Source organism: Lagopus leucura, unplaced genomic scaffold (assembly GCF_019238085.1).
Source record: "Lagopus leucura isolate 7727_CA_CO unplaced genomic scaffold, USGS_WTPT01 Super-Scaffold_100159, whole genome shotgun sequence".
Classification (NCBI taxonomy): Eukaryota; Metazoa; Chordata; class Aves; order Galliformes; family Phasianidae; genus Lagopus; species Lagopus leucura.
This window is the reverse complement of record NW_024962335.1, coordinates 6466286-6538374: the sequence shown is the minus strand read 5'-3', so window position 1 is coordinate 6538374 and position 72089 is coordinate 6466286. Positions and strand designations below refer to the sequence as shown.

The following is a 72089-nucleotide window of genomic DNA, read 5'->3' as shown; positions in this document are numbered from 1 at the left end:
CAACTTGAATACTCTTCTCCCAAAGTCTACATCTGTGAGATGCACTCTGTTCCCTCATGACACACACAGTGTAAAAACTACTTTCTGACTTTCAACACTTTCTCGGTGTTTTCTCAACTCCAGAAGCTCCACTGAGATCTGAAGTTGGAAGCATAAGGAATGATGAAGTTCTGTGTTACACAAGAGATAAATATGGGGCTAAGGAGGAGGCTAAGTCTTTCCACCTCCATTCCCTAGCATTTTCATGGTGTTCCTCACAGACTGCCAGCCCCCCAGGACCAGGCTGACAGTGCTGGTAAATAAATAGGTAGTGAATAGGTAAGTTCTCTCCTTCCTCCAGCAAACATCTGCTCTTTTTGCTGCCTGAGGTGCTGCGTGGGCAACGTGCTGGTAAGAAACTCCTTCCTCCTCCATCTGGCTCCAGCTCTTCCCTCCCTGCTCAGATACCCCTGTGGCTCAGAAACAATAGCTGGTCTAACAATAAACTTTCACTGTTTGCAATTCAAATGATTTCAAAGGCTACTTCGCAACAGTAAAACAATTTGAAGAAGCTTTTGAGGCTTTAAAGATATTCTTACCTTTCCAGCAGCGCTCAGCTCTGCTCTCCTAATTGCCTTGCTCCTCACCGTTACTGAGGGACAAATGGTCGTGGACAACAATGAGCTGGTACCTGCTGCCTCACCTAAAAACACATCTTCTCTGGGATTACTGCAATTGTACGTGTAATGACAATGACACCAGCACTGGATGCCTGGATCAGGCTTGGGCTGGTTTCTCATTATTTTGAGTAGTACCATCCCTTCTCACTTTGGAGAGGTCTGGATATTTTAAAGCTTAAATGAAAAGCTGACTGCCTGCTCTTAAATGTGCATGAATTTGGAGTGAATTTCTCATACACACTGTTGCTGTCATTCTAGCTCTTTAGCGTGTGAACCATCTACTCAGAAACCGTGGTTGCATTTATTAAAGGTTACATGTTCTCAGATTCAGCACCCAAACTCACTACCCATGTATGGTAAACGTCATGAAATTCTGCAATATTTTTTCTTATCACAAGGAAATCCACTCAGAATATACTACAGATATCTGATGACCATCCTTTAAAACTAGGATACAGTTCAAATGCTCACAGTACCATTTATATTAATGCATCATACTTTCCCTCCGCTTCTGTTCAACTAAATACAGTTAATAATAAAAATAAGATGCTAACAAAGATTGGCTGTGAAAGAATTTAATGGTTCTTTTTCAATACCAGATTATGATTATGCATTACTGAAAAACAAATTATTTCCTATTTGATTAATATCTTGTGCCAACATGTTTTAAACTGGAGAATAATAAATTTTAAAAAATCCCCTGCCTTTTAGGCTCTGTCATTTGACACCTTGTGCTTTTTTGTGTTCCTAAAGAAAAAAGGTTATGTAAACATTTAGTGAGTGAAAGGATAAAATAATTATGACCTTTATTTCCAAGCAAGGAAATGTATGCATACATATGTAAAATGCAGAGGAGATGACCTCATGGAAAGAAGCTCTATTTTTATTAATGCTTTGTCAAATCTTTTTTTTTGTCACACTCTGCTTGCTGCATCTAGCCAGTTCTACTGTCGACTCTAAAAATGACAGAAACAAAGAATGTCTCAATTAAGGGTTGATCCTTGCAATGACAGATAATGTGCTCTGCTTCTGAGCTCTGTAACCATCTACATTTTATGTTGGATCCCCAAATTGCTAGGAGTTTAAACATCTATTACAGGCCATAAACACATTCTCCATTCTTTTAGTGCGCAGTATGCATAGGCATCAATGTATATAAAGTTCTCCTTACATGGAAAATTGTTGCTTTTTTTTTTTTTTTTTTTAAATAATTGGTGTTTAAAGTTGCTGTGTCAAAGCAGCCATGCCCTTTTACAAGGCTTCCCAGGAGCGCCGTCAATAGCTCACAGTTCCATGCCATATGCTCTTCTCATTTGCCTGCAGAGAGAGACACCCTACAGTGGTCAGTGCACTACAAATGCCTAAATAAATTAGGCAAATATAGAATAGAGCATACATTAAAGCAGCCGCAGGCGATACAATATGTTAATGGAATAACTGCACAGTACAGTGACCATGAAAAACAAGATTAATGAAGTCAGGCAGCATGGCCATCCCAAGGAGTAGCAGCAAAATCCAAGATGCAGCTTCTTCGCTAGAGGTGAATTATTCCCCATAAAACGCTCTGGTAGGAGAAACTCACATAAACTACAAAACCCAAAGGCCATAGGACATTGGTTTCCTAAGGAAATTCTTCCAAAATAGGATGTTGGGCATTTGCGTGTACAGTGTGGGGAGAAAGTTCCCCCTTACATTACCCTTATTTTGAGATACAATGTGACTTACAAATTCCTGGGAGAAGAGGACAAGCAGATTGGCTTGCCACTGTCTCTTTGCATTCAAATCTATTCACAGTTCCTCACTGGGAACTTCCTTTACCCCTTGCCTAAAGCAGCACTCAATAGCTGCAAGCAAGAGCAGACAGAACTACACTGTTTTAAAAATGCCTGCTGTGAGAGAGGATCTGCAAGTATCTACTTGAGCTACAGCTGCTACCTGACTTTTCCTATTAGGAGGTGAGAACCTGGGGCCTTGCACCCGTCCAGTCATCCTGACTGCATGCAGCCCACACTTCTCCTATTTGTTGCTTTTGTCACATTGGTGCTTCTGCCTTGACAACACATCTGGAAAAATCACAGATCCTCAAATACACACTGGAATGTGCTTAAGTATCTTTGCTTGATTATTTGAGGAATTTTCCTCAGATTTAGGTATTTTCATGGGTTTTAGGGGAAGTGATTTTAAAGATGTATTTTTGTATGTATTTTTTTCATTTTATATACATATCTGTCTATCTACCTATCTATCTTTTTTTCCCTCCGGGTCAGAATATATTTCTGAGTTCTTTATTTGGTAACACAGGAATGTATGTCAGTGTAAATGTATTCACCAGGACTACACTTTTTCCTTTAGATTCACTGAAACATCTTCCTCCTTCCCCATTTCCTGTTTTTCTGTTTGCTTATTTATTAATTTAAGGCTCAACATCCAGGCCATGATATATTTGCCTTTGATTGCACTAATAATTTTAAGGTTAAATTCCATTTTCTTTAAAGTAACACATTTGTCAGTCAATGCTTCGATAAAAGGAAAAAGCAGAAGTGGCTGGCTCTTTACATGACCTCTCACAAGTCCTCAAAATGTGTCTGAAATGAGTGTAATCTCAAATTCCACCTAAATCAATCCATTTTTTGTGCTTTTGTTCCCCCCTAGGCTCCAAATGGAGCCTAAACAGACACCATTGATCTCTTCAGATCACAGAAGACCATTTAGAAAATATGAATGCTTCTTTGCATCTCAAGTGCTTAAATCCAGCAGCCTATTTTAAATCAAAGATTGAAGAAAGTGAGTAAGAAATTCATCCATAGTTTTGTCATCTAACAGGCAAACTAACCTACTTCAGAAGGGGAAATGTTGTAACAAAACAGCCACTGGATTGTTTATATGCCATTAATTTTTTTGGCAGATACATTATCAGGAGCAATAGTATCTGACTCTTGCTAGCTCTTTGCTTTAGCTTAGGGCCTTAATTGAATTAAAGGGTATGAACACGAAAGAAGTTTCAAGGCTCCCCTGTGTGTAACTTCTTCATGCTAAACTGGTGAACAATTAAAGGAATAAGGTCTTCTTTTTTCCTTTTCACAATTCCCAGTTGCATTTATTTGAAAAGGATAAGGCAACTCTGCTATCCTCTGGATAATAAAATTGGGGTTGATTTTGCCATACAAGCCAAGCAGGTCATTGCCTAGGGAAAAACTTAGGAAGAATTGAATCTTCTATAATTATATTGAGGATTTCTGTGCAGAGCAGAGGGAATCGTGTTTGTCAAGGCAGCCGAGACTTAAATTCAGCTCTGGACAGACATGCAATTAGAACGGCTTGTTCAAGATCACTTTGTGTCCCCAGAAACGAGTTAAAACAGATAACTGAGCACCTCTATAAAAAGAAATGGCATTCTATTAAAATAGGATATTCTATGCATTGTATAGTGATAAATTGAAATGCTTTTATTTGATCTTTTGCTTTTGCTTAAAGTTTATGTTGGTGCTTTACACACAAATTTTAGTCCTGTTTTCTAACGAGGTGGCACACTTAAGAGGCATTGAAGCCCTTAAAGAGATGACCTCCTAACCATGCAGCCTGCTCCACCCTAGTGCAATTTTTGGAGTTTAAGGAAGCCATGCTCTGGTAAGGAATTGCAGTTGTTGCAATCCGCTCTCACAGAGAGCGACCCAGTGTATTTAAAGCAGGCTTTAAAAACAGTTTGGAAAAACAGGTCAAAGAGTTCATGCTTGTCCTGTCATCAGGCCAACTGTTGGGCCTCAGATGAGAGATACAGAGCTGTGACTTTAATCTATGCAGGGTAGCCCTAATCACCGATATATTTAGACAGACATTATCAGCTGCAGGGTGGACCTGATTGCTGCTAAGAAACCAGGCCCTCTGTTGTGGCAGCACTCTGCCTGGTACAGCTACCATAAGCAAAAACACTCTGAGGTGATTGATGCCCAACTGACCTGCTCCTGGGGCTTTCCATGGTAGCCCCAAACTGCAAGCTTCCTTGCAGTGACACCTCCCCTTGTGCTTATTGTGCATAAGTAGACAGTCACCCGTCACCATTCCTTCTAAGGAAGCCCCGATTCCTAGTGGCCTATGGAATTAAATTCACCCCAGTCCCAAATGGATCAAGTTTTTGCAAGCTGGTGGGAGTACATTGGCTGGACTGACTGCAGTCTGATTCCTACTGGAGAGCACCATGGGGATGCACCATGCATGCTAACAAGGACAGAGTTTCACAGGAGGGTTCTATGGAAATGAAGCTCCCTGCTGTGATCACTTTGCAATGCATTAGTTCCCATCACAGCATGGTCTCAAGGGTTTGAACGAGATTCACTCTGGCTGCAGCAGAACCATGATGGCCCATGAGCACATCTAATGTTCTCCATTCACTAAGACACATATAGCCCATGAGACCAGACTAGAGGTGGCCCAAAGGAAATGTTTAGAAGCTGTGTAGTGTAGTTATTGGGTACTCAGCACCAAATATTTACTTCAGAAATTTTCTTCTCTTGACCAAAGCATAGGCATGGCCACAGCATGGGAAATGGCTCTTACCTCCAACTTCTGAGGTTATGCTTAAAATAGCTTTGATTTTGTACACAGTGTAAGTAGGAGATTTGTTTAGGCCAGAGCCAGTGATTCGATCACTCCAAAAATTATTTACTTCTTCACTGACTGGTCCAATATATCTTTTAAAATCTTCTAGTAATATTTTATTTCTACTTATGTCCATAGAAATACCAGCCACTCCACACACTGCAGAATAGGGCAGAAATATTCATCCACCCTTGTTTTTCAAAAAAGGCTATGCTAAGTGGAGGTAAAACCAACCACCCATGTTTCACGAACTGTGGGATGTATGAATTATATACCTAAATACGTCTGAAATGCTCCACTTCTTTCAGCTGTACATTATCTTTGCTTCCTGTCCTTGTAAGCTGGAGCATTACCAATTTATTTTCTTTTTCTCTACTGGATGTCCCCAAATCTCTTCAAAGTACTGTATATTGTGCATATGAAACTGAAAGCAGAAATGGATTTATTCCCTTGCAGAGTGGGACTCTACTTGTCTTCCCAATTTAATACAAAAACTTTTAAATCCTTGTACTGTGTTTTATCAGTGTTGTAACCCACGTGGTAATCTACTTGTTTTTAATTTTTGACATTTGTTGAGGTTTATAAGCAAATATACTGTTTAAATTTTCAGCTATTTTTGGCATCATTAAAAAAAAAGGTTTTAATTATTTTTGTATTGATAGAGGGATTTGACTAATTCAAATTATCACTCCTGTTTGTGTTGCTTGATTTGCAAGGAAAAAAGTCCATTCAACCAATCTAGATATAAAAATAATTGCTTTGCGGTTTTGAGATCTTTGTGCCTGAATTTCTTCAAAGTAAATGTTCAGTATTTTAATAATTTTAATAGCTCTTGAATCCATTTCTCATTCATAGGGTTGGCCAAAATTTTCCAGTCCCAAGATTTCTTCACACTACATACTAAAGGGCTAATGATAAGGTACAGTTCTTGAAGAGCAAACTTTGTCTCTGTCTCTCCACAATGCCTGATCTCATACTCTTCTACTAGCAAGAAGGAATTCACCTACTTCCCAACATTTTAATGGTTTGTCAGTTAAAACAGATAAACAAGTATGAATATTAGTCTACCGGTCATGAACGATGTGAAGGAAAAGAAAATTACCTTTGCATTTATCAAGTTAAAATTTCTAAACCATTCAGCACAGTAAACAATGTAGTAAAACCTTATCCTTTTTCCACAGAAATCCAGAGCAAAGTTCAGAAGAAAGTGTAGTGAATCTGAGCAGCACATAAAGTGGCAAACAACTCATATAAGTGCATAACAACGCACTATACTACAAGCGCAGGAAGGCTTGGTCACCTTTTCAATGAGTTGGTGCAAATGTTATATAATCAGTGAGGAAGTTAAAAATGACATAGCCATAAAAATACTTTGCGAGAACTCACAGCAGTTATAAAACAGAAGTATTCCACTGCCTTTGTTTCATTTGCTTCAGAAATGAGTACATGCAAAATTCACCTCCACCCTCCATTAAATATCTGCTTGGTTTCCAATCTTTGGAGTTAATGAACAACAACATTGCATTTTTTATGTGCCTATCCATAACCATATTTACTATTTACATCTTTTATGTCTTCATCTTCATAGAAGAGGGTGTTTACTTTTATCAGGAATAGTAAAACTGGTTTGGCTTTGTTCTGAAACCTCCACTGATGACATAAGCATTTCTGCAGCCAGTGTTACTACTTTATAGCTGAAGCGGGGAAGGAACAGAAAGTTTCTGGCATTTACAAACATGAGGTCAAAGTAATCTGACGCAAATTCAGAATAGACTTAAACTCACGGTTATAAAATGTGTGTTGTATCAAACGCACCACGAGCAGGCAACAAGCAAAATTCTGCACCCCAAGAGCGTGAGATTCTTCACACAGTCAAAGCACTCTGAGGTACTGAGCCCCCCTGGCTGTTGCGTTAGTGTGAGGGTTGTAACCACTCTTATCTTCAAATCTCAACTGACTGAAATTCATCCTTGCTATAGTTTTGGTCATTGGCTGGAATACCGAGGACACGTCAACAAAGCACAGAAGTAAGACTGGATTTGTAATTTTAACGCTCTGTTTTGCGTTGAAATTTCTGCAGTAGTCTATCAATTTAAAACATGTATTTAAAAAATGCAGTTTTCAATTATTATTTCTTACTGTAAATTCCACTACCTCAAAAAGAAGACCAGTCTTCAGGTAATACCAGCTATTTCTAAGTCATTTTTATATAAACTAATGACTTTGCCTTTGGTACAAAGTAGGAAATTGCACCACTTATGGCCAGATCAATTCCCCCAGGTCTGCAGCAACAGAGGGAGCTTTCTCCTGATCACTTCTGACCATCCCTAGCCATTCCTTGGACATCCCTGACCATCCCTAGTAATTTCTTATAGACCCCTGACCATTTCTTTATGCTGTGATATGAATACAGAAAATCCAGGGGACATGCACCCACACTTAGCAGTAGCTTTGGACAGTTCTCCTGGAATATTCTGTATTACTGTTGTTTCCTTTTTACTTTGAAACTGAAGAGTCTGGGTGCTGGCAGCACCAGTTTTGGCATGGCCCTTGAAGCCATGCTGTCTGGTAGATGAGACAGAACCTCCGATCTGGTGGGAGGAGATGACTCTGCAGGAAATACCCTACAGCTCCAGGGTAACAAAACTGAGTGGAAACAATGAAGGCATGTCTATGCAGAGGAAAGGAATGCGATGAAGACATTCCCTGTCTTCACCTCAAACATGTTGGTTTCTTCGTATGAAGCAGAGCAGTTTTGGGGCCTGAGCTGGCTGCAGTGGTGTGGCATCAGAGTGGGGCTGAGACAGCTGGTGGGTTTCCGCCTGCTTATGATGTTGTGTACCAAGGGACATATAATGCTCTTGTTTCATAGCGTGGATGGGCATGGCTTTAACACTCCCTTCCCCTGTTACCTTGCTCCCCCTCCACTTACTCCTAGCTGAATTGTTGGGCAGAAAACACTCAGGTGAAAAAATTGTTGCTCCAAAGATATTATATAGAACTGCAGAGGATGCTCTATGTAACTGTTGTTTCTCTCACATACTTTTTTGTAAGTCAGGCTTTTATGAAGCATTGCATTTAAAAATAAATCATGTTGTAAAAACAAAATTCATGCAATCTCATAAAAAAATTAAAATTGAATTACAACGTAGAAAACAAAAGGCAAGAAGAAGTACTGGAACAGTAGGTTTGTCCTCTGCAAGCTCAGGCTCTTGTATTAATGCACACGTAGTTGTGAAGAAAATGGCTTTCTGTCTTTGCCTGTGTGTTAGATCCTGCTGGAACACTCTGTTCCCTGCTCCGAGGAACATTTAACGCTGCTCGAAACATGTGTACCCGGCGCTACATGGAAGAATCGAGCGGCTCCTCCCACACAGCCCGGCGCATCTCCTTGCTATTGTAAGAGGGGTATCAAGCAGCTTTTTGTTCCTCTGGCTCTGGGAATAAAGCAGAGACAAACATGGGGAAGTGAAAGGGGGAACGGTCACTGCTTCAAGGTGGTGCTGGAAGCAGGATTCTGAGATACATCAATGCTACGCTTTTTTAAAATTTAATTAGAAAACTGTGATTTTTTTTTTATTTTTTTTTTTTTAAATTACGTCTGTTTGAGACATCTGGTTACTCTAAATCAGAACTAATGGCCTAATTTTACTGAGGTTCATGCTTCTGCTCTTTCTGCTGTCAAGATCTTTATTTTCATTTGGGTTAGGCTTTTCTGACTACTTCTAAAAACAATGGAGGCAACAATCCATGCTTTTTGGTGAGATACAAGCACATCACTGCTTGTGCTTGTATTTGGGACTCTCCCCTACCATTTCCAGTGCTATTATGCACACTTATAACATACATAATCTTATATTCTTAAAAGTCAGTTCTTGTGCTCACCAAAACATAAAATTGTAACCCAGTGTTTTGTCTTTTTTTTTTTTTTTTTTTTTTTTAGGAATTGGCCACTTATAGGCAATATAGGACAAAGCAGGTTCCTCAGTTTATGGTACATCTCTCAGAATGGAAAAAAACGCAACAAGCAGGTAATGTAAGCTCTGAGATGAAAGGTCCTGGATCATGTGCCCAAACATCACCATCACCATCCTGTTCACTTGCAATAGCATGGATGCTCTCATCAAAGTCAGGAAGATTACTCTCAAGAGTGAATTTAGGAAAACAAGTTACTGAGTGTTAGGTTTGCTCACTGCTCTTGGGGAGAGAGTTGCATGGGGGAAGACAAACATTAATATCAGGCACGTAACACATAATGCAATCCTTTTGTAGGAAATAATGACTATGTATTCACACAGGTATGTTTGACGTCTTCACTCATAAGTACAGTTGATGTAGTATATAGGCAAATATATATTACAAACCAAATAAAAACAGTCACTGCCATTTTTTTTGAAGGATTTTCATCTGATCGAAACCAGAACATCTATCAGTGCCCAAAGCAAGGTAATACACAGACTCTCAACATGATATTCCCTCAGACTGTCAAATCTGTCCAAGAAAACTAATTATATTAATTTTGCCCTGAGAATCACAGGTGAAATTTATGTCTGAGACTGATTAAAAGGCCCAAGTTAATACCATTGAAAGAAAAGAAAAAGCTGTAATGGAGCAGTGCCATGACTACAAATGATAATGAAAAAAAGAATAAGTTGCACTAAGAGTTGGCTAGAAAATGACTGATTAGCGTCTGCTTTTATAGCAGTGTATTCATTGCATTATATTCAAGATTTAGATACGACAGACCACAATGAAATCACAGAGAAGTAGCTAATCTGAAATCAGTTGTCCTTTGTAGACAGATCCTGCTCTGAATGAAACATGCAGGAACATGTGCTTACAACCAAAAAAATCACATCCAGCTTTGGCAGAAGGAAAATATGGCCACAATCTCACATCACACTCTTTATTTCCTACTTGTGCCAGAAAAAGCTGAGTTTGTGAATCAGAGGTATGTCTATCTACATATTGCAATAACCATTTTACTCTTTCTTCTGCCTCAACAAGAGAATAGTGGGCAATCTCTTTTGCTATCTGATCTCTAGTGCTGCTGTCGCAAAGTTTCCATTTTGCTATTCTGAAGTACCTTTGAGACAGGCAGATTTACTGAAGGTTCATTGTTATTACTTCAAGTCCCTTCCAAATAAGCCATCCGTCTGAAAATCTATCACATTTCCAAATCACAAACATGAATAAAGCTGCTCAAGCAATTTTTATGACATAACTGGAAAAGTGATTATTTTTCTGGATATTTCAAAGGATTTTTAAAAACGTGTCTGGGTTTTTTAACCACATCATTAAGTACATAAACTGCAAATCCTAAGGAAAAATGAATGCAGTAACAGGATCAATATACAATTTCCTTAAAATCTTCAACTATCTTAATGACAGTTTATACTTAAAATCTGCAGACAGTTTTATTCTAAAGCAAAGGAAATATTGCTATAAAACTACCATTAAAATCCACATAATCTGTAGTGGACTCTTTACAGCGTGGAGCTATGTTCTGAAACTGCTACATTTCTAAAAACCATGCTCAGATGTGTTTGGATGGATCAGATGTTTGGATGCCAATTCTGTGAACAAGCATTAGGCAAAGCACCATGTTACAATCCGTAATGATTCTGCTGCCCTTAATGTAGTAGCTGGTAAGCTTCATCTAACTGTAATATCGTGTCCCTGCTGTTGATTTCATGCTGGGTTGTCCTTCTCCCAGCAGATTGCCCCTGCCTGCTCTCCCTTTGCCTGACCATGGTGGTACCAACAGCCCCATGCTGACCCACAGAGCCTGTTTGGGCAGGCAACAGTGCAAAAGTCCACAAACGGCCCCTACAGAGAAGGCAGTTTTCATATTATTTCAGGATTTCTTAAAGCAATACCATAGCCCAGAAAACTCTGGGAACCAGAGAGTTATACACAAATCTATTTATCTTCACTTCCATCCCAGGTGCACCATGAAAAATGATAAAAGAGGCAAAAACTTGGAATTTGAGCTGATACAATGTCACTGTTTGAATACAGAGTATGATAACAAATGGTTAAATCAGTCTCTTAATATAAAAACTCCTTTCACCTTAATATTATTGTTAATAACTTTCCCATGCAGAGTTGCAATCTCTGACTATTTATCTCATCTGTATTAGCCTCTCCTGTTTTATTCATAAGTACATACAAATGAAAAAATGGATGCGTAATATTGGTTATGTGCAACTCTGGGTTGCGAGGAGCTCTTTATTGACAAGCTTTCAAATAACCTGCTTCTATTGTCATCTTAAATTTTTGTTGTTATTGGATCCAAACGATGATTGCTTTGCTAAAAACAAGCACCGCATTTGCTGCCGCACCTGCTATTATCCCACCTGAAAAAGAATCACCTTTGCAATAAGACCAGAATACTACTATTTTCTGAATTTTCTTTTTTGTATTACATGTTCGTGGTATCACGAATTGTTTGCTGAACTCAAAGGAATGCAATTGGAAAACACTTCTCATGAACCTGTCCTTGCTGGATTCTGCTTTCTTCTACTTGAGGCTCACGCCACAAGGAGAATTTTCTCTGTGAACACTGCCCTTTAAAACCACCAAGCAAGTATTTTTCTGTACAGAATATGTCCAGAACCTGCTATAGATAGAACTAACACTGACTGCATCCCCTGCACCCCAAGCCTTCCCAACCCTCTCATGCTCCCCACAGTGCTGGAGGTGCATGATAAGTGATTGCCGAGTGCAGAATGGGACTCTGGCTGAGCTGCCTTGTCCCACTGGCTGCAAAGAGACTTCTTGTGGGAGAAGTGGTTTGAGGGATTCAGTGCCTGATAAAACAGGCCAGAAATGCAGTTTGTGTATGTGTAGGCATGCTGGAGGGAAAGGGAGGTTCCCAGTGTGGTCACATTCAGACTTTGCCTTTCTCTGACTCAGATTAGTCTATCTTAAGTTTTCAAAGCCAAGACTGCTCCATTCTGGAAGAATATAACTGGCTTCTTCACCCCTAGACATTCTGAGGATAAAACTGTGGTTACTTTCAGTGTTGTAATGCCAAGCTGAGAGAAGGGCCTCTGCAACCAGAGCCCCACTGCACAGTGCCTCTTTGCAAGTGTGCTCCGCCGATGACACATTTCTGAGCCCAGGCACAAACCTAATCATGTCCTGTGACAGCAAAATACAAAGGGCATCCTGCTCTCAGGGTCCAGTCTTAGGCAAAAAAACCGCAAAACCGCATTAAATCCCCACAGGCCCAACATGCCCCTTGACAGGAACCTCAGCACATTCACCAGTAGTGGGGTGGCCCAAACGTTTCTGTCCCATTTTAACAAGATTCACGGGGCCAAAGTCTTTCCAAGAAGGACTCCAGGACCTCTGTGGCTGGATGGAGGCCTCACTGGAAACTTTGCAGGACAAAGTGGGAGCCCTTGGCATGGCGCTGGGGCTCTGGGGAAGCTGCAATGGATACGCAGTGCTGGACACAAACCCTACAAACTTCTGTCTCTGGAACAGAAGTTCAATGTTCCTTCAGACTTTCCTACATTTCTTTATTCTGTCAAGAATACTTCCCCAAACAGGAAGATTATCTACACTGCACATACAGCGCATTTATTTTCATAAACAAGTATGCATTAGTTCAGGTTCTAGAACCAGAACAAATTAAAAAATCAAGTAACTCTCATTCTTCTTCTTTAAATTCTTGGATCTTCTCACTTACCATGAAGTGCATTCCATAGTTTCCTTCAGAAAAAGCTGGGAAAAGAGCATGTTGCAATAGTTACAGGGTGTGTACGTGAATGGGGGGCACAGATAAAAGTTGTATTTGTATTACTTGTTTCCAAGATGACAGAACTCCTAAAATGCTGGGCTCCCACCAAACCAATAGTGAGAAACAGTGCTTGCAAAGACAACATGAAAGAAATGTTGTAAAGGTTGCAGTGTATTGCTTAAAAGTTAGGAAATATCAGAAGCTGGGTTGCCAGTACAACCTTAACTCAACCCTTCTGTGCACATTATGACGCAGTCTTTAATTATATGATCACAAACTCTTTTCTTTATTTTCTCTCCCTAGGGCCACTGCTTCATTTAAAGTATCAGATCAGATGAATAAGGCAGTTGTTAAATGTTTGCATTCATCCCCTTCAGTGCCTTGCTGTCAAGGTATTCATGAGTGTCTTGTACTACTGACCAAGCTTCCTCCTCTATGTCTGAAGATGCCAGAGCAGAGACAAACACCTGTACATGTTCCCCAAGATGTACTGGTGCTAAAAAAGTTTAGAGCAAAATAGTAGGTCAGTAAAACACGTTGGTATTCTGGCAGGAAGCTAAGGAATAAACCAGCAGCCATCCTAAGGTATAACCGGCTTCTCTGGTGTTCTCCACTGAAGTCTGATCAAGGAAAGTCAGCTTTCCCTGATGCTGTGAGCTGTATGCCAAAGACTTCACCATCACTAACAGCATGCATACTTTAAAGATGAGGATCTCTGGGAGCATTTCTCAGACAGGAAGCAGCACCAGCTGCTTTCCTATTCTCCCATAGCACTGAGATGGAAGTAGGCTTGGCCAGACTGGGAAAACAAGACAGTTCTCTGCAAAAGTAGCTCCTGGCACCTTGCTCCCTCCTACGGCCTGGGACGGGGTCCTGCTGGTGGGCATCTCATAGAACCTTACTCTTAAAGTTACATTTGAATTCCTTGCTGGCTTTGCAGGAAGAACACCAGGGTAGTTCATTCCTCACTAGCAGACTGGAATCTGCACAGCCATTTATTCATTCATAGACAAGGCCTTCTTTTTACAGGCTGTAACTGTCTGGAAGTAACAGAAACTAACAGAACTTCTTGATTGGCAAGTGGTCTGAGTTTAATAACTTTGCAGGACATTTGAAGGAAATCTTTACATTTCTTTCCCTATCACAGGGTGTGAGATAAGGAGCATGCTACCATTTTCTTCATGCAAAATTCAAAGGGGATGATTCAAACCCGATCTGCACAGCCTTGCTGTCCATAACAGCTGTGCTGTGATGAGGAGAGCTTGTTAAACCTGTTTGGGGGTGCATCTGCATAAGACAACTTATCTACATTGGAGTCTCTGAAACTCCTCCTGAGCTTGATTCCATTTGGAACTAAGCAAGAGAAATGAGAAATTGGCCCAGATGAAGCTCAGATCCAAAAAAAGGTGGCAAGTGCTGTGCTCATTCTATGCTCTTTTCTGTTTAAGTACTTTCAGTAGTTATCTTTTCATAATCGCGATACTGATTTTGCACAAGAACAAAGGGCCGATGGACCTCACTGTGAAGGAAAATCATCTGCTGCTTTGAGGCTTGAAAAAGAACAGCAAATTCCAAGCTACGAACAGATCAAAAATGGCTGCTCTGAATGCACTTTACATACTCTGGGGAAGCAATGGGGAAGAAGGGATAGTTAGCATCTGTGGAGAACCAAGAAGAGGGTCAGTTTGTCAGCTCCTCCCTCCTCATAGGACAGGACAGCTCATGGATCATTAATGCAATATACAGAGGTTAGTGGGGGAACAACAGATGAGACTGTGCTCTAAAACCTACACCAAGATTTTTAGCATGCAGTAAAGCTGTGGATTTAAGCTCCCAGGATTATCTCTTGAAGGTGTTTTGCACATCTCCCTTGTGTATAGACAGTCAGAGTGATAGTCCCTTGAGACAGAGGCTCTGAGATAGAATAGCTCACGAGTGCAGAAAAAAATACAGTGCTATTCAGATTCATCCCTAACACTGCACAAGCAAAAGCAGTGTATTTTTATCCTCTATTTAAATTATTATTACTGATGAAGAATTAGGACTTTTCACGCATCCTTAATGGTTGGATATCTGATCTCTGACTGCAAGTGCTGTACATGTAAATACATCATATATACAAAAACAAGCATTTTATTTGTACCTTTGCATAAGGGCAGTGTATATGCCCAAGGGGATAAATGAATTTTCCATCAATGAAGCTAACACTTCGTACTTCTAATAACAACAACAACAAAAAAAAAAACAAAACCAGAATTTCTTCCGCTGCTTTTGTCTCTCCTGTGCCAAAAGGAGAAGCATAGCACTGGGGAGACTGCAGCTTCACCCTATTCTTGGCCACTGCCAGGTAAGTAACATGCTCCAGCCTTCCCAACCAGCCCATGTTACCCCCATGCAAAGCAAGCAATCCAAAGGCTGGGATAACTGCAAGTAAGAATCACAGAATCACTAAATCGTTTTGGTTGGAAGGGACCTTAAAACATCCAGTTCCATCCCTCTGCCATGGGAGGAACTTAAACAGATCACGCTGTGCAGAGCTCCATCCAATTTGACCTTCAACACAGCCAACTCCATGGATGAGGCACCCATAGCTTCCATGGGCAACTTGTGCCACTGCCTCACAGCTTTTCAAGTAAAGAACCGCCTCCTACTCCCTGACCTAAATCCCATATATTTTAAAATCACTCCCCCTGGCCCTGTCGCTATCAGCCCATGTACCAAGTGTCTTCCCCTCATGTTTATAAGCTCCTTTCAAGTAGTGGAAGGCTGCAGTGGAGCCTCCCGGGAGCCTCTCGTCTCCGGACTGCACAAAGGAAAGTCGTGCTGTTTAGCAGCGCACAGGAAACGCCTGCAAGACCAAAACGGGTACTTCTGGGCGCCCAGGGCTGCGGTCCGGCCCCGTGGGAAGGCTCTTCCCACGAAGAGCAGCGTGCCTTTCGGCTCGGTCCCCCGGACCGCCCAACAGCGTGGCTTCGCTCCTCTCCCCCTGCAGGGAGCCCCTCGGGGCACTAAGGGCACGCTCAACAGAGGGCAGAGCAGCGATGGGACCACAGGCTGGGACGCCGGTACCCACCGCAGCTCCGAGGGAAGAAGGGGGGAGAGCTGCCCGCGGGCAGCGGGGAACGGCAGGCCCCGCGCGGGGACAAGCCCGCAGTCACGCCGGGGGACGTGCCCGGAGACGTGTCCGAGCACGCGCAGCGAGCGCCCCGCCGGCACCGCCGCCGCCGCCTGCGCGCTCACACCTCCCCACTCCCTGTGCCGGCCCGGGCCGCCCCATGCTGACGTGTCGCTGCTCTCCCCAGATACAGCGCGGGGCCGAGCCCAGCGCCGCGCGTTTGCGCTGCCGCTGTCTGCATGGCGCCCGGGGGAGGAAGGAGGCCCCCTGCGCAGCGCGCACCCCGCGTCCCGTCGCGCGCGCCCCCGCTCTATTTGTTTACAACCGATTACGTCACCCCCCCGTCTCCAGGCGCCGCCTTCCATCCGCCGTCACGATGGTGCGATCGTCCGATTGGCTGCGCCGCGCCCCCGGCGCTGCGACGTCGCTTCCGGCCGGCCGTAGCTATAAGAGGCGGCGGGAGGCGCTCGGCTTCCTTCGCCCTTCTCAGCAGGAGATGCGTGGAGTGCTGCCGCGGCCGCCGCCGTTGCTGCCGCCGCCCCCCTGCCGCAGGAGGAGGAGGCGGAGGCTGCCGCCCCCGGGATGTGATCTGGGTACCGCCACCCATTCCTCACCCAGTTAAAGCCGCTCGCGCTCCGCTCCGTTCGCCCGCCGCCCCGTCCGGGTGCCCGCCGGCCGCCCCGGAGAGCTGGCTGCCGGCCGTCGCCGCCTCCATGCATCCCGCCCTGTACACCCGGGCCAGCATGATACGCGAGATCGCCGCGGCCGTGGCCTTCATCTCCAAGTTCCTGCGCACCAAGGGGCTGATGAACGAACGGCAGCTGCAAACCTTCAGCCAGAGCCTGCAGGAGCTGCTGGCAGGTGAGGGCGGCGGGAGCCGCGCCTCCCGCGGGGCCGGAAAAGCGAGCCCGGCCCCGCCGCGCCCCGCCGGTGGCGGTCGAGGGAGGGGTGTGGGGGCGGCGGGGTCTGTTGGCGCCGTTCAGCACTGCCGCGTCGCTCCCCGGCGGAGGGGGCTGTAAACAAAGCGCTCCTGGCGCGGTGTGCTCACCCCCCGTGCACATCCCGCAGACAAAGCGCTCGGAGCAACCCGCGCTTCCAGCTCCAGCCGTCCCGTGTCCGGCAGGGAAAATGTTCCTAAATGGCTCTTTTGTCGAGTGAAATAGACTGTGTGACTCAGTTCCTCTTCTGGGAACGTCTTATACTCGCCCTAAAAGTCGGGTTGGGAGTAAATACCGATAATTTTCTCGCTGCCCCGTAGAGCTGGTAACACCCAACTCGTGTCCTAGGCTGCCTGGCGGTGGCTGGTACCTCGTGCCACAAGTGGTTGCAGGGTGCTGGGTGGGATAGAACTCCGAAGGTAAGTTAAGCAGTAGATCTCACTTGGGAAAGTAGTCTGAAAAGATAGTTGGGATGAAGAACTTGAGCCCATATATGTCGCCCAGTTGTTTTCCTGATCATTTTTAGGTGCTCTTAGAATTTGAAGAATTAAGGCATGGGCATAATTGCAAAATTTATGCTGAAAAGGTGCTTCTCGGTTCATGGTGCTTTTCAAAGTGCTTTGTAAGCACTCTGTTATAGTCGTTTTGATGAATACCAGGAAGTTGTTTCGCTCCTTTCAGATGGCAGACATTGTTCTCTGTATGGTAACACAAAACAATAAGCGTACATGAGTGCTCCCGATGGGGTGCTGCACTTCTGTAAATCATCGCAGAGAGAGACCACAATGATATTCCAAATCAGCTGATCCTAAAATAAGCATCTCGGCACCTACAGTTGTGAAACTTTGTAAGACAACAGTAATCAGTGTGCTCTTTTTTGAATGCAGAATTAAGGAGGATAATCTTTTTTTTTTTTTTTTTTATAGAACATTATAAGCACCACTGGTTCCCAGAAAAGCCATGCAAGGGATCAGGTTACCGATGTATCCGGATCAACCATAAAATGGATCCTCTCATTGGACAGGCAGCACAGCGGATTGGATTGAGCAGTCAGGAACTGTTCCAGCTTCTTCCGAGCGAACTCACTCTATGGGTTGACCCGTATGAAGTGTCCTATCGTATTGGAGAGGATGGCTCGATCTGTGTGCTGTATGAAGCTGCACCAGCAGGAGGTAGCCAAAATAACACCAACATGCAAATGGTAGACAGCAGAATAAGCTGTAAGGAGGAACTTCTCTTGGGCAGAACTAGCCCTTCCAAAAGCTACAATATGATGACTGTATCGGGTTAAGATATAGTCAGTGGATGGATCACCTTAAAATGGATGGATAAGTTTGGTTTTTACTTTGGGTGGGCACCTCTAGGGGATGGATTATGGAATTTAAACCATGTCACAGCTGTGAAGATCTGGCACACGTTAGTGGTATTCTTTAAAGTGACAGTGCCATAGTTTGGACAGTACCTTTCAGTGATTTAATAGCCTGTGAGTCAAAATGATTACAACTTGCTAGGGAGTGAAGAAGATCTAGGAAGGGTCAGTTTCTCCAAGACATCTTACTTAATTTCTACACCAATTCTTTCGACTCCAATCTGTATTTATAAAGTGATTCTCTGCAGTATGTCTTGCAGAGTCAATTTGCACTATTACATTTATTAATTGTTAGCATTTTTGGCAGCTCAGTAACAAGACTTACTGTTATGAACACAATAGTACTGGAAATTTTATCTTTCAGACTTTTACCTAGCACTTACAACTGTGTATAAATGTACATAAGATAAACTAGTAAGTATGACCTGGGGAAATGGTCAGATCTTTACATTGGCCTCAGAAGTAGCAAGTGATCAGAGTTTGCCATGGCAACAGGCTTTAAAAAAAGACCATATAAAGACACTGTCTGAACTGTGGTGTTAGCACCAGCCAGCTATCTGTACATTTGCTAGCTTGTAGTTTTCTAAGACTGAGTAAACTTCTTATTTTTAGAAAGTGGAGGTCTGGTTTGTAATTTCCTTGTTCTTAATTGGGTAAAAGTCTTTTCCACAAACCACCATCTATTTTGTGAACTTTGTTAGTCATCTTTTATTTGGTAAATTATGAACTGGTGTAAATTTGTACAGTTCATGTATATTGATTGTGGCAAAGTTGTACAGATTTCTATATTTTGGATGAGAAATTTTTCTTCTCTCTATAATAAATTGTTTCCTATCTTGGCATTTTAATTAATCTCTTGTCGTGATTACACAGGACCAGTTAAACTATTTTTGTCTCACAGTAGATGTAAAATAGGTACTACAAAGGATTGAAAGTATCATTGGCACCATGACACTAGGGAACACTCGATGCAGGCATGGATTGATGAAGACCTCGCTGTATATAAATGCTTGGAAAGTTTAAGGGAACACAATGATTTACATGTCATTTTAAAACTTAAAATGAGTCCATGTGGAAGCAACTCCAGGGCCAATAATTCCAGGATATGAGGAAAAGGTACAGAAATAACATCCACCAAAGATGACTTGACTAAATCCAGAGGATTAAAGTTTACTTGGCTTCCTGATGAAGGATCTAGCAAAACTAAATGTCCATTTTGACGTACTTGCTCACAAGTTTTCAGTTGCTCCTTGATGGATTCCCTGCTCATTAAGAGTTTTTGGGACAAATGTCCCTTAGCTTTACGAGCAGGTTAACCACTCTACAGAAAAGGTTGCTCGCCTTTTGCTTTCTTCAGATGCAAGACTTTCACTTTAGAAATCATTAAGATGGGATTCAACAAAAGGTATGTAGATCTTTTTTTCCCAAACTTAAAAGATTGGTTGAGGCGAAGTGAGAAGCCCATATTTAAATGGATTTTCAAAGTTAATGAATGATGTGGAGACGTGATTCACTTAAGCACTACACTAATGCCATTTGTATACTTAGTTACACTTGAGAGAAATTCCTTACCACTTTATTTACACTTGTTAAAGTGCTGGAGTGAAGCTTGAGAAGAACTTTCTGTTCCTTATCTCCTGTGTACTTTGTTCTGTGTGCATTTAATAAAAGGCCTACCCAAGTTGGTCACTTATGTTATGAGAGCAAGTGCTTTTGCACTGAAGGAAAAGAAAACAATCATTACTTGCCACCTTGCTTTCTTATGGCAGGACTGAACTTCAGAGTTGCAGTGTATTGCAGCAGGTCCTACAGGAGTATGAGGCTTTACAATACAGTAATAGTAATGTTTTGCATCCAGTTCAAATGATTGTGCAAGCAAAACCTAAGGCTAAACTGTCTTATTTCTCCTAATTTCTTTCCCACAGTTTTTTTGAAAGTTCAGCTTTACAAATACATATGTAGGTCATGTTAAAAAAAAAAAAAAAAAAAGTATGTCAACTGTCAGCACTTTAAGGATTGCTATTATATTTCCAATAGTATTGTATAGAAGGATGGTTTATTAGTATGGATGAGTGCAAGCATAATGGCTACTGAAGCCATGAACTGTAAAGACCTTACCCATCTGGAACTGGTAGTAGTAGATCCACTGTCAAAGCTTAGGAATGAGCTTGCTTTGGGGTACAGACATTACTCTTAAGCATACTTGAAATATAATTTCACATCTTTACACCTTAAAAATTACACTTACAAGATGATGCTTCCAAATTGTGAAGTATTTAAGGGATTTATTCAAATAATATAACTTCTTCAAGCGATGCTTCTGTTGCATGACATGGCCGTAGGCAGCATATGCTGTGCCTGCATTGAAAGAAAAAAATAGAGCTTGGCTTCCTGTGAAGCAACATTCAACTTCTATGAAATGTGCTGCTGACTATGCTGGGCTTGGTATGTCATGGTGCTCTGTAGTCGTCTTTGCTGTGCAGTAAGAGCAGCGGAAAGATTGGCTATCTAATTGGTCTTTGACACGAGCTGTGTAAATTATGAAAGCATCAGCTGTTGGTACTATCATATTGATAAGTTGAGCATAGCCTTGCAAGCCAGCAAGTGTTCCATCTGTGAGGCTGGTGTGTGACGCTGATCTAAGAATGAGCGTGCTCCCTTAGATGGTTAACATTTTAGTCCTTTTATGGTGGGGTGCTTTCATTCATGGCATGATTTTTTAACTGCAGCTGTAACTAGTAATTGGCACAACCTGTGTCCTCGGTTATTGGGATTTCTTCCAGCTGGAATTTAAATACACCCCAATGTGCACACAATGTGCCCTTGTCTAATTTTAAAAATACTTAACATACTGAGGCAGCAGGGCATAGGAAGGACTCTGAGAGAAATGGAGTAACTGCCAATGCTGTTGCCAATCCTGTGTTTTGATTCAAGTAGAACAAACAGTGCAGTAAGCCGAATGTTTGTCACTTCAGAATTTTATTTAAGTTGCTGTTATGAAACCATGACTCTCATTCTAATGAAAATATTAGAGATGAGAGAAGCATGTTCGAGACTTGCTTGCTAAATGCACGTTAAATAATCTGGACTTTCTTTGCAAGGTACTGAATAATCCTGTTGTTCTGTCAGTGTTCAGCTGTGTGCAACTTAATATTAGAACTCATATCCTAGACTTAATGTAGCATCTGCTGAAACTTGCCGACCTTTCAGTGAATGTCTTTTTTAAGTATACAATTGCTTCCATGTTTATGCCAGGTGAGCAAATCTTTCTTTTTCTCAGGGGATGCTCCCCCACTGTGTCATGTGGTGTCAGATCCTGAGTGTACTTTTGTATTTCATGTTCATTAATGATGCTGCTAGAGCAAGTTGTATTATATGTGTTCTTCAGGAATCTTTGGGGTTTTTTTGTTTCTTTTCTCCTTGCAGTTGTGATTTTTTTTTTTTTTTGTTCTTACCTGTTCCACAGATACTCACCTGCTTTAAGCAGTCATTCAGATAATCATTTTTTTCTCCTGTAGGCTTTAGGATCATTCTTAGGTCTGAATAGAGGTTCTAAAGGCTTCCATTAAATTTTTAATAATGCTGATTTTAGTGTTCTACTTTTCTACCAAGTCTACAAGGATTTTCTGGCAGATCTGGTATGATGGGCCTTATAGTGCCACAGGATTTTCTGATGGTTGGTTGGTTGTATCAGGCTACATGAGATCTTGGGAATAAACTACATGGGCACTGTTCTGTTGGGAAGGTACTGTCTTTGGGATCTACTTCTGTTGATTTTGTATGAACTTGAATAGTTCACAAGATATATATTAAAAAAAATCTAGTCGTCACTAAAGACGACTTGGAATCAGAAGATGGTGCTGTCTTGTGTCATAGTTAATGATGACCATTCTGTATATTCTTGGCTGTGTCAGCCTTAAACAGGTTAAAAGAATGGCTTGAGAGATGATTTTGTAGTGGGGGAACTCCTGCATTAGGACCTTGCAAAACAGTTTACTGATGTGCAAACCATAAAGAATCCAGTTAATGTTCCCAGGGTGGTTAGTTTGTCCTGATGCTTGTAAACATTTCTGTCACCAAATTAAGCAGATGTCACTGAACGTGAACACCAAATCCACATAAGATGTCCTTCTAATTAACCTTGCTTACTTATGCGCTGAGAATATGGTTTCTTGTTATTGCACAGGTTATTTAGCAGTGAATAAAATGAAGAACATAGCTTCTTTTCTTTACTGAGTATCTGTGTAAAGCTTATTTCTGAGTTTCCATAAATCAAGTAGCACTCTGCATTTTCCAAAGTTTCCTCTATTTGACGTCATAATTTTTAGCAAAAATAAATTCATATTGGCAGAGGTTGCCACGTGACTGAAGAACATTAAAGCTGTTTTTAGTTTACAGAGCGAAACATGTATAGAGTGGAGATAAATAGCTCTCCTAAAAAGGAATGTATATTTACACATTCTTGGTGTAATAGCAGAGGTTATTTTTACACGTTTCAGATTTACATTCCAATGTGGCATGAAGTGAATACTGTGAAGCAGGATGTTAATTCAGTGGCTTTCAAAGGTTGGTAGAGCAAGCTGGGCTTTGACAGTAAATGCTGTATTAATGGTTAGAAGTGACAATTTCATCAACAAAGGAATTGCAGGGTATAATTAACATCAGTTGCTTTGACACTATGCTTTAATGTATGGTTTCAACCTTTCTTTCAGTAGCTGTTGGAGAATGCACTGTGACAAATTATTGCTGATACAAAGTAGGTCAACAGTAAAATGGCTGACTTACCATAAATGATTGCATCTGAGTTATTGCGACTTTGTGTCCAGTGGAGCTGCCGTAGTTTTCTGTGCCCTTGTATTTCTGAAACATGCAGCTTTTCCCATCTCCTAACCATTGTTGTCTAAACAAGAAGAACATTTTGTCCCAGCTGTTCGGGAGGGATCCACATGACTGGTAGGATTCTGTGTGACAAGAAATACTTGTCATATTGTAGTTCTGTAAATACATAGCTAGCACTGAGAAATGACTCAACTAATGAAAATAAGTGAAATATCACATCTTTGAGTTTTGAGGTGTTCTTCTCCAAAAATCTCCCAGGGCAGCACACAAGGAAGGGAAATAGGGCTATGATGATATTAAATTCATTTATGCACAGGGAAGTGTTTTCACCCTGTGATTCTCATGATTCTCAGCATCTCATCATGGCCTACAATGAGCTTTTAAAAGTTTTTGTGAGAGGTGTAGCTTTATTTGATGCTTTTATCTCTTGGATGTCAGGAAATGGCCTCTAGCTTTGCCATTTCTCTGGGGCATTGTAAAATCTGGTACAATTGTATTATGTGATGATTATATAACTGAATAAAATGATAAACAACTATTTAATCGGTCAGGATTTTGAGGACACAGGGGAGGAGAACTTGAGCATTCTTGGAGCAGCCTTGAATATGTGCAAGGAGCTGCAGTATCTGAGGCTCCAAACAACAGGGACAGGGCTGGGGATGCTGCCTGCCTTTCACTGCTGCGTTCCCAGGCTCAGCCCTCAGCCAACTGGCTCCAATGTAGAGCTAGGGCTTAGGTACAGCTTCAAACTCCAATATCAGCATAAAGACAGATTTCTAGTCCTTCTAATATCATCTGCTGACACTGGTTGCAAATGAGATATTTCAACAGCGTGCCCTTGCTGTTCTGCTGTTCTACAAAATTCCATTATTATTGCTTTTTATAACCTAAGAACAACTAATTATGGGTGTCTGCCCTAGTACTCTACTGGCTAGCAAACATGTTCATTAACAGACATCTTGTACTTTGAAAGAATACTGAAAGACAACCTTCACCCATGCATTCTTTCTTTCCAGTGTGAACTTTAAACCCATTTTTGTATGCACACATATACCCAGAGGCACAAATAACTTTCTTTTATAAAGACATATATATGTAATTATTAAAATCTTTTTCAGTGGGTCATCATAACTCCTTGCTTCTAGTGATTTAACTCACAGGTCACTGCAGATGTTCTGAAGATTGTAAATGCACACACGTGAGGAAAAATGATTACTCTTACTTCTGGTGCCTTAATACATTCACATTGTTTTGCTGTTTCAATTTTACAAATGTGAATTTGCAGCTCAGCTTTGTTTGTTGGCTGAGCAGATTTACGGAATATTCTGTGCTGCTTAAAAACAAATTGTTGTCTGAAGGAATATTTGCCATATTTTAATCAATTTAATATGACTGAAAATAAATTCAATGCAGCTAAGATACCTTTAGAATCTTAGATTTGTTCATACTAAAGCTTTGTCACACAGGAGACTTCCCAGTAAACAGTCATATGAACCACCAGAAAAAGCTTCATTTCAGTGGAGCTGAGCACCCTTCCCTGCGTAAGTGCACCACAGCAGTTGGTTCTATCTGATTTGTTTGTGTTCAGTGGTGTATGAATTAGAAATTGTTATCCAAGTGTGAAGGGCTCTATATCATACGTGCAAAATAAGATTAAGCTATCCATGTTTGGTACACTTAATGATATAAATTTATACTGGTGGCATTATGTCAACATTTGCAATTGCTTCACTAAGTTTAACTTGTAATCTTTTCTTTAACCATTTCCTGCTTGCTTCCTTTGTCATTTACAGCCTATATTCTAACTCCCTGGCTTGCAGTCAGTGTAACATCATCTGCATTATAAGCATTCAGATCAGTAGGGAAAAAATGAAGCAGAGGAAATGGCAATATCAGTCTGAATCAGGATGACATTAAAGCAAATAATACGTTTAGTGCCATGTTTGTAAAGGATCTGATTCTGTGTGACTAAGATACTAGAATATGCGTTTTGATGTTATTTGTCACACTTTATGTGTTTAACCAAGATGAGGCTTTTGTAATATGACTGAGGAAAAGTATGTTGCAAAGATGTAAGTCCTTTTCAGAGGGGCACCTGAGCAAATATATCTGCTTGATTGCTTATGCAAATGTTCTTGTGAATATCTTCAGAGCCTGATTGCAGAAATGACAAGTCCTGCATCTCAAACAGCGGAACACTGGCCGAGTCCTGCACGTGGTATTTTCCACAGTTATTCAAAAGGAAAAATACATGCATGTCACTCATGTTTGAAATCATTAGTAGAGTTTACTGAAGTTGAAGAAGTTAATTCCAAGCCAAGCTGACAAGTGTACAAAATGTCTCCTGAATTATCAGACTGATGTAACCCCATGACTAATTCTGCAATTCTTATATGTTGATTTCCTTTTCTTGCCCTTTCTCGGTGCATAATCCTATCTTCACAAACATCCCTCTGTAATCAGTTTATAATCAGTAGAAGGCAGATTGGATTTTGAATTGGATTTGCACTTTTAGATTCTAAGGCCGCAATCTGTGTACTTTCCTAATTTCACCATTATGAGTACCATGAAACCTCTTAACTTATTCATGTGAATACGTCATCTGCCCTTCACTGTTTTATAGGATCAAGTATGTGTCAAAAGCCTTCTCAATGAGGCAGAAATGTGGTTTTTATTATTTCCATAGGCATTGGAAGGCACATTAAAATCTTTATTATTGACTGAAAAGAATTTTTCCCTTTATTGCAGTAGAATAGAGATAGTGAATAGACTGAAAAGTGAATGCTGCACACATACTGCATCATGATCTCATTCTCAACATGATTGCCTCGGTGTTTGCCTGTTCCAGTGTACGTGAGTCACACTCCAGTATGCGATTTGCTTAAAAGCAATAAATGTCAGCACTTTTATTTACAATCTGAAGATTTAGAACTCAAAGCTTCAACGCTTTTTATGCAGCTATGAAGACTAGAGGCTGTCTTCGCCTTTTTCTTTTAAATGAAAAATGAAAGCCTTGATTGGCTATTAGTAGGTCTGGCCTAGCTGCAGTGGGTTAAAATGTAACTATTCAAACCCAGACTTTCCCCTGCTTAGACAGAAATTGCCCTTCTGGTAGATGGGGTAGCAGAAAGTGTGTCTGGTACATTCCTTGGCCATTCTGACCCTTGCTCAAAATGAGCTGAAGTTGTTAGGGTTGCTAGATTTGTGCTATGGCAGACTCCAGACACAGTGGTATCCAAGTGCTGCTCTCATACCTGCTGAGGAGATAGCAGCCTCTGGCCGAGGGCTGCGTTAATGGAGGCACTGTGAGCTTAACACCCGTCTGTGTGAGCCCTGCAAGCTGCTGTTTTCACCTGACGTCAAGAGCTGAGGTGTATGGCAAAGCACATTTGTGCTGAATTGTCAGGATGAAGTTCTGTGTGAGCTGTGGGGAGGGAAGGGAGTGGAGAGAGCAAAAGACCAGGCAAATAATCCATATGGTGAGTCAGTGGAAGAGAATTGAATGTAATTTCAACCTAATCGTGACTCACAGTCCTATTGTTTATAGTTGTTGAGAGGATGTCTGATCACATAGGCTGCAATATACACATTTATCTTATGTCCTTTGGGACAAACAAGGGAATTTATAAGAAAGGAAAGAACAACAACAGAAACCAAGCTTTTAATTTTAGCTTACCTCTTTTTTTGTGTATATATGAACGTTTCCTTTCATTCTAAACGACGTTGCCCCAGGCTTCTGTGCTAGCAAGGCTGGCAAATTTTGCTTTTGAACTGCGTGTGCTTGCTAGGAATCATGCATGCATTATAGAACTGCTTTTTAGATGCCTACAAGAATGTGGGGCACCATCCTGCGGTGTTTATGTTACATTCTTGTTAGGTAGCACAGCAGCGGTGCTTTGGGAACCTGACTTTGTACATGTACAATTCAGTGGATAATCCTATCCTTCATTTTCACGGTCCTTGAGTTTGGTATGTGTTTGACTGCATCTACTGTTACTATATATTGCTCAACTCCAAGATAAAGCACCGTGCTGATTTGCCGGAATTAGGTTCCCAAGTGATTATTTTCTTTGCAGCCTACTTTCCAGATGTAGCTATGAGCAGCGTGGATGCAGCTTGGGCTGCAGATAACATACGGTCAGGGGATAGGGTTGCTGCCATGATATGGAAGCCAGTTATTTTAACTGGGGTAAGGGGAACTAACAAAACTGCAAGAAGGGCTTTTTGGCTAATTATTTCTAAAGAAAAAAATCCTTCTAGTGGAAATTTTTCTGGAAGATGTAATTGTGGTTGATTGGCTGTCCCAGTGGTGGGTCTGCACGCTGCTTTACATTCTCAAGAACGCTCAGGTTGCTTAAAATATTTAACAGTACTGTTACATACACACTATGTGTCCACAAAGGTTTGTCCATGCAAATGTACAAGAAGCTAAATCATTGCTATAAAAGAGGAGATTGGCTTAAAAACATCTGCAAATACTCTGGATTGGTTTAAACAATGATTATTGCATAAAATTTATGAAAAAAATGGTGGATACATCCAAAAGCAGGGAAGCATTCTCTGTCCACCTGGGGACAATTCTCATATTTCAACTATTTATGTGAAGTTCTGCCTTTTGGAAAAAATTGACCCTGAGAGGAGGGAATTGGAGGAGCTTGATTTACGGAAGGCATCTTGAATCTCACCTACAAGTCTTAACATCCTTAATCTATGAGCATATCTTCTTTTATGAACTAAATGTGGCATAGCTGTCATCAGTTTGAGTTGAAATTAATTTGGTTCGTTTTTATTTAGATTCAGAGACTGATCTATAGGTGGGGAAAATAATTTTAGAGAGGCTTGTCCCTTCTTCCCCAAGTCCAGAATGCCTCTTCATGGCCTGTTGTGCTCTCTCCCTGTACCAACTCCCAGTGTCCAGTTGTCTCCATGCCTGTGTTTGAGGCCTCCTTCCTAGGCTCAGCTTCTGTTCAATGAAGAGATACAGGCCTGTTATGGGTAAGTCATGACTGAGCGCAGCGGCGTTCTAGAAGGGATACACTCTTGGATCAGCACTGTTTTCCCTCCTTCATTTGAAAAGGGTGAGAGAACTTGCTCAGATATCACTGATTCAGCTTGGTCAGATGAGTCACATCTCCCCCACCAGAGTGAAGCCCTTCAGGTGATTGTTAAATGCAGTTCAATTTGAAGTGAATTAGCTAGACACCTGCAGCTATCTTAACGCTAATGCCCCAAATGAAGAATAGCTTGCTGTCATGTTCATTTTGCAGACCAGTGGAATACCAGTACTGTAGAGGAAATCATCAGCAATATGTTTCCCGAATTTCAGGAACAAGTACACAAACAGTAGGAATGGTGGAAATCTATTTCTGAGAAGTTGCAGGGTTTGACTTGTCCCACGACAGCTTTTCTCCAGGAAGCGCACAATGTGTTGATTGTTACATATTATTTTCTTGATGGCAAAGAGAAATAAATATCTTTTTTAGTTCTCATACTACATTCAGTTTTCAGAAGTCAGTTCCTAAGCACAAGGGCCAGATTCTGCTGTTTGACATCAAAGTGGCTCATTTGAAGTCATTGGATTCCCTGTGGATTGCTGTTACTGTAATTGCTAACTACATAAAACTGACTAAACATAAAACTGGACCTCATAAGCTCATCTTCCTGGAGAACAGCTCTAAGAAATGCTCTAAGAGGACATGAACACATCTTTTTTTTTTTTTTTGGGGGGGGGGGGGGGGGGGATGTGTTATGTAACTAACACAAAAAGCAGGAGGACTGGTCATGTTGAGTTGTCATCTTGTGAAATAGGGCTGTCTCATGTCACAGAAGATGCTTACTCATGGCAGAGAAGAGCAGCCAGGGTCATTGGCGGAGCACAAAGCAATAGATAGGCTCTAAGACATGTCCCTTTTTTTAGGTGGTGCCCTGAACTCCATCTTATCTTTCTTATAATGTGCTCTTAGTAAGGTTGCCTCCTACTACTGGTTATCTGACCAGCTAAAACTTCTGTGATCAGTGATGGTGGGAAGGATCAAGCAAGGGACTCATCTTCACAGTGGCATACAAGCCCAGTGGCTTTAATCATTTCTCAGCAGTTTTTCACTTGTGTTTCCTTTAAATGATAGGAGTTCTGCTTGTTTTTGTCTTGTGCTCTGTATTTTCTCCCTCAGTGAAATGTAAACATGATCTTTCCTCTGAGTGTTTGGATATTTTGACTGCACAAAACCCTGCAAGACCATCCTTTTTTCATTATGATCCATTAATATGGTCATGGTGTGAATTTATCCCAATTGTAAATTAATACGCTTAGAAATAAATAATTGTGGGTTGTTTTGTTTTGCTGTGCTTTATTTTTTTCAAAGTCAGCTGCCACTCAGTCTTGACTTGCTGCCTATACTTGTGAATGCTAATGGCACATTTGAGTCAAAGCCAGTAAAAACTTTCCTGGTTGATTACTGCCTTTTAGATTACATGGAATAGATTATCATTACCTTGGACTAGAGGGAAAGATGCTGTTGATTGCTGCAAATGAGTTTCCTCTGTGCTTGTGGTTCTATAGGAGTGAGTTGTGGTTTAAATGTTTAAATCAGGTCTTCTCCTGCTCTCAACAAAGAACATTCCCAAGCACAACTTGACTTCATTCAGAACAGGATTTGTCCCTTGGTGCTCTAACATACAGAACTGCCATTTGTTTGGATATTTTTCCGGTCATAATAGCTTTGTTAAGAACTGTGTAATGTATCACAGAACACAATAAATGGAATAGAACTGGCTGTTCTTAAAAAGACTGTCAATGGAGACTCATCACAGAATGGAAATGTTTCTAGTGAAGTTCTGCCGGGACCAGTACTGTAAAAATGCTATTAAGAATTCTCATTAGTGTTTTGGAAACACATGAAAAAATTCTGTTCTTAAAATGCCCATATACCACTATTTGGAGGAACATAAAACAAGGACAATAAAGTGCTGATCCTGAATGATCTGCATTACTCAATAAACAGTCCATTTATGATATATTTGATCTTGTTGAAACATATTCAAGTCACTTATTTAGAAGTAAGAAATATCTGTCCTCTGTTCTTTCAATGGGAAACTGTGTCCCGGAAATTAGACTGAACGAGTTTGCAGCTCAGCAGATGAGCAAAAGTGTTAGCCAACAGAACGATGTTATAGCAGAAAGAGCCAGTGAGACCCTTGGGTGCATAAAATTTGGGCAAGGAGAGGTGTGATTTTACTTTGAAATATGGCATGACCGTTGCCAGGAAGCTGGTTGTCATATCGGTAGCACTGTCACAGTAAGGATTTCAGAAACTGGGGAGAGGACAGAGCAATGCCACCAGAAGACTTTCAGAATTCAAATAGTTCGCAGTGCTTAGACTTCAGCTTTCAATTCCAGATAGCATATCAAAAAGCCAGGACAGATGATCTCACCTTATAGTCTGCAAGAAGCTTCTTGGCATGAAGTACTGGGTGACCAAGAATGCTGCAGCTCTACAGAGAGAGAGATAATGAAAAGCAAAGTCTTGGAAATGCCTGGATCTAGGCATTTTTTGGATTGGAAATAGAACATACTTATTTTACAAAGAGGGTTTAATCCTTGCAGCAGCCTACCAAAGTAACCAAGGGCCCCATTTTCTTACGTTTGCAAATCAAGACCATTTGACTTTCTGGAAAATATATTAAAGTTGAATGTAAGTTAGTAGGTTTCATATTAGGAAAACTGGATGAAATGTGCAAGCTTGTGGTATGTGTTTAAAAAATAGAACAGCTAACAAAATACTGGATTATTGGGCCTTTTTCTTGTCTTTAAATTCTGAATTTACAAATATGTAAACTTCTATATTTGGAGCATTTTCTCATTTTTGTCTGCATTCCCTGAACAGTAATTGGTTGTATCAAGCTGGCTTGGCAGTCATTCTTTATATATGGGTCTGTTGTCCATTAAAGATATATAGATTTAGTATTTGCACCTAATTCCAAAGCTGTGCCTGTTGCAGCTGTCCTGATAAGCAGTATCTTAAAAAAGTTATAAGAGTATTTAGGAATAATGCTTTTCTTAGGGAGGAAGAGTTTTCCTTCCATTAACATCAATGATGCATACACACTTAAGAGTTGCTTTTTATCTTTTCAAGGACTGTTGTTTTCAACTTTGATTCTCTAACAAATTGCAGGACTGTTTTCTACCTATAAACTGTGCTTTCTTAAAATACTTCATGTTGCTTCACTATTCTGAGTTGAGTCAAATTTAAATTAGCATGGGAGTGTCTTGGTAGACATAAAGTAACATACAGATACTGATTGCATTAAGTACTATGAAAATAAGTCTTCTATATATTCACATGAGCTGATATAGGAAGCCTGGAGGAAAAGGAAGGGGCATCCAAGGATTCTGAATGGCAAAGGTGATTTTCTACTTATTTGATGCTTTGAAAATTGTTAACTGCAACATTTTCACACTTTGATGCCTATTTTTTATTACATTCTGTTTTCATTTTGAGCTCAGAGTTTAGTGACCAGAGAAAAGGTAAATATAGGTGGGAAACAAAAACAGGCACAGAGTTTTTATAAAAACATGGCAAAATGTGTGATAGAAACAAGGGATAGTTGTTTCAATTAATGTTTTAGTAATTACTAGGGTCCCAAATACATCTTACAACTGTAAAGCATCAGTTGCCATTTCGTGCTTGCAAATTAGTTGCCTTCATGAGATTGTTTGTGGATTCGGCCATCTCTAGGTTTAATATAACGTTTCAAAATGGACCACAGTATTGAAAAACAGATGCTTGATTGATTTTACCTCTTATTTCAGTAAATACATTGGTGACTGGAAATGAAAGCTGAGATTAAACCCTAGGTTCCTTTCCTGTCTATGCACTTGATATCAGATGGTCATCTTTCTTTACCAGTGTTGATGCACATTAGTGTCTTGCAGCTGCATCAAGCCATTTAAAAATGAGTTTAAATTGCAATGCTGACAGAGTTAGACATCCTTGTTTAGAGGCACTTCAGGGACCTGAAAACTTGTGTGTGCCACCTCGGTGGTGGTTTTGTCTTCTTGGAAGACAAGGTCCCATGCCTTTTTGTGGCTCTTCCCTCAGGAGCAGCCCTGGGAAGCAGTGCTGCAAATGTTACAGCTAATTTGCATCATCAGAGAGTCCAGGCTTATTAGAAACCTCTTTCTACTGACTTTAAACTAGAAGAGTGTATATTTAGATTAGGTATTAGGAAGAATTTCTCCCCTGTGAGGGTGTTGAGGCATTCATGGACAGGTCGGATGGGGTCCTGGGCAAAATGATGTAGTGGGAGGTGTTACTGCCTGTGGTAGGAGTGTTGGAACTAGATGATCGTTAAGGTCCCTAACTCAAACCCAGTAAGGAACCTGTAAGAGATGTGTGAATGCCCAAGAGCAACCTGCTTTGTTTGTCTTTATCCTGCATTAGATATACAGTAGATGGGAATTTGCTAGGTTTTTTTTTCTCCTCAGGGTTACATAAGTGTTATGTCATTACAAATACTCTACAGAATTATTTTTACAGAAATGATATATTTAGAGGTCAAACCACAGAGTAGAAAAAAATGTTCAAATTGTCCCAAAGCAAAATCCACTAAAATTCTCAAAAGTCTCATTTCCAAATGAAAATATTCTATAATCAGAAACCTTCATGGTTTGCTTAGCAAATGTTGAAAAGCAAAGTTTTCTATGTTTCTGATGCTTTTTATTTCAACCTGTCACACTTAATTCACTTAGTTTAATCCAAATCTGCAAAGTATTTGGTATCTCTGAAAGAGGTACTTAACATTTGCATTTCTTTCTCTTCTGCAAACAGAGAAAAAGTATCTCAAACTTCTGTTGTAAATTTACCTGTGCTTTTGTGATTTTCCCTAAATCTCTAAAGAAAATGAAAAACTACTTCTTCATGTATTCTTCAGGTCTTATAACCTGAGGATCAATTCAATAAAGCTTATGATAGTATCTTTGCTGACTTTCAGACAGACTGTATTTTCATTCCACAGCGCATAGCATTGAGAGATAATGGGAAATTTTACTCATTAGTGAATTTGCTTCTGTCTGCACTAAGAAAGCAATCATTAGGTGGATACACCAAAATGCCCTTAAAATAGTGTATAAAGATGCTGGCAGTTGTATCTAGGTATATGGTCACAAGTTAAGCCAAGGTCAAAACCTTCGTTTCAAGCTTTAACACTTTTCCATTTGCCTTGTTCAAACCGTCAAAATAAGCTTAGGTGTTCTGCAAATGGTGTCATGACACTTGTTATATGCTATCAAGGGCCAACTCTGGAAAGTGAGCTAGGACTTGTAACCACATGTGATATAACCATTGGTTAAACTGGCACTGGATTAAATGGCAGAAATCTGTGGTCCTGGCAGAGTTTTCCTGCTTTGCTTCATGTCTGCTCCTAGTACCACGTGGTCAGAGCACTGCTGATCAACTGTTCCCAATTGGAAATAGGAAAAAGGAAGATAAGGCAAGAGATAGAACAGGCCCTAGGGACTGCAGGCTTTCTGGGCCACAGTCTAAGCTCTGACATCAGCTCACACTCAACACAAACACAGCCTCTGCCTCAGCTCTGACTCAGCTCAGGCTACAGGGGTATCTTGTGTGTAACATCGCTGAATCTTTCTGCTACTGTAAATTCTGGAGGTTAATCTATAGATATTGCTACTTCCTCCTGTACAGTTTTCTGTTGAAATTTTAACATGCTAGTGCACACAGATGAATGTTCTGAGAACTATATTGACAATAAAACACACTGTATGGGGTGGTAAATAGAGATAATCTCATAACAAGGCTCTGGTTTTGTAGCCGTATGTGAAAGATACAAAAAGCAAAAATGCACTGGGTAATGATAGTTATGTTCCTTTAGAAGAGGGTGTATATGTGCATGCAGCAGTCAGATAGCTATCCTGCAAAACACTCTGCTAAGGGCAGTGCTGATATCTAACTGACAGATCAGCAGCAGTACTTCCTGGTAAGGGTGCACCATCCTGTATTCTGCTACCAGACAAGGGCTTTTTTCTTGTTTGTGCTGTTTGCCATCTGTGGTTTTCTTTTTTGGGAAATTGACCCTTATTCCCATGCAAATAAAGATCATCTAGCATTAGCGCTTAGAAGAATATTTGAAAAGCACAGTTTTGGAAATTCTGTTCTCTCCTCCTGACACAGTATGCCACACTCACACCAGATACAAACACACCAAGCAGCTAGGAATGTTGTGATAAGAAGGCAGAATGCTCAACCTGGATCATAACTTCCATTAACTTACACCCCCATTCGGTCCTCTATGTCTGCAAGAATACTGATGGAATATGAAATATCCATTGGGAAGTACTCACACTTTGCATGAGGGTTCAAACTGCAAAGCTGTTTGGGGGATTTCCATCTCTTTCATTTATTTTGAATCAAAATTTTATTCTGGTCCCAGGAAATTTATTTAGACCAACACAACTGATTTCCATGACAGTTTCTATTTATAAGAATTACCATTTAATCCATTAGTGATTGAACTTTCACTTAGCACTGCTTCATACAATTATCCTGCTCTTTTCCATGGAGTGGTCATTGTCAGCTGGGTTCCCAGTCTTTTGTTGAGGAAAATGTTGCATTCTTGTAGGCGTGATACTTGCACTCAGAGGTTTAGGTCTAGTTCTGGCTTCATTTTCAGGCCACTGAATGACTTAGGCTAGTTTACTTCCCTTGTCATGATGTCCTCTTGGAAAAATGAGAATACCAGTACTGATCTCATGCATTGTGTGCTTCAAGGTCCACAGACAGCATATTTTAAGTGTATGTTTTATGCATGTTCTAAGGCAACATTTTGTTTCAATAAGATCCAAAGAATGGGCTTTTCTTAACATTTAATTTTATAACTGAACTATGTGGAAGAAGCACATTATATTTTCTTCTTGATGGAAAGAACTTGATCCCTAGTACTGCATCCCCCATGGCTCGTTTGCTTTTAGCTTGGAAAACGGCATAGTTTTTCCCCAAAGCAGCCCTTTGTTACTGAGTAGGCATCTGTTTTGTGACAAGCCTGTTGACTGGAATCTGTCCTCTAAGATTCATAAAAGAGTTGCATGTCCAGCCCATGAAGATGATCAGATTACTTTGGTTTCACTCGCAGTTTTGTAGTTGTCTTTGTTTGCTACTGTGAAGTGCAGCTATAGCCATTGTGAACGAGGCGGCTCTGTCAGCTTGCATCAACTGATGAGTTTGCCTAATGATTTTCCTTTCCCTTCTCTTGCCTCTTGGAGTAACACAGTATGCGTGGTGTTGACTCCAGAACAGTAGCCCCATATTAATGTGAAAGGCTTTACGCAGGCTATGAGTACTGAAGGATGTTATCACTCAACACTTTTCTTTCAATATATAGTGAAGTTTTACCTACTTATGTCTCTTCCAGAAATTGTGAGCAATTTCTGGAATCCTATCTAATAAAGCAGCAAAAACTGCTTTCTCTTTCATATTTTACAAAAAGATTTTTGATTAAGCTCTGTTGAAATAATGATATTTGGTTTATTATAAACGTACTTTTTTTTTTTTTTTTTTTTTTTTTTTTTTTTTTTTTTTACATCTAAAATTATGTTTTGTCTCTCATTCTTGTTTTTATGTGTTTATTCTCTCCAGACACAGGTACTACAGCTATTAGATATCAATTAATCATTCTTTCTCTATGACGAAAAAAATCGTGCTCATATGATATCCTGCAGCTCTCTGTTGTTTACATAGTATTAGCACAGGGAAATACTACATTCAGTTTGATGCATAAAGCCCTCCTTGTATCCTGTGCCTTTGTCTGTAGGCTGTTATGCATGTGACTAAAACCATGCATGACTTGAGCAAATGTTTGAATAGGGTTCTTGTGCAGTAGGACTGTATAAACCATTAGGCATACTCCCTTTAACTTGGTGATGAAAACATTGTGGTACATTTGATGGCACAGAGTGGAGTAAAATTGCCTTTGTGGAAGCAGAATAAACAGCTCTCTGATTTGGTTTCATTATCGTGCACATGGCTGAGCTGCTGACTCCTGGCAAAATTATCGAGGAGGACCAAGAAAGAAAAATATTAAAGTTATTGCAGGTGAATTCTGGATTGGAAAGAGATAAAAACATGTATTGAATTTTTCATTCTGAAATTTGAAATCAATATTTGTCTGTCATTTTTATTCTCAGAGCCCTGAAATGTGTTAATTGACAGATGGAGCTGTTGCTAAGAATCTTTTCTATGTATAGAGTCTTTTGTAAGAATGTTGTTTTTCTTTTCTGTCTATGTAATGAATCCTATGTTAGGGACTTGAATTTTGCTGTGGGAATTTGAAAAACATGGGAAGCTGCTCTCTGCCAAGCTATTTCCTTAAGGATCCACTTTACATACTGCTGAATCAATGGCCTGTCAGGTGTAGTTACATGCCATGGTGATGATACGAGGTCAATCAAATGAAACCAAGGTATGTATTCCCAGCAGATCTCGGCTATCTGTTTAACATTGTCAAGCTACATTTATTTTGATACAGAGCATCCTCTTTCAGTTTAATTTATTTCTAGGTTTGATTAAACCTTAATTTGCATCTGTTTTTTTAAAACTCAAACAATGCAAAAAAAATTTCATTCATTTTACTTTGTCTTGAAATGCTATGCTATATGTTTATTGTATGATCTTTCAAGACAAAACTGCTTATTGTATCTCTCTGCAGATCTTCCTGTTCTAGAGAAAGTGTTTATTTCATTTAATAAATCATATTTTTTTGCTCTAATGGTGATGTGGCATTTAATAAATCTATCCTACAGTAACATAAATTAAATATTTCCTAAACCCATAGATGTTTTTTTTAGAAAATACTACCTTAGGAAAAAAAATATTTTTTTTTTTCTTAAGAGATCATGTTTATGAAGAAAATTATACATGAATCTTATTTGTAAACAATTTTCACTATTTTTACACAGAATAACTCAGAGTGCCCTGGAAAAACTGCATCTCACCAATGTCTCAAATATTTTAATACCAAACAAGTAATTGTTTTCTTAAAATGGATTCAGGATTTTCCTTATTTCCTACATAAAATGAAAAAAAGTCAGCCTAATGTCTGAAAACTGCAAGCATTCAAAGCAAATACATTTTTTTAATATCCTGTCTACAGTATAACAATGCAAAACAGCATTTTTAACTACTGTAAAGATTGCAGAGGACATACATGATACTTGACTGTAGAAACTAAAAGTTTGGATGAAAAAAATTCATTTCTTAAGTAAAGCTATAAGAAACGAAAGAGAAAATGTTTTGGTTATTTTATCATTCTGCTTTTACAGAAGAAAGGGACAACGAAGTAAAAAGGAAACTAAAACTAGAACATTTCAAAATAGATGTACATATATATAAATGATTCAGGAGATAAGACACTCCTACAGAAAGCCGCTCTAAAATTTTGTAAGAAAAAATCTGTTTTGTTTTCAAGATGTCATTCATCAATAATTTGTTATCCTGATAAAAGTGTTAAGCATTGCCATTTGAGCACAAATTTGTGTAAATTTGCATTGTGATTTCTTTCTTTCGTATATTCTGAAATGATTTGATGTTTGTATGTGCTGCAAGACCAGTGCTGATTCATTCAGTACATGAATTCTATGTTCCAAAATATGAAGAAAAAAAAAAAAAAGCAGTTCTTCACGTAGAAGCAGCAAAGATCTCATCCCACAGTGGAGTGCTGGAAAAAGAACACAAAGGTGGGATGTAAGATGATACCCTAACTCTTTAGTGTGGGATAATTTGTAGCTAATTTATGAAGTTGATACACAATTTGAGGAAATGACCCTCCCACCCATTTTTCTTTGCACACTCTATAGAATTCACATCCTTCCATTTTTGTTTTGGTTTCCTTGAATTGTGCCTCATAACTTATTGTCATTACTCGTTAGCTGCTGATGTGTTAGGAAGGCTGTCCAGACAGTGACACTGCGTGGAAATAGCTGAGAAGTTTAGATGAGAGATTCATGCCTCACAGTGACCTTTAATGATACATGCAGATAAAGAAAGCTGCTTCTAGTTTACCACATCTGAAACAAGGGGAGAACTCCTATTATCTTTAGTCTCTGCTTTCACGCTATTTAATTATATCCTAATGTAAAGGAAATATGTCTTCACACAGGAGCCTAATTTTATCATCGCTTTGGTGAACAGCCTGCCTTATTTCAGCTTCCTTTTCCCTCCGATCATCAGATTCAGGGCCAGCTGACCCAGCTCTCAGCCACATTGCTGCATGGTGTGGTAGGCCATCCTGAGCACTGCTGCATTCTCTTGCATTGCTCTGAATGCAGTTCTGCTTGAGTTTTCTTTTTTTAGTTTTTCCCTACTTCCAGCAAAGAAACAGTGGATTTGTCTCTGTTCTCCATGGCCATGCCCCAGCAGCAGTCTGGATTGCTCCAAGCCCACTGGCAGAGCCAGGACTCCATACAATGGCCATGCAGGGCCCAGGGGAGTTGGGACTGGACAGCACTGTACTCCCCAGGGTAACTGTGCTTAGGCAAGCTATAAGCTGGTCCTCAGTTGGCATCACTGCTGCAGGTGGAGAGCCTCTGGTTGGGCAGAGAACACAGGGCTCATGTCGTCAGCTGCCACTGTGCTCTGGTGTGATGGGGATCGGCCTGTGCCAGGTGAGCAGCCCAGCTGGAAGAACAACTTATTGACTGTGCCCTAATCCAGTTTATCAGAAGATAATAATTGGTCTCTCCCATAGACAAACCCTGTGCCAAGGCTGAGCATTCTCCTCTTCCTGATCCATGAGGTTCTTGGTGCACTATGAGCCTGTGCCCCAACCTCGGGTGAGGAAATATGTCCAGGGAACTCTCAAAGTACTTCAGAAATCTATCTGGTGAAGACATACTGAGTATGTCTAGCTTATTCATATTTCTAAAAATAAGCAAATACCTTCTCTATTTGGGACTCTTTCCATTTGCATGACACTAGGTTGGTTACTCAAGACAGACAGCCTGCTGCGCTCTAAAATGGGGAAGGTTATCTGTGTGCAGCTTGAAAATGGAGCTGTATACCAGCAGCTGTTCAATCCCATTACAAAGAAGGCCAAGAGAGTAGGAGTAGAAGCAGAACACAGCTTATAAAGTGTGGCTTTATTTTAAGTGAAATGTATAACCTCTTAATAGAAATAAATGATTTCTTCACAATGCAGTACCAAGGAAGTGAGAACAAATTTTCCAAGCAAATTGCAAAAGTTCAGGAAATTCTTGGTTTATTATGTGTTCAAAAGACTTTATCCAGCATAAATCATATTTTTAAGAGTTTCCCAATATTGCTTGCTGCCTTTGTACTTGGGTAGCAGACTCTATATAGAAATGAAACAAATTTGTTTTATCTTTTCAGAAGAAAGTGTCTGCTGTATTATTTGCTGGTTCTCATTCATTCTTTCATTCAAAAACAGCAGGAAAAGGGGTTTTGTGAAAAGTCAAGGTCAGGGATTTTTTTTTTTTTTTTTATGTTGGCTGCCAGTAGCTTGACTTCTCTGACTACTATTGCCAAGCCTGTTTCGGATAGCAATCTCATTGTTAGCTTACAGGAAGAGACTTCACAGCTACAGGTCACTGCAGTGGACACACAGCAGAAAACTTCAGGACTGAATTAAAGATCCTATGCTGTCTCTGTGTTATATATGCCAATCTGAAATGAAGTTAATCAAGACCACTAAAGGGCTGCAAAGTTTGATCCTGGTATTGTAAACTTTTTCGCGCACACCTTTGGAGTTTGTATGAGAAGAAATTTTACTTACGAAACCTGGTTTACAGAGTAAAGGCTGTATACATCGCTATTCACCATAACAAATATTTTTTTCATAGCAAGCAATTGAGAATGTAAAACACCCATATGGTTTTGTAAAAAAGAGAACCAATAATCTGCATGTGATGAACTGCAAGTCTGGGACATTTTTTAAGCCCTGACATGGTCAATTGCATTGCCTTATTTACAGTTAAACTACAATGTTTTTATAGACTCAAGCTGATGGCTGCATGACAGTAAAATAATTCATTAGTTAAAACACTTATGTCAACAAATGTTGCTACAGAAGTTTGAGCATTTCTCATTGAGGTTATTTTCCTGGTAACAGGATGTTTTGGTAGTAGGCAGGTGCAGCATAGGTAGAAAGGTAGAAATGTGCTCTAGTACACACTAGTGTGGTGTAATGCTGTAGTATAGTGGTCTGTAAAACCAATTCATCACACCAGACTGCAGCATTAATCAGATATGCCCTTACAACTCTTACTGAAGCAGTGTGTGGCACAGAGAGATCTCACTTTTATCACACTTTTAATGTAGTTCTCAAGATTTTATGAATGTATCAATTAGAGATATCCAGTAATCGAAAGTAGATTTCAAACCCTTTGGAGAAGCACAATGAATTGCTAACCATATGGGCTTTTGTTACTCAAAGAAAGCTGTAATGAGACAAAAGATGAAGTAAGTTAGACCAGCTGAACACTGATCTGAGGCGGTTTGATGCAGGCCCCAATACCTTGGCTTGTTCACAGGCTGCTCTTTTAGAAGACTGAAAGAAAACCTTTTTCAGCTCTTTTTTTCTTCTTGGCTATGTTGGAAAGAAAGCAAAGAAAAAGCCATCTCAGTGCTGCTTTTCATGGTCTGCTTACTTTGTTTTCACACGAGATCCTGTGCGCTACCTTTGTTTTCCCCTCTTGCTTTTTTGGAGGGCTCCCTGTGCCAAACAATGGCGAAGCCTGATAACAACGGGCAGTTGCTCTGTGGCCCGGCTGTGCCACAGGATTCGCTCCAAGAAATGGAGAGGGGTGTGTTGGGTCTTTTTTCCATCACCAGCCTTTATAGTCAGCAGGCCAGATGGCATGATACAGGCGCAAAAAATAACAATAAATAATACCGCGACTCACAACGTGGACCAAGCTCGGTTACTTCCACTTCATCACACTGTTTGGAAGTCTCTTTGATGTACAAAAGCCCCCCCTAAGATAATGAAATGCGGTGGCAGCTGGCTAATGGCTGGGAAAGTGCAAACCCTGCATTGAACTCTCCCCACCAGGCTATTCAGCACCCAGGCAGTGTCAGTCCCAAGGAGACAAGAAGCTGGGAAGAAACAGTCTCGTTGCTGTGCAGCACCATGCTGCTGGGCAGGCTGCAGTAGGTGGGGTATTATTTGCCTGGCTGAATAGCAGGGATGTGCCCAAGGCAAAGGGAAAGTTTTACTGTCTTAATACATTAACTTTGCAGTCTCTGTCCCAGAAATGTTAAACAAAGCCATAAGGTCATGCTGCTTGAAGAGACACTGCTTTAAAATGAGCTGTATTTTTTTTACTGCAGTTCATCAGTTGTGCCTTCATGGGTCAGTCCATTTTGGGGAGAACTAGCTTGTGGCTTGGCTCCATGAGCAATAAAAAATAAGCACAGACAGACTTTTCGCTGCTCCAGGCCTAAGTGTGGGGCAGGCTAAATTACAAAGACCCAAAATAGGAAGCAGACGCTGACAAACATGAAAACCCTACTTCAGCAGCCTTGAAACAGTTGGGGATTTATTTCTCAAACACAACGAAAAGTTTCTTATCCCACCATTACATGATCCCATGTTCATATTATCACAGTGGGGTGCACAGATCTACATGCAGTGTTAATTCTGTCATCCCAGTGCCACCATCCCCATCATGGGGTTTGGAAGGCCTCACGCTGGGCAGCCCTGCACCTTCCCACTGCCAGGGGACAGCATAGCGTGAATCAGTGGAGGTACTGTGCCAGGTTGGAAACGTGGCCTCGTCACAGAACAAGTGTCTGAGAAAGTGAAATCTGTCAGAATAAGTATTGTGAGGAAAGAGAGATCAACTCTGGCTTTTATTATTCTGCAGGAAATGATTATTTTTGACGGTAACATTCTGAAATGCTTATGCACCATTATAAAATACAACTTGCCAACTGTCCAGTCTCAAGAGCTGGCTTATTCCAAAACATTGCTGTCATGGATGTTACAATCTGACAGGCCAGTGGAGGGTCATTTTCTGACTGACTGTTATGCAGCATTCACCTCAGAGCAGGAGATTGCCTGAGAGCTGTGGTATCCTCCAAATCTCATCAATTTGGGAGGAGATGGAAGACTAAAAGAAAGGATGTTTTGCATACCTTGTCTCAAATAAGTACCTAGACGCATACCTAAGGCAAGATTTCTGAATATCAGTGCATACTTTTAGTGACTGTATGTCAAAGGCATATTGATTATTGTCATTTAGGCTAATGTATGCTGTACGCTACAGTGCAGCTCCAGTAGATTTCCTGAGAGCAAGCATGAGTTAATGTCACAAAAATCACCAGTGCCAAGTGGGAATAGCTCTATTTAATACAGAGATTATGGCAGTAAATTTCTGATCTAATCCTTATGATTACTTATCCGAGCACTGTGTAATGCTTTTTAGGAAAAGTCTTTTAGTCTCGTGAGATTGATGTTCACAAAGAAATCCAGCCCAGGTGTATATATTGGCTCTATCAGTCAGCCTTAGACCATTCCTTCCACAAAGCTTGCTTTCTAAATCTGGTTTCAAGAGCTGCTTGCTTGACAGACTGCTTCACAGACTTGCAATTATTTGTTTTTGGCTCTTTTTGATTGCTCCACTGATCTCTCGACTTTGGCCTTGAGGCTATTATTTATATTGTACTTTTATTGGTGTTTGCTATTTGAAACTTTGTTTTCAGTAGATTTGCTGCTCTGTCCTAAACTGCTTTTCTGATTAAATTCTGTTGAAGAGGCTTGGTGGATTGCTTCACCATTTTTTTTTTTTTTTTCTTCCTGTTTGTCCTCCTCCTAATTGTTCATTTGAGAACTCACCTGCCTTTTGTTTATACCTTCCTTTGTGATTTGTTCTCAGATTAACAGGGGCAGCTGCACAGCTTTTACTTTTAGTAGTTTTTTGCAGTGGATCAGGCAAAATATTAACCTATACTGTCCTCCCCAAAAAATCAAGTGAATTGCAATAGACACTTTCTCTCACAGTTCAGAAAAAAAGTATTTTAATTTTTGATAGTCACTGCAGGCAAGTATTTTTGTGTGTCTAGATGTGTCTACTATAAGTACAGAATGAGCTTAAGAATTGGGACATATCAAACTAGTTTGCTCTTTCTGGCAATATATATGAACTTATATTTGCAAGAACTTGAGTGTGAAACTCAAATCCAAATTCAGGTCTCAGCCTTGCAATGCCATGAGCTGAGTGGGACTGTATGCATGCATTCAGTATTTCCTGAGCATAAATCATTCCAAGGTGTTGTGGTTCTCAGCTCTGTAATTCTTTGCGTTTATCTACCAGATGTAGTTTGGTCCTTCTTAGATCTGTTAATCAAGTGGCTTCTGTCTTGATTTGAGTGATTTACAAATTTCTGTGATTTCTCAGTTATTGAGCTTTCTGCTTGTTTACTTTTTACTGCTAATTGCTTGGTTGATGCCATATCCTTAACGGGAGCCAGCTTTCCTACATTTTTTTCTACTACAGTCTCTAATGTGAGACTTTCTTCCTACTAATACTTTACAAAAATGTGGGGTTTTCTTTGAGTTTCTTGGTAGATAAGGGAGAGAAAGGGATTTGAAATGCCACAGATTAATTAACCTCCAATAAGACCTGTTATTCATGCCAAATTTCAGTTCTTTTCGTAGAATTGTTTGGGTTGGAAGGGACCTTTAAGATCTAGTTCTTTTACTGATATTAGGCTGTTATGTTTCAATTGTTCAAACCTGAATCTTTAAAACCTTCACTGACAAGAAGGTGGATGGTCACAATGACAGCTAAATCCAAAGAGCTCTGAAAGAGCTTCAGATTATTATTATTATTATTATTATTATTATTATTATTTTGAATTGGACAGAATGTTCCGAACAGGAGCATCAATGGGGAAAGAGTTATTTTCTGTGCAGTTCTGTATTTGCCTCACGTTTTTCAAGGGCACCCTAGTATTCATTCTCTCACTCTAACCTTCTGACTGAATGGTTTTCTGGGTTTGTTTACATTGCTCATCTTTGCTAGTCTCTGGCCATTTCAGTTTTTAACAGTCCTCTCAACCTTTCATCACTTGCTCTATTGATGTGGTGACTATTTTCACATCTGGGGTTGCTGAAACAACACAAGGAATGGGTTCTATGCTCTTTCCAAGCCAATGTGGCAATGTTCTCTACACATGGCCTTAGTGAAACCTTCTCCACTATGTGAGCTGCAGCCTCGGTTCACTCCAGCCCCCATTTCATTCCACAGCAGATTCTAATACTGCATCACTTCTTTGAACAACTGAAGCTGTTTATATTCATAAATGGATTATAAGCACAGTACATTGTTTGATCCTTCATGTGCTTTTGATGCTAATTCTACTTTATTTATTTGTTAATATAAATACCTTAAATAAATTTAGTTTCCTATGATAGGATGTATTTGCTTCAGTGGATCATGCTCTATTCTTTAAGTTATTATGAGTTTTCTTTCCTGTCCAGAGTCTGTCAGAGGTGCAGGGCATTTGATTTCTTTCTCTCAGGAGGAAGATTCAAAATCTACTGAGGGTTGACTTCAAAGTGTTTCTTCCAGTGCAACCTCTGTGGAAATTTAGCCTACTTATGCCAGCAAATCTACAAATGTGTTACAGTATCTTATCTGCTGGAGTCCACAAAGCATTTGATAATCCTCTTCAAAAACAGTGCATTTAGGTGTTTCATTTCCAAAGAAGAAGTGAGGAAAACATAATTACTGGAATCCAATTAAAAAATTAGCACCACCACCACCAAAAAACTACCAACAACAAGACAGGACATGCTTCTTCTTTTTTATTTTTTGTTATTAATTAAATCAGCCTAAAGACCCTCTCTCGCCGATGTGGCAGTATACCTTTGTGCACCAGGTCAGTGATTCTCCTGGAAGTATCTGGTAATTGCTTTTGAGCTGTAAGCTCTCCTGAGCAGCCTAGCTCAGGTGAACTCCTCAAGGGTATTTCAATTGCTCTGATCCACTTGGATAGAGTAAGTTTCTGTGAATCTTTGGGCTTGCTTCCAGAAGAAATGGGTCTGACTGGAAGACTCTGCTGCAAGAAAATCTAAGCAGCACTCTTTGAGATGCAGGCACTCCTAAAATGAGAGTAAAGTAAAGCCATTGGTGGTCAGCTAGACAAAGGAAGAAAGGAGAAAAGAAATGAAAACATAGAGGATGTAGTTGATAATTAAGTCACTGCAGATTCCACGTAGCCTTTGTAGTATCTGGAGAGAAAGAGATGCCAACAAGATCATAAATATTCTCCTGTTCTTTCATCAGAAGATAGTTTAGGCCTCGCCTCTTCAAATATTTGTTCACATATTTAATCTTACTGACTTTTCAAAAGGTAAAATTTAACATGAAGGCCAACATATGCAAGAACAAGAAGTGCTTTTTTTTTTTTCTTTTTTTTTTTTCTTTTCTCTCCAAAGTGCATGTCAGCCAAACTAAGCTGCAGCAAAAAAATCAGGGAATGTTTCCAAACCATTGTGTGTAGACTTGCTGGAGGGGTCCCTGAATTGTATCTCTCTCAGAGTTAGTTGATACTCTTGAGCATCAGAAGTGTGATGGATACACATGGTTTCTTTTGAGTTATCTCAAGTGCTTTACAGTGAGCCAAATTTCCATTTGCCAGTAACCGAGTTTTCAAGGGGGAAAAAACATCTTGCCTAGTTGTGACAAAACATAGAAAGCACACTTGTTTGGGGGAAAAAATGAAATCTGTTTTGATTGTGAAACCAAAGTATTTTGGAGGGCGGTAGAGTGGAAGCAGGATGATCTTTTGAGTGTGATTATTAGATTTTGTGGGTCCACAAATATATTTCTAATGAAATACGTCTGCATGAATTTTTCCATAATGGCTATCTGCCTTGGGTGGAATATTTCTGGAAAAAAAACTTTAAAGACAAAATAGTTAAGCCACTTTTAAAAACCACTTTTAAGAGAAAAGATATTTTTCTTAGTAAAAAAACCTTCAACCACACTGTGAATTGCTTGGAGAAGTATTGGGCCTCTGTAGCTCTGAAATGGCATCCTGAAGCATGGCATACTTTTTTCTCTTTTAAGGAATTATCTTTTTGCCTTCTTTTCCATTGGACTTGGCTGGTGTTAGCTAGTGTGAACATTTTGGAAAACCTCTTCACACGTGCTCCACTGAAACTTGTTAAGGTTTGGCAGCTAAACTCTCAGAAAACAGGGAAAAGGCACAAAGGAAAAGGAAGAAAAAAAAGAAAAAAGAAAAAAACAAAGAGAAAAGGTAGAAATGGAAAAGAAAGAGAAAAATAAGAAAAAAAAAAAACTGTGGTTAGCAGATGAGCGCTCTCTCCAGGGTGCCTTGCTTAAATCAAGACTTTCTCAGATGTATTTTTCCCGGTTGAAGGGAGCTACCCTGCTGCCAAGAGTGCTTGTGGGAGGTAAGGAAATTTCTTTTGACTGTTCAGGTGGTCTGGAAGAGGAATAGGTTTGCCTTGTACAAGGCATTATCAAAAACATCAAGAACTTAGGTTCAAGCCTGGTTGTGGTTATGGGGTTACTTTCTCAGATAAAGATCATGAAAGATAAGCTGGAATTGCTTGCTGGTGGAAAGTAGAAATATCAGGAGTGGGGAAGGTAAGACCAAAATGAAGCCTTTGGGAAGGCCTGAAAAATTAATAAGGAAAGCTGTGCTGGGAATGAAGGGTATTTGCATGGAAAATGTGGAGAGGATTGCAACTGCAAATACAGTAGAAGAGAATATTTTGTTGTTGGAGTGGGAAGGTTGGAATTGAGAGAAAAAAACATAGAAGTCATAGGGAGGAGAGAGACAGGAACAGGACAGTTTGGTCAGGGCATGAAGGGTCAGGTCAAAAGCCTACAGTCTTCTCCTGTGCGTTATGGATAGATACAGACTGCACTGAAATGCCAAGTTCCTTGCTGGCAGCAGTCATCTGAGAAACTCACTGCCAGAGTACGTGTGCGTTCCTCTTGAGTGTAATCAACTCTCACAAAGAAAATATAAAACGAATGTGACATGGCTGTGTGTTGAGTCTGCTGCGTGTGCTGAATAGCAGGCAGGCTGGGAGATGGTAGGGAATAGATCTGAAGTTATATAAGTCAGTCTGCACCTCACTGCATTCACATCAATGGGCTGGATTGATGTTGCCCCAGCAGCTTTAATTGTGGCATTTTCATCTTCTTGCATGCTGACTCTGCAACATTAGCATTGTTTTAATGCACTTCAAGTATGTATGAATAGAATACAGTAGAGATGTGACACAATAGACTATATGCCTGGGCAAAATTAATTATCTACAGATCTGGCAAGTGATTGGAGGGGCTCTGCAGTACACCTTTTCCCTTCAACTCTTGTTATATCATGTAGTCATTTAATTTGACAATAAGAAACCAAAAACATTACAATATGGGGTGAGGAAAGAGAACTTTTTAATGCTGTTTGATTGTTTGCCAAAGCTCCTGCAGTGTTCCTGTTAGAATATATTACTGTGTACTATATACAGCATGTTTATATTCTTACAACATGTTTAAACTTCTCAGTTATAAATTTCTTGTATGTCTAGAATTGCCTGGGAAAGTAAACCTGCACAACCTGTCGTTGTCCTTTTTCCTGGGCAAGGTCAGTGTGCCTTCTGTCAGGTTGGGAGGACCTCAGAGACAAGACTAGAACTGCACAGTCAACTGGGTGTGTTTATAATGGAATGGGATGAATTTGGAGAAATCTAAGTGATTTATGTGAGATGCAATTATAGAAGAGTGATAGTAAGAGATCAAAGGATGTTGATTCAGTTGTATAATTTGGCCTCGAGACTATTAAACATGGGTTACAGTTCACCAGGGGAATTTTCTTTCTGCTAGCCTGTTCTACTCACAGCCAGAGAGGGGGAAGGGGGGATGGGAAAAAAATTGTTTTCATTTCTACCAAGCTGAAGCAGAGCTTGAGGGGGGAATATTTGGAGCTAGCTGTGTGACCTACTCCTTTGTTTACCTAGATTTTTTAAAATTCCTTTTCTTCCTGCTTTGAAAAGTTTGTAGCAAACTCTATTAAATGTGAATGTTTATCACAAGCTGAATTTTAGCTTTTTTTATCTAACAGTAGGCAAGTTCTTCAAGATGCTTTTCTCTGACAGATAACAAAAAGTGTAAATGGGAAAACTTATAGAACTCTTTAGTGCTAGAAGCACTAAAACAGTGAAACTGCAGAAGTTCAGAAATGCAAATAGGAATTCACTTCTTGTTTCTCTCTCAACAAGTTCCTACATGTACTGATTGCCACAGAAAGGAGGCTTCCTTCTGGTGTCCTTGCCCAGGGGGAAAAAAAAAAAAAAAAAAAGGAAACTAAAAAATGTTCCTACATTAAGTTCAGGACAAAAGGAAATACATTGTGCATAGAGAGGCTGGTGCATACTTGAATTCCTGTGCCAAATGAAGACTCTGGCAATTTTTCAGTGGTTTAAATCATGACCAAGATTCCTCTGTCAGCAATCAAATCTTGGCCTTTTAATCCTTTGGAAAGTTAGTTTTATTTGCTTTTGTCACACCCACAAGTTTTTAGGACTTGGTGCTGTACCATCATCCATGGTGAGAACCCATTGGGCCCATGTTATATTGTCCTGTAATTTACAGCAGTAGGAGGAAAAGGGGAAAGAATACTGTCTTAAAAGAGTGAAGATATGCTTCAGACATTGACTCTGCACGAACAGTTCGCAACAAGCAGAAAGCAACAGAGAATTAAGCAGCATTTTTCTCCTAAGGAGCTCTTCCTCCCTTGCTAAGATACTGCGTATTCTCATCGAGCATCACTGCAGGGACATACACCCCATGTCTTCATTCAAACAGTACAGGTGAATAACATCTTTTTTGTTCATTCGCCCAAATCTGAAAAGTAAGAGAGGAACATGAGTTGAGTAGAACAGAAACTATTCAATTAAGATAAATTCAAAACCTTTTGTTTAAACCGTGATAATTTCTCTTGTTAGCTGGATAATTTTAAAACAAAATAATGGTGTTTTGAAAGGAAAATTAAAAAATCACTTATAAAATAAAATTGAATGAACATTTTAGCTTTTCCAGACAAGCTTTCCAATTTAAAAAATGTCAAAATGGAAATGTCAATTGTCTTTTCTTTTCCTATAACTTTTTAGTCTCTCCCCCATCATGTTGGTGAATTGTGAAGTGTTATTCCCCTTAAATTTCCTGAGACAGAAACATACCACAAAGACTTGGTCCAGCTAAAAACCTAAATAGCCATTTTCTGCTTAGAGGTTGCAAAATGTGAGCTGTATTCTTCGCGTTTTAGACTTTATATCAGAGACCAGTGTGGTCTGTGTATAATTCAGCCTTCTCTTGCCACAGACTGGAAGACCCTGATAGAGGTTTTACTGGCTGCCTTGACTGGGTGCTTCCTCTGTTATCACTCCATTCTTCCCCACAGAGTATATATTTGTTTTGGGGTTATTTGTTTTATAAAGTCTGGGAACTATAGTGCTTAAAAAACCTCTATCTACAAAAGATTAGTCCAATAATGTTCTTATGCCTTTTCATTTGCATCCATCTTGGGGAATATATAAAAATATCTGCTTTCTGCCCACCAGAAATTCCTGTTCTGCGACATGCTTTTCTCCAAACTCCTCTCAGCTTTATCCAAAAACATTTAATTTCTAGCTATCATTCTTCTTGTATATGGAAAGCCCCTCAAGTGTCTTACCATGATTACTACTGTTTGCTGTATCAGTTCCACACACTAATGTGATTTCCTGTAAGAAGAGATGAATATATTAGTTCTGCAATGAAATCATAGAGGGGCAGTGGAAGAGAAAGCCTGACCAGTGTTTTCAAAGAGAATAATCTCAATGGAAAATGCTAAATTGGTTCCACGATATGAATGTTAGTTGTACAGTCTTGCTATAGCACAGGCTCCAGACTTTCTCTCTGGTTTTCTGGCTGGCAACAGATATTGTTGCTGCCACCTGTTTGAAGACAATTGTGCAACTGGGACCATGGAATGATGTCCAGTTGCCTTTTTTAGAATATGAATAGGGCCTTTGAGTTTGGCTGTGTTGAGCAGTTTGAGGCTGAATCACTTTGTAGACTTGCCAGAGAAAGCGTTTAGCCTATGGACGTGAGCCAAAGCCCACTGGATCTCACAGCAAGGCTCTTTTTGGCTTTGGTGGGCTCTGGCTCAAACTCTATATGAATGAGAATTTCTTCTCAGGAATTAAATAAAATTCCTTATTTTTAGTTTCTCTTTTTATTTTCCCATAGATTCTCACCTGTGCTTTTCCATTTGAAGCACTGCCCCTTTGCTCCACTCATCCCAGCTCTGGAGCTAGAGTCTTGGGAATGATGGCAACACAGATGCTCAGTCATGAATAAGGCAGGTACAAGGAGCCATCTCAGAGCTCAGCTGCCTGAACTGCATTGTACCCGCTGTCCACTTTTACTTGCTATTCATTTCTGAATGTGTGCTATTTTGAAATGCCTCGAAGGCTGTCGGACTCCGAGCTATTTTGGACATGAGCATGTCATTTCCCCTCCCTCTGCTGCAATCACAGTTGGATCCTGCAGGCATTTCCCATAACAGGCCTCAGTTATCAACGGCAAGAGTTTTAGTGCATTTCCCTTTGCAAAGACTTTTCTTGCCAGATGGGAGTTGTTAGTTGTTTATATCAGGCTATGAGTAATGCCCTTTTTCTAGCACTGTACACAATGTTTTTTTGGGTTTGGTTTTTTGTTTTTTTTTTTGACATTTATTCCTTCTGTTGTTATACAATGTTAGCTTTGCAAGTTATAAAGAACTACCTTTTTTCCTCAGGTGTCCTTTTGTATGCTTTTTGCTCTATTTTTTTCCTCTCCAGATTTTCTCTTCCAATTTTGAAGGTAAAATGAATGTATAAAAATAGGAAAAAGAACAACAAACCTTCCAAGTCTCCTACTCACTGATGTGAATAGATCCTAGACCTAGATTTGTGAACCCATTTGTGGGTTTCTCAACTTCCGTTTCTTCTTGAACCTTCTTTTTGTCTATTACAGGACTAGTAGTTAATTCTATTTTCCTTGACCCTGTTGGATGCAACATAATTACCTAAATTTTACCATCTCTAAGCTCTTCCATTAAATGGTGGGATGAATCTTCTCTCTGTAGACCTCATTCCACTATAATCCACACAGTAAGACCTTACATTATGGGTCATTGAGCATTTTCTGTGAGAGGAGCCCTCAACCCATGCTTATTCTGAGTACTGACCTTAGGTGTTTGGACAGTCAACCTGAAGTCTTGATCATGAAGATATTTTGTGATGACTTTGGCATCTCTCTCATGCTTTTTCACTTCACAGATAGGTAGATAGATATTTTTTAATCATTCTGTCTGCTTGCTTCCCTAAATGGCTCAGGATCCCTTTAGATATGATAAGAAGATGGTTCTTCTTGAGCTATCACACTAAGCTGTTATCACCTTTTTTAACATTACAAACCTGAAAATATTTTCCATGCCCCACTGTACGGAATTAGAACCTTCATGACTTGTTCCTACCTGCTTGAACTATCTTTTACAGCCTTCTAAGAAATAGCCTTTAACAACAGTAAAACCCTTTAACCGTAAATGTATGGGTAACATCTGTACCCTGCACTTTACGGTGGTAGTAATTTAGGAGAAACTCGGCAGAACTTCTAATCTGATCCTAATTATATGGTTGCCCTTTTGCTTTTAGTCACTGCTTTGGAGTGTCCACCACTTAGGAGTGTGAAAGGCTTTGTGAGAATGCACAAAGAAATAAATAACTGCTGTTAAAACTCTGTGTTCTCTCTAGCATTAACTCAACCATGGAAAAATAAAGGAAGAATGTACCCTCAGGTATACTTTCCTTGATGCATATAAATTCAAGTCCCATGAAAATGTTTATCTATAAATAAGCAGCTTGGTTTAGTCTTGTTTCTCAAGATTATCTGGTTGTGAGTTAGAGTCTGCACTCGGTAATAAGTGAAAAACAAGTTTGATCACTGGAATTCTGTTATTTTCATCTGTAATATTATGCAAGATCAAGGTAACAAATTTTGTTGCCAGCTGGAGCTGCAGGGTAACAGGTTGCTGCTGGTTTTCCCTGTAGACAACAGTAAAGAACACATTTTATGTCAAAGTAATTGCACTAACAGGTGCCGTTGAGCAACTGTGTTTTGGTTGCGACACTCTTGTGGCTCAGCACTTACCACAAATGTTTATGTAAAAAAAATTCAGTTCTGCTTTTAAATTCCTATTCAAACTGACAAGAAAGAATAGGGTAAACAAGAGTGAAGCAATAACTACAGTTAAAAAACTAGAAAGTCCCTTCCCTGTTTCTGGTGGTTGAATGTTGCTGTCCTATCAAAAGTCCTTCCTTGGGCATTTATCACAGAGACTGTTAGCAGACTTCCAGGGCTGACAACATGAAGACCTCTAAGAACTGAGTGAGATTCTCGCAGTGGAATACATGGTGATGTGATTATGTCACATATTTGGGAAATAATGTAATTTCAGGCTCCAAACACAAGACACTGCTGCACAAGCAGTGGGCTCTTTCCCTCCTGCCTTTGTAGTGTACCCAGCTGCAGAGCAGTCAATGCAAGGAGCAGTGTTGGGAAGGTTGGAGCCCAGTGCGTGCCAGAGATGAAAGCTTCATGTGAGATGCCCCAAGGGTGTGTTTACAACATTGTAGGTGTATATAGTGATGCAATGGCTCTGAAATAAATCTCCTAAAGATGGACTAAAGATGGAAAAAGTGGCTTTAGCTATATCAGTGTCCTTACACAACCAAAACGTATCTTATTCTAAGTCAGATACCATTCCAAAATTCTGTTTGCTTGTTTGTTTGTTTGCTTTGAAAGCCAAATATTTATGTCTGCAGCCTGCACAGTTCTTTGAATCTAAAAGAATCAGCTCTTCCTAACAAAATATTCTGAGAACAGTCTGGAGATTGTACCTCCACCTCTCCTTCTAGATACATCCCATGCCTACATCCTCCATGCCTTTTTGGTTTGCCTTAGTATCTTTCTCATGTATTCTTCTCTGGTTTTAACATGGATAGATGATTTCCGTGAGGACTGCAATATTTCACAAGACCCACTCTTTCTTCAGTCTCTATTTTCTCAATCTTTTCCTTCTTGGAGACATTGTCTTTGCTTATTTCTGGGATTTCTCCAAATCTTCCAATTGCTTCCTTTCCTCCACCTATCCTCACCAGGCTTATCTCTCTGAAACTTACTTCATTGGACTTATAGTTCAGTTATTGTATCTTAATTAACTGTTCATAATTACTGCAGCAAATTTATATATGCTTGTTCAATGCCACAGCCAAGGCACGAGTATGCACAGCTGTATAAAAATCAGTGAATGTGGGCTAAGATAATTCACGTTACTTCACGTGTAGGCTTGAAGAGTTCATGGTTATCAAGGAAGACTGAACCGTATATACAACTCATCTTGTGTTCTGGCAGCCTGAGACTTCCCTGTTCTCATTCCCTTCACCTCCAATTCATTTTGATTGTGATGAGTAGTAATTTTTTCTTTTGTACTGATCTAGTCACTGCCAGCAGTGCTATGCCATAAATTGCATTTTCCCAATCCAAGCCCCTTTGCTTCCACTCTGATGAGAATGAAAAACACTTTAATGGTGTGGAGGGATATTTAGAGTTCATGATCTGTTTTTACTTTGTTTTCCCACAGAAGTATCCCCGAAGTTTTGCTAACAGTTGTTTGCATGCATGGATATGAAGGCCTCCTCTTAATTTGGTTTGCTCAGTGCCTTTAATTGATGCTATAGATAGATTCCCATTGTTTAGTACTTTTAAGAACACAGGACTTTGTTATTTTTTTCCATAAAATCTCTGATTTACACAATGCCCACACTATAAGTTTCAATAGTGTTCGCATTTTTCTCTGTCCATATCCCTTTTTTGTAAACAGTCGGATGAAACCACTGAAGTTGGCACATGTTTTAACTGAATAGCCACAATGTTGTGCTGTTGTGCAATGCTTTCCCCATCCTCTTTCCCCACCCCAGATGTCATGTTCCCTTACATAGACATGTCCAAAATGTGGTGAGCCAGCCACTCCTAGTAGAGACAGAGTAGGGCTACAGAAGGGAAGCAAATGAGAACAACCTTCACAAGCTTTGAGAACAAAGCTGCTGTAGTCAAAGGGCTTTGTCTTTGTAATGCTCCAAAAGCTTTCAGGAAAATTTCAGCTTACTGAGACATATTTTGTCTTGGTCATTTTTTTTAGCATTTGATTACATATAGTAAGATTTTTGTTTTTTCTGTGTGATACAACTTTTTTTTTTTTCTAGGAACTCTTCACTGTTTTCAGTTCCAGAGGGGGTATCCAAAAATTTAGATTTACTGGCAATGTTAGAAGACATTTGGATAAAACTGGGGTTTATCTGAAGTGATTATCTGAACTAGATGAGAAGAAAGCATATAGATTTGATAATAAAATACCAAATTTCATGTCAGGATTCTGAGGGATCTGGATGTGAATCTCGAACTTTTGAGATATGAGACTATGTGGTTTCAAAAAAAAAAAAAAAAAAGGATGGTGCACCAGGGATAGATAAGTCTTTTCATTCACTATTGCATTTCATTGAAATGAGAGGGCTTGTTCTCTGCAGGGTGACATGGAAGCTGCCATCTCATTGTAGAGCACCACGGGCAGTGAGAGACAAACTGCTCTTTTTGATGAGTTGCTGACTGTTCTCTCTGCCGTTCACTTGGCACGTGAGAAAAAAAGCCAGCTTGATGGAAGGGCAGCATTTTGTCTACTGTTTTATTAAGAAAAAATGCCTGAAAATTGTAACTCAGCAGTTTTGCTGAAAATACAGGTGAAGAACAGGAGGTGATTCACTTCAGTGAAGCTGAAGGAGAACTCTGACTTCCTGTAGCAGGAAACCACCTCCTCCTGAAAGAAGCTTGGAGGGCAACATCTAACCCAGAGCAGGACTTCTGGTGGTCAGAAAGTGTTTTTAAGGGGGAAGGAAGGTGAGGGAGGGAGCAAAGCAGGGCTGAGTCTGGCACAAATGGCTGCTTTTCGAGTGGTACCAGCTCTAGGCTTCTCTAGGTATGAGCAGGGCTGGGTGGTACATGGGCTACCTGTGCAAGGGGTCACTTGCTCTGCTTTCCAAAATGCTTCAGATGACACCATGGGCATCAAGGCACACTGATGCCACCCCACCTGCTTCACAGCGTGGCTGCAGGCTCGCTGTGTGTTCTGGGGTGCTTACTCCCCATGATAAGGTTTTCTGTTACAACCAAAAACTACCAGAAGGGAGAAAAGCTCTTTTCAGTAAAAAAAAAAAATAAAGAAAGAAAGAAAGAAAGAAAGAAAGAAAAAAGAAAGAAAAAGATCTAGGTATGCAGCATCTTACCGATTCTTTCAAAAAAATCCATCAGAAAACAGCTTCTCTAGCCAAGAGTTTGCCACCTGAGGTGAAATCCAACTGAAAACTCTTATGGAGAGCAGAGATCACCTCACCTGTCTTTAGCTACTGCTCTTATGTATGATCAGACTGCTCCAAAAGAAAAAAAAAAAGAAAAAGGAAGAAGAGCTGCCTGCTGCCTGCTGCCTGTGGTGTGGTTTGACTGCAGCTGGGCCATGTGATGTACTCTGTACATCTCCCCACCTGCACCATGCAGCTTGCTGTGGTGGGCTGCTGTGCTCTGTGGGGACGGATGCTCTTTGCATCACTGGTGGCAGCTGCTGTTTGTTGGGTGCTGCTGGTTGCTTTCAAATCCCATGGAGAGGCTGGTGGGGTGGTGAAAGGAAGGAGAAGGATGGGAGGGAGGGTTCATCCTCAAAAAGGCTGTTACTGTTTAACTCCATGCAAACTCAGCTGCCACACACCCTCATGCAAGAAGTCTGCTCTTCCTGAAAATGTGGCAGTTCTTTCACAGCACCTTCCAAAATTTTCTTGGATGGAGCTGGACTTGGCCCTTACTCAGGAGGAGTGGTTGAGCATTTTTTAAACCTGTTGTTCCTTAACTGAAAGGCTTTTTTCCTAACAGAAAATAAAGGCCTTCCACTGCCAACCTTTCTGCCTGTAGACTGGAATTATAAATGGCTTCAACGTTTTGCTCGTGTCTGCCCACACTGACAAAGATTGTTAAAAATTAGCTCCTGGTCTGGAGCTATTCAGATATGTAATGTTTATATATATCTGTTTTCCTATCAGTGTCCAGCCCCATGGCTTTCTCACAAACCATTTTCTTTACCATGAGGGGTAGAAATACATGCTGACTGTCAACAGACTGCTGGTAAAATATCAACTAGAGCAGCAGCAACCTCAAGCAGGTTGCTTGAGATGATGCAATTGACAGAAATCACTCTGAGATGTTAACTTGGGGCTGGGAGGGGAATGGAATAGCAGATATACTTTTGTGGTACTTAATATACAAATGACATTTAAGGCTTTCAACTGTTTTCTTTAAGCCTGATCTGATTTTCTAATTTCTAAACCTTAAATTCCAGCCAAGGACATCTCTGAGCTAAGGAAAAAAAAAACAAAGATTTTTTCCCATCAGAATCTAGGAGAGGTGACAATCACAAATTCATTTTCATACAACTACAATGCCAACAGAACCCCCTGCTCTCCCCTCTTCCATTCCCTCCTCTTAAGTGTGCATTTACAGAAATCAAGGCAAGGTTGATACAAGGGGCTTGATTCTGTTCTCATGGGCAGTGATGACATGTTAGGAGGATCACTACAAGGTCCTGAGAGTCTGCACCACCCTGAAAGTTGAAAGCTGTGGACTATAACATGCTGCTGTTACAAAAGCATCAGTGAGGAACGTGGCAGTCCTGCACAATCTCTGCAGCTGGCCACCCCTCATCAGGAAATGATGCAGAAGTCAGGAAGCATTCACATGTTCTTTACTTACACAAATAAAAATGGCAGTGGTGTTCTTTGACTTTCCCTCAGCACTGATTTGCTTTAACTCTTTGACTTTACTTACTTCCTTGACAACCAGTTCATTTTTTACAAATAAAACTTCAGTTTTATCTGGATCGAGTCAATTTTCTGTACCAGTTGCTGGGCTTAAAATGCTACAGGTCTCTGCTTGAATCACAAGGAGACAAAAGACATCTCAGATTTCATGCCTGTTTATGGTAGAGCTAATATCAAGTCCTTTAGACAGCAAAACACATTATCTCAAAACTCAAAGGACTAGAAAAAAATTACTTTGCCTGATTAGCTTTAAGCTGACATGTCTGAAAACATCAAACAAGAATCAGCCTGCTTTTGAAATTTGTTTCCACTTGTAGAAATGACCTTCTTAATTCCCAGCAGCATCACATCCTAACTTAAAAGAGCTATCCTTTCCTCTCACAGCCAAAGGTGCTCCCATAGGCTAATGTCTTCGATAACACTGATGGAGATCCCTGCTGAAATCCTTCCATCCATGTTGAGAGGGATGGGGAATCAGAATGATCTTAGCAACCCTTTTTTTTTTTTTTTTTTTTTGTATGTGTGTGGCAGACCCTCCCAAACAGGTGCAAGTTATTTGTGGTATGAAGAAGTCACAGAATGGTAACACTGGGAGGGATCTCTGGATGTCTTATGGTATCCCTATTTGAGCAGGGACTCATCCCTATGTTTCATGAACAAAAGTATGTACTGTTATCATAGCAGAGAAGCAATGAGTGGCCTCATAAGACTCGAGTCAGAGCACAGCTCTACCAGCCCATGTAGGTTTATCAACCAAACTGGTAGAGAGCAGCTTCCATCATGGTTTTATTTATTTATTTATTTATTCGCTCTGCTATCTTCCTGGAGGACAGCACACTTCTCTGGGAAAAGATCTAGAAAGCTATCTCTGCCAGATCTAGTCCTGGATCTCAGAGACTGGAAACCCAAGGGCAATTTTTCCATTGCATGGAATGGAATGATGTCAGGAAAAACTTTACAGAAAGGTTGTTAAGCACTGGAATAGGCTCTGCAGGGAGTTGGTTGTGTTTAAAAACCATTTGGATGTGGTGCACCTTGTGGTGCAAGGGACATGATTTAGCAGAGGGTTGTTAGGATAGATTGTGGTTGATAGATTAGGTTAGATTGTGGGTGGACTAAATCTTTAAGGTTTTTTCCAACCTATGAATTCTATGATTCTATGATTCTATGACATTTCTCCACTTGCTTCCAGCAGAGACCAGCTGTTGAAGCACATACGTGTACTATGATACACCTGCTGTTACTGCTTTATATATTTCAAGAACAATGCATTAACCGGAATAAAAGTTATTGTTAATAGGTTCTATTATATTTGCTGAGTGTTCAGTGCTTGAGATTTGTGCTTTGTTTTTTGCTGAGTCTTGAGTTCTTTCTTGGTTAAATTTTATTTGGTTGACAGGGGAATATGAACAGATAACATCTTGCTTGTCATCTTTATGAAGAACATATTTGATATAACCAGGCACTGACAAGCACAGAATGTCAGAGCTGAGATTTCGACATACTCAGTGTTGCCTTGTAGATGTGCACCTATATTTCTTTGTTTTGCTCATGGAAAGAAGTAGAGTACTGAATGGATAGGAGTCCCTATCTCAGTCTTGCATGGGCTTTCAGAAGAAGTAGGGGGCAGAGGAAGGTAAGAAGTTATTAAAGACTAGGCAAATATGAAAAATAAATCAGTGGGTACTTCCTTTCAGGACTCTGAAGCCCAATAGCACTACTTCAAACTGGGTAACCTTCTCTCCAGCCTTTGCAGCAATTTCAAACAGGTCACCTTAGCTCGAACAGATTTCAATAGACCAGATTCATATAAAGAGGCAAAGCAGCAAGGCTATTCCAACAACGTGAAGTTTACACAGTGTAAAACAAGCAACCAGTGTTTTTTTTTACAGTGACTATTCTGTTTATTTGTTGGTGTTTTTTTTTTTTAATCCCCTTTGGCAAAAATATAAATGGACATGATTTTAGAACCAAGACATCAGTACATTTCTCTCAGATCCTTTACAACCGATATTCTGATATTTACTCATTCAGGATAACCAGGTCAATTGTTTTTGGCACATATCCACAAGCATCAGTTCCTCAGTCTGGTAAATGCTGTTTTTGTAGCAGTCGGCAGGGCTGCTGTCTAGTCCACTTCCAAAACATCCTGGTAGAAAACAAAGAGCAGATTTAGCAAAACAGTAAAGTTTACTTGGAGTTAGAGCCACCGTCTGAGGCAGGTGATTGCATGCACATAAATGAGTACAGGGAACTGGTAAAAAATATCTGCAAAGGCAATAAATAAGTCTGGTTTACAATAGGTGGAATTCCTTCCAGTGTTACAGTTTAAAGTAAGATTCATGATGTATAGTTTGACTGCAACCTTCAGCACAGAACTAAACTTCCTCTGATGACCTGCTTCAGTTTTGGCTTTATCCTTGAAATTTATCTATCAAATCTTACCTAGACATCCAATATTTAATTTGAAGGAATATAGCTGCTTTACATGTTGTTTGTGGTGACATTTCTGTACAATTATTGGAAATGCAATGCCTAGAACAATCAAAAACATAAGAAAGCTGGTTTGACCATAAAAACAGCTGGTTTTGCATTTAAATTTTAAGTATGATATCAAAACCAGTTTGGTATCAAACTCTGTTTGAGTTCTATATTTGGATTAGTAATCTAACGATCTAAATAGTGCTTACATGATGCTGGTCTTGAAACTGGTCATTACAACTCGGGCAAGAGATCTTGGAACGTTGCTGCACCAAAATCAACTCAGTGTGCAGCATGGCCAAATAAGCCATCAAAATGTTGGGCATCATCAGAAAGGATACTGGGAACAGAACAGGAGCTATGATTTCCTGCTATTTAAAACCTGATGTGCCCCCATATTAACTACCATGTGCAGTCCTGGTCTTTATGTCTGAAGAAAGATTTAATGGAGGTGGAGAAGGCACAGAAAAGGGCAATCAAAATGATCAAGGAGATGGAGCAGCTGCATAAAAAGAGGAGATTGAAAATATTGGAACTGTCCATTTTGGAAAAGAGAAAGTTTAGGTTTATGTTAAAATGAAGGTAATAGATACATTGAATGTGGAACTGTGTGTCTGCACTACCTGATGAAATTTGTAAATCAGTTAAAAATTGGCAAAAGAAGGCATTTATTTCTACAATAGTTGGTAACCTTCTGCAGCTTAGTGCAGGTGGTATCAAAGGACTGAGAAAGAGAAAAGACACTTTCATGGGTACTTGAGGCAAGAGGTGAGAAGGTAAGGAGGTGCCATCTGACATCCCTAAAAGGGGGGAGGAGGCAGCAGTGTCCTCACTCCTGCGCACCTCTCAAACAGTAACCATAAGAATACCCTGCAACATGGAGCAGTGGTCTTACTCAGATGGACACTTTGCTTTTATGCTTTAAGTTTGCTGCCTGCACAGAAGTGGTGCTAGTTGCATGACTTTAAAACAGAAACTGATCAAGCTGATAATGCGGCAGAATGGATTACTGGAATAGTAGCTGGATCTTTTCCCTCTAGGAAGGGAGAACATTCCTGAAAATGCAGAGATTTTTACAAACAACAGGCTTTCCCCCATTTTCTCACCATTGTTTTGAAACATTAAGTAGTGACACATAAACCATCCAACTGTAAAGAAAGAGATGTCACAATACCATATGTCTCCATAAAATACAGATAAAAGTGTATCCTGAGTGAGTAGATAAGTTCTTATGGAGTATTTTCTTTCCTGTTCTTTTTCTTTTTCATGTACCTGCCTTGGTTTTGGTAAGTGAAGAGCACTATGCCTGCAAGCTCTTATATTCCATTTGTCACTAAGTCTACATGCAAACCTGGTCTAGTGGATGGTGTCCCCGCCTATAGCACGGAGTTGGAACTAGATGATCTTAAAGGTCCCTTCCAACCCAAACCATTCTATGATCTCTTGTAAAAGCCATCTAGGCTTATCTCCCTGAATCTCAAAGCAGTTCTATGAAAAGTGCTGCCTATCCTTGGTATAAGAGAAGAAGAGCAACCAGAAGAGTGAAGTAGCCATTCACGAGAACCCATTGAAGTCTTTGTTGCTCAAATGTTTTATGATAGCATTTCCAGACCTTTGTTCTTGCACACTATACTTGTCAGAATTGTGGCTTGTTGTTTCTGGGCAAATAAACTCACATTATCCTTTTATGTGATTCCTACAGAAAGTGAGAGCTACTAGAGTACTAATTGTTTGCTCATGAGCTTTTCCTATGCAGAAGGTACCCATGGCCTTTTCCTTTCTTTCCCTCATGCACACTGTAACACTTGTTAAATAGAGGTCAATCATCCTAGAATTTTCTCTCAGCTGCCCTATAAATAATAAATAATAAACAAAGCTGCATGAAGCTAGGCATGAAGGATACTGGTGGTTTGCCATTAATCTTTCAAGCAGTAGCCAGCTATATCCTGTCAGTTGTTGTGTGGTTTGCTAGATATATTTTATAGCTGTCTCACTGGATACCTTATGTATTCACATTGTGTGGGGGCAATTAAAGCTCACTTCAGATGAGACGCTTGTGTGTTTGGTGACAGAGACCATCTGAAGGATATACAGTCAGCTACCAGTGCAGCTGACCTGGATTCTTAACATTTGTTTTGTTTTTCCAGACTTTTGCCAGAGACCATAGATTTTGCAGTTTCCTATTTCCAGCCTGGTGCCAAGTGCTGTGCTATTCAACTACCTCTCTCAGCAGAGAACCAGAGTTATGAATCCGTATGCCATTGCTTCCAACTGCAAATATCCTAACATAGTGGTTTTCAGTCTATGGCGCACTGATGCAGAAATCAGACTCTGCGGTCTGTGTCTATGTGGTAAAGAAATATTTGAGAAATTAAATTCAAAAGAGAACAGCTCACTGTTCTGAGCCAAAGATGTCTCAAAAAAAAAAAAAAAAAAAAAAAAAAAAAAGACTGGGCCTTCATATGTGAAATTTATCACACTGTTCGAATCTTTAGCAGAAAATACCAGGTGAATTGAAAATTGAAAAACCCTTACAAACCACACCAGTGTTCTTCCTGCTTGATATTTCGGGTGTTTTTTTTTTTTGGTGGTTTGGGGTGACTTTTTTTTTTTATTTATTTGTTTTGGTTGCTGACAATATGACAGTATTCTGCTTTTGGTCTAATATCTTAGGTGTTGACAAATAAATAGAACTGTCTATTCTATAAACAGTGGGGGTAGAGCCCTGCTGAAAACTCTCAGCAGACCCCAGTGCCCCACTGACCTTGATTCCACTCTTCCTGAGACAACTTCGCTGCAGCTGAGCTGAACAGGAAAATAGCAACAGGACTGTAAGGTATGTCTGTGACAGAGCAGCTGTCAAAGTGCAGCACTATGTGTTGTGTATTTCTCTGTAGATCTGCCAAGAGCTGGCACACTGAACAGATAAATCTATGATTCTTAGAGCAATGCATCACAGTGACCTCGGACAAAAGATCTCTGAGTCGAAGTGTGGCAGCTGCTGCAACCCTTTGCTTTCCAGGCCCCAGATCTGTTTTACTGTATTTCACGGGGATATTTGTGTAACCCAGAAGCAGTCAGAAAGAGACAGGGTTTCTGCTGGTGCATGAACTGAACTCTTGTTTATCATTTGGACAAATCCTACATTTGGATAAGCCTTCGGACATGGTATCTTAAACTATAGTAGATCCAGTGAAGGCAGAAAGAGGCCATCTGGACTCTGCAGGTGAGATTTAGCTATGAGCCAAAGCTAACATAAATCTCAGACTTACGCCTTTCTTTGGAATTTCAGCAATGCTTTGCAGAGCCAGCTCCAGGCTTCTTGGCAATGCCGGCCAAAGAAATAAATAATTTTAAAAATGCCTCCTGCCAGAGGGCAGAGCTAGAGACAGGATGGACTTGTAATTGAGAAATGTGGGGAGCTGCTCTCACTTCTGTCAAAAGGGCAGGGGGTGGCCATGCCTACTGCTGCCAGACATCCTCCCCAGCATGCTCTCTGGCTTTGCAAAGGGAGCAGAAACAGGAAACTGGCTCCAGCAAAGCTGCAACTGCCAAGGATGTTGTGTCACTGCCCGCGGTTACTGCCAGGCTTTGCTCACAGTCAGCAAACCGAGCTGCACCAACTTGGAGACAGTGACTCTCACAAGGGTGAATTTCACCCTCCCCCTACTCAGGTGATCTTCCTGCATGGCGCATGAAGGGATTTTGCAGCACTAAGCTTTAGTTTGTGTTTTAAGCTTGGGTTTTGCTGTTGATGGGAAGCGGCTTTTCCTCTTCAGTTTTGTCATTCTGTAGAACAACTCATGGCCATCATCTGTGTGGGCACAGATACAGGACCATGGCTTACTAGATCTGAGCTCATTTCCAGATTTTATGCATGACCTAAGGAAGTTACTTCAACTCACCCAGGTTCAGGTATCATTTCTCCACTTGTATGAAGCTTTCAGCTTCAATGAAGTTTGTTATAATAACCCCACTTAGATGTGAAGGTCTAACAGCAGAAGCCATAATGAAGACACCGTGGTTAACTCGCAGTGCAACCACTGTTGGTTTCACTGGAAGCTGCTACAAGTTTAAAAATTGCGTCCCTCTGATTTTTCCCACATAAATTCTAGAAGTTTGAGCCAGAGACTAGAATGTGGGCCACTGACAATTTAGTAATAATGTTTCTGTCCCTCCTTGCTAGGATCAATGAAACTCAAACGGTGCAAAATTTACCAAGGGAGTTGAGCTGTCAGCACTGAGTGGCAATTCATAGGACTAACACTAAAATAAAGTTTGTAGGTAGTTGTAGGTAGTTTGCTCCTTCAGCACAGTGCATGCTTGTGGGTAGGGAGGTCAGGTGTATGTGGCCAGGGAAGAGATGAGGAGCTTTGGACAGGGGGCTTGGGTGGAAGCCACCTCCTTGGCTTAGAAAATCCTGCTCATTTCTCCACCTTTGCACCCTTGGTGCTGACTGTGTTGATGCAGAGCAAGATTCTGTTTAGCTATACCACTGGCATTGCTGAAAGGATGGTAATGCCTGTCTTATCCAAATAATTGTGCCTACACATAAAATGTAGTGGTTTTGGTCTACTTCGCTTTCCATGAGCTGTGTCTATTAAAAAAAAAAAAAAAAAAAAAAAAAAAAAGCCAAAGGAAACTTATATGGGGGCAAATATGTTGTCCTCATGATGCAAAGAATCATCTTGTTTGCTGACTCAGCTATTTGTGGTGGAGGGAAAGAGAAATGATTCCTAGCCAACAAATGATTTCTAACAAAATCTAAATTTTAAGGAAACTCTTTTTGCCAGTGCCTTTCATACCCCTCCACAAATTATGCTGTAGATGTATCTTATTTTATGAATAGGAAAATTTCCTTATAGAAAGATTTCCCCTCACTCTGTGATCAGGGTGGAACAGAATCCAAGCTCTTCTGAAACCTTTTGTATGTGCAGCCCCCTTGGTGAGACTATTTAAGCAGTCAGCATCATAAAGCATCCCTAGAAAGGGGATTGTTGTTCCTATTTTAAAAAATGTATTATTATTTGGGCATTTCAATTACATCCAGTGTGAGCAATATTTCAGAGGGCAGACTTTATGAACGCCCTTGCATTAATTCTCCTAACACAATTGTGTTGTGTTCAGATATGCAAAAGAGGAGAAACTCATATTCAGGAATTGCATGTGAAAAATTTGAGTCATGTTGGACATTCATAGAAATAACATGAAAAGAGGAGTTCATCTTTTAAAACTGGAATAAAAGCCCTTTTTGAGTAGTGTTTTGAAAACATCTTTAGAATGGACAAAGCGACCCTGGCAAAATGCTGTCTGTAAAAAAAGAGCAAGTCAGATAATAATCTATTGCTCTTTTTTATGAGAGGTATATGCTGGGTAAGTAGAAACAAAATGAACCACAGAATTATGCCTTTATGGCATCAGAAATGTCACCCCAAGGAAATTAAAAACTGCGCACAATTGCGAGTGTTAATCCCTGCCCTGGACGCTACAAAAAGACCCCTGAGTTTCTCTTTGGCAGGACTTCAATGTCTTGATTTTTTGTGTGAGCACAGCAGTGCCCCAGTTGGCACATCTGGGTCTGTGCCCTGTCTGTACCTGCTCAGCAGGAATGTAAACATGGCACAGACACTGCTGCCTTTAGCTGCGTGATCTCTTCGCATCGGCCAAGGGGAAATGATAGCAGTGTTTCTTCCGTCTCTACACTGTGTGTGCGTGTTTTGGGGCTGAAGAAGGAAATGGTACTTTTTGCAGGTGAGCTGAAGAACAGAGAATGAAATCCTCGTGACTCGGAGAAAGGAGAAGTAACATAAAGCAAAGGTTAAATCTGCAAAAGTGCCATTCATTCACTGTTAAGCTAAGGAAGCAATAGAGAAAGCCTCCCAGACAGATAACGTGACTGCAACCACGTTATGTTGGCTTTTATTTGTCTTGCCTGGTTAAAGCTATCATGCTACACACATTGCACAAGAACTGATATGGAAAGGTCAGCTACATTGCTTAGGTGAGAACAGAGCAGCACTAGGTATTTCAGCGTGTTGCAGATGCCTACCAGACAAGGGAACTGCTGAGAGTTTGCAAAGAACCCATCCCCTCAGAGCTCAGTAATGTGTCTGGGATTTTGCTAAATCTACCAGTGTTTCTTGCTTGAACTGTGTCCTGATGTTCAAAGGAAGGTTCTGAGTAAGGACATCTATTGTCTATTTCTAATTCTGGCTACTAATTTTGAAAAAAATTGCTTTTCTGTGTCTGATTTCTCAGTAATTTCATAGTACATATGTGAATACATGTATGCGGTCATAAAAAAGACTTTCGTAACTCTTGGCAAAGAGCCTTTTTTCTTATATAACTTGGGAGATGCCTGCGGAAGAGCTGGAAATGTATCATGTATTTTACTTCATTGGCCTTTGAAGAGAGGAGTACTGCAGGAAATACAGCTACCAGCTTCTGCTTCACAGTTCTCCACCATGCCAGTGCTATGGCAGTAATTAAAATGACAGATAAACAACGTTCACATTTGTTCTCCAAGCCCAGCAATGAGGAAGCTCTGAACAGCTCAAGTTAGAGCTGCATGAACGGTGCTGACCCTTGCCTAGACCACTTCATCTGCCTTATGGGAGGGTGATGTAGTTGATTATTATTGCAATTTGGAACACGGGGTTTGTTTAAAGCAGGATTAGTGAGGGAAAAAAAAAAAAGTACTTCTCCAAGCATACTCCTGCTCCTGCAATGACAAGAGAACTTAGCTTCTTTTCAATGGGAATCCTGCTGCTTATTTAATAGCAGGTGGGATTAAACCCTGCAATAGGTCAAAGTGGGAGGATCTGGAGTGTCACTGAGGACATATCTAAGCATTTACTGGTGTGGTGCCCAGGTTCTCTATGCACCACCACAGTGTTTTGTTTTTGAGAGCGTGGGGAGGATTAGATGGCACGTGCAGCCTGGTTTCTTCAGTATCAACAAGAAGCAACTCATCTCATCCTGTCAGGGGGAGAGCAGTTGGTGTAACTTATCCAGCAGAACAGCTGATTTTGTGAAATGTATCTGAGAATTAGTCAAACAGACCAAGAGTGAGTACAGCCTGCGGTTTAATGACAGCTGAGCAAAGGTTCTCATTGTACTAACAACATCCTGTGTCTCCGTGGCAGTGATGTGGTGTATGCACACGTATACTCCTTTGCAGTCAATAACTTCTCATCAGATTTTTACACCGACTGATTTGGCTGTTATTTAACAAGTATGTTTTCCTCTTCCTGCCTTGCGTTTATTTTTGTTGCTGTTGTTGCAGAAGTAAAATAATCTCATATTCTGAGAAATTCTTCACAGTGCTGCTAATGTTTTGCTTGATGTTTTGCTGAAAGAGGTTTTGCAGGGACTTTTTAAATGTCACACCTGTTCTCAAAGTGCATTTACTTAATTAGCGTACAGTGCTGGATGGGATTCAGTACCTACGCATGTACCAGCTAGGTACAAAGCTGCATGGCTTGTCAGAGCATACCTGAAAAAGAAACATGAGCTCAGCTTCCTCTAGAAGTGTGGCAAGCTCTGATGATATGGGAGATAGTACAGCAGGATGATACCTGTGGCAAATGATGGGCACAAGTCCTGGTTGGTGGTGCCAAACAGAAGAGGAAATCTTCTTTTCCATGAAAAAAATCCTCTTACATTTGGTGACCTTTCCACCTGAATAAAGACAAAATCAATATTGCTAACATCTCCTATAATGTTTGATCTTTTCTCATGTCCTTTACTCCTTTTAGACTTCTTACACATAGCTATCATGTTATGTAATATATTTTATATTTAGCATACAAATGATGAAACGCAGCTTTTCCCCAGTGCCTTTTATTCTAGATATCAACATGCTTAATCAGCGAGATCACCTATCATCCCCATTTAATGGGCTGGGAAACAGAAAAACAAAAATAAAATGATGTACCACACAGGCCAGAAGTGTAGTGGCAAAGTCCTCAGTAGAATTTAGGCATCATTAGTTGTAGCCCAGTGATCTCTTTGCTAGGAAATGGTGCCTCCTTATTTTATAGTACAAAAATATAAAAACATAGAGCAACAGCATTGAAAATATCAGAAAAGGCTTGAAAGAAAGCAATAGAAAAATGTAAATTCACAAAATAAATTTGGAAACAAAATGTTTTTTGAATAAAAAGGCAAAATGATCTGCTCAAGTAATGACTTTCACATTCCACTGTGCTTTTTTTCCTAAAACAATCCGCGATTCCCAGAGATTCCTCTATACCCTGAAACCCAATACTGATAGAACTGTATTTTTTTCCATTGGAAAAATAATTTTTTGGACTATTTTCACTTGCTCTAGAGGAAGAAAAGGAAAGTATGTAAAGGCAGCAGGACTGCTGGAAGGCTGGTAGTTTTTTCTTTTTCTATTTTTTTCTTTTATTTTGTGAGGTTTACGAATGTGCTGTAGGCTTAGTTTGTGCTTCATTTTATCTGACAAATCATAACTGATGCAATATGATTTAAAAGTCTCCGCCATCATGCAGAAATTACAGTTCTCTCCCCAGGGACCTTCCCCAAAACATAAAGCAGAGCCTTCCTCCTCATTAAAACATTTTGTTGTGTGAAAAATGACAATGAGCCGTAAAATCTGGAGGGAAATGATTGCTGCACGCTAACATATGCCCAACAATTTCAATACCAGAGCGCGTGGAGACTGGCAGTTGCACTTCAAAATGAGGAAATGAGCTTCTTGATCTTGTCCGGATGGAGGGCAATTTAGAAGGACACTGCAAGCAGAGCAGTTGGGCCCTGAAAGTCTTTTTTCAACAGAGCAGCAGGATATCCAGCAATCAGCAGTACGAAGGTACCAGTTTGTTTTGTTTGCAAAACCATGTCTTACTGTCCCTTCGCTATTCCTCCTACATTTTTCTTAAAGCTGATGAGAATAATTGTCGCTGTTATTATTATGTACAAAAACGGCTCAGAAAGAAGATAAAGGTTGCCTACGCAGGCACTCAGAAGTTAGAAAATAATGGGATTACTGTTGCCTTGACAACATTTCCCTCTCCTTCCCCTGCCCCCAGTCTCATTCCAGGAAATGGCTGAGGCACTTCGCTGAAACTCTGCAAAATAATTAAATAAAAGATTCAGCCAAAGAGAGACACCTGGTTTGGAAAACTTCCCCCTTCACGCATCTGACAACATGATAAACAGATGAAAAGCAGGATTTTTTTCAACAGAAGAAGAAAGTAATGCCGATTGTACTAGTAGCTCTATCTGCATTTTTTTGTTATGTTGCTTTAATTTATACTACATCCCTGCAGGCTGTTTTTGGAGCACATCCCTTTGTTCTGCAAGGCACTCATCATGTACACAGCAACAGGAGGGGGCTTAGTTTCTTGCTGCTGTTCATGGAAGGAGGACTTCCCACCCCAAGAAAGAGAAGACCAGGTGAAACTTGAGGAGGCTGCGATGACACTGGAGGCACAGCTTCAGGGATTTTAGCACTGTGCGTCACACTTGTGTGACCCATGACCAACCTGCAATGTTGTGCCTGATGTATGGAAAGAGCTCTGCTTCTCTGGAGAGCGTCACAGAGGCTGCAGGGGTCTGGAGCTGGCAACCCCCTGGGGCAGGCGACAGCACCCTGTGACACCTGGTGCGTCATCTGCAGCTGAGCTCCCAGAAAGGTCAGGCAGGAGACTGATAAATGACCCCGCCTTGTCAACACTGCTGTCATTAGTGCTGTTATCACCCTGCAAATGGGAACATGAAGGAATTTGTATCACTGCCCTTGCCAAAGCTGGAGAGCAACTGGGAACAGGAGCTGTGGAGGTGACTGTTCACACCACTTACATTCTCCTGCAAAGCAGCACAATGTTTGGTTTGTAACCAAAGGGATTTTGTAGCAGATCATTAAGCATCATTTCAGATTGATGGAACGTATAGGTTCTCTGATGATGACAAGGTTTGTTTCAAAGGGACAAAACACTTCAGCATGCACTGGCATGGCTAGAACACTAACAAATCACTGGCCTGGTGGAAAGCCCAGAAATGCTCTCATATCCCTTTTCTAATGCAGGTGGACAAACACACATCCAAAAGTGGCAGGTAATGTAGCCTGCACTGGAAATGGGCCCACCTGGCCACGTTGATTTTGACAAGTAATTTGACAGCACTGTGAGTGGCAGGAGCAGTGTGATTTACTCAAAAGTTGAGTACTCTGGAAAAAAAAAGAACCACAACTAAATTTGCATGTAATGAGGTGCATTTTAAAATCAAAACAATTAACAGCTATGTTATTTTTTCTTCCTTTGCTTTTGCTTGGTGCACAGTCAGTCCTGTTGCTTAAGATTCCTATTGAATCCCTTTTGGTGGGAATCTGATGTGAAGCAGGGAGCCTGGCAGCCCCTCCAAGTACCTCCATGTACAACCAGCAGTGTTAGTGGAGTTTTGTCAGCACATGGGAGACATAAGGGGCTGGCCAATCTGGCCCATCAAGTCCTGGTTTGCAAACTCTGCTCAACTAACAATTGGATCCATAGGTCCTGACTGGTCTGTTTGTGAAAATTATCTAAAGTGACAAGCAAGGTCACTCACAACTGACTCATATAAGGTGACTGGCTCATTCTTGTATGGGGTGTGCTGGGTGTTACAGCTATTTGTGACCTCAGACTGAGCACTGTGGCCTTTTGGTTCAGAAACATATTGTTCAACGAGATGTTCTGTGAATTTGGTAACCTCAGTATTCTATGAGAAGTGTTTGATTTTACAGAAGAAAGCCTAAAGACATTTGAAATGTCTTGTTTCTGCAACTCTGAATCAATTTCTTTTCATCAGGTAACACCTGGTGCTTTTGCCAGTGCTGAGCAGCACTTTACATTCTATACTCTAAAATCTTTGGATCAGTTATGCATGGATGCAAGAAAATAAAATCCCATTGTATATCTTTGCTCACTATCTGTCCTATGTCCCCGTCATTCTAACACACACATTTCAAAAGAAGACAGTGCTCTGCTTTCCAGTCAAAATATTAAAGAATGCTTCTATCTGTCTAGAATAATTTATTTATAAATATGAGAATGTTAGGTAATGTGAGATATGCTACAGACTGCAGTTTGCATAATACAAAGGAGCAACCTCAGCAGAGCAGTCCAGATGTGCACTGGCTAAAAATCTGGCCTATAAAATGGTGATTAATAAACACGGAATAATTTATCAGGTATTCAGCTAGGAGCACCAGGCTGCTAACAGCTGTGAAGTGAAACTGGTTGTTCTCAACTCAATACATACGTGTGCTTTCCTGTACGTTCACACAGAGAGCTGGATAATGGCTCTATAGGTGGCCAAAACACAAGCTTTCTCCAACAAAGGGGAATGATCTGTGATGGAATTATCTCTGGTATTGGTATTCCGGGTTCCCTCCAACACTGTTTTAGTTTTGAAAGCATAATGCAGACTGGTCTTGAGAAAAGACTATTTTTGCAACAGAACAACACATGAAAATCTAAATCGCGCTGGAAATTTGGGAGCAAAATGCATTTAATCAGGACATATAGCCTGGGAAATGCTCTCTGTTGTATTTCACAGCAATGAAAGCTTTTCTTGATTTAATTTGTGTGCAGTGGAGCTTCACCAGAAAGATTACAGGAAGTCTTGAGGCAGATTTGCAGCTGAGACATAGGTGTAGAGGGATTTTCAACCAGGATATCACTGACAAAAATGTTTTGGCTAAAATTATTTTCTCTTACTGTGACTTCTATCAGGGAAGACAGCAGTGCAGCGCTGTCAGGGCACCCAACAGCACAGAATGCCACTACAAAGGAAAACAGTATTTACACTGAAAGGGAAAAATTATTTAATGACCTGGTTTAAAACAGAAAACAAATTGTCACGTTCTGTTCTTTGAAAGTAAAAATGATAAGAGCTTTGATGAGTGGACACCATAATAAGAGCCTTGGTTTTATGTCTCATCCAGGTGCAGCTCGTCACCCTATACAGCCAACCATCCATCTCAGTACAGTGCAGTCCTTTTTTTCATCCTGGATCACAGGAAGGGATGTTGCCAAGCAGGGATCTTGTTCCCTCTGGTGCATGCTGTTATTACTGCTGGACAATATTTTCTTCCTCTCTTTTTCTATTTCTTTCCTGCTTTTAAGTTCATCAATCCCCTTTTTACAGCTAGCTCAAACTGTCTTCCCAGTGATGCTGTAGGTGGGACGCAACGCTCATGAGGCAAAAGGAACTGTGGGTCCCCCATAGGACAGGACCAGAAAGGCAGAGGGGCAGTGTTCCTACTCTCTGGTGCCACTGCTCAGGGATGTCCCTGGTTTCTGCGCTTGTATCTAAATCCACACTGGAGGCTCCA

At 40.4% G+C, this 72089-nt stretch overlaps 1 protein-coding gene and 1 long non-coding RNA gene across 5 annotated transcripts; both read left to right on the top strand.

The window, feature by feature from the left end:
• The first annotated feature begins 16629 nt into the window (after nt 1-16629).
• On the top strand, nt 16630-19275 carry BTG1 (BTG anti-proliferation factor 1). The gene is made up of 2 exons (XM_042889466.1): nt 16630-16981; nt 17985-19275. Exons 1-2 carry the CDS (start codon nt 16834-16836, stop codon nt 18347-18349), a joined length of 513 nt encoding a protein of 170 aa, XP_042745400.1. The 5' UTR covers nt 16630-16833; the 3' UTR covers nt 18350-19275.
• A 1133-nt stretch (nt 19276-20408) lies between these two features.
• Nucleotides 20409-70679, top strand: LOC122189936. Of its 4 annotated transcripts, XR_006182028.1 has the most exons (4): nt 20409-21682; nt 22927-22993; nt 68424-68585; nt 68806-70679. It is a non-coding gene; the product is annotated as an uncharacterized LOC122189936 (long non-coding RNA). The 4 variants fall into 4 exon arrangements; XR_006182029.1 differs by lacking the exon at nt 22927-22993; XR_006182030.1 differs by lacking the exons at nt 20409-21682; nt 22927-22993 and adding an exon at nt 65987-66983.
• Nucleotides 70680-72089: the final 1410 nt, after the last annotated feature.

What these genes read in the sequence shown, in the direction of transcription:
- BTG1 (XM_042889466.1), top strand. Translation starts at nt 16,834, where the DNA reads ATGCATCCCGCCCTGTACACCCGGGCCAGCATGATACGCGAGATCGCC. An exon ending in CCTGCAGGAGCTGCTGGCAG is followed by an intron (nt 16,982 to 17,984) that starts GTGAGGGCGGCG and finishes TTTTTTTTATAG; the next exon opens with AACATTATAAGCACCACTGG.